Source organism: Drosophila miranda, chromosome XR (genome assembly GCF_003369915.1).
Source record: "Drosophila miranda strain MSH22 chromosome XR, D.miranda_PacBio2.1, whole genome shotgun sequence".
Lineage (NCBI taxonomy): Eukaryota > Metazoa > Arthropoda > Insecta > Diptera > Drosophilidae > Drosophila > Drosophila miranda.
The window spans coordinates 44177961-44249335 of record NC_046674.1 but is presented as its reverse complement, the minus strand read 5'-3'; the positions used below and the strand labels follow the sequence as shown (position 1 = coordinate 44249335).

The 71375-nt window shown below is 42.9% G+C and overlaps 3 protein-coding genes and 8 long non-coding RNA genes across 11 annotated transcripts; 8 read left to right on the top strand and 3 right to left on the bottom strand.

Annotated features, from left to right (window-relative positions):
* The first annotated feature begins 3293 nt into the window (after positions 1-3293).
* Positions 3294-10170, top strand: LOC117186240. Its single transcript, XR_004471365.1, has 2 exons — positions 3294-4338; positions 9887-10170. It is a non-coding gene; the product is annotated as an uncharacterized LOC117186240 (long non-coding RNA).
* Positions 5813-6545, top strand: LOC117186237. Its single transcript, XR_004471362.1, has 3 exons — positions 5813-5827; positions 5900-6045; positions 6106-6545. It is a non-coding gene; the product is annotated as an uncharacterized LOC117186237 (long non-coding RNA).
* A 2171-nt stretch (positions 10171-12341) lies between the features above and the next one.
* On the top strand, positions 12342-13014 carry LOC117186239. The gene is made up of 2 exons (XR_004471364.1): positions 12342-12514; positions 12575-13014. It is a non-coding gene; the product is annotated as an uncharacterized LOC117186239 (long non-coding RNA).
* A 5801-nt stretch (positions 13015-18815) lies between these two features.
* On the top strand, positions 18816-19537 carry LOC117186238. The gene is made up of 3 exons (XR_004471363.1): positions 18816-18835; positions 18892-19037; positions 19098-19537. It is a non-coding gene; the product is annotated as an uncharacterized LOC117186238 (long non-coding RNA).
* A 5729-nt stretch (positions 19538-25266) lies between these two features.
* LOC117186236 lies at positions 25267-31741 on the top strand. The gene is made up of 4 exons (XR_004471361.1): positions 25267-25373; positions 25434-27136; positions 31096-31241; positions 31302-31741. It is a non-coding gene; the product is annotated as an uncharacterized LOC117186236 (long non-coding RNA).
* A 4766-nt stretch (positions 31742-36507) lies between these two features.
* On the top strand, positions 36508-37243 carry LOC117186357. The gene is made up of 3 exons (XR_004471459.1): positions 36508-36525; positions 36598-36743; positions 36804-37243. It is a non-coding gene; the product is annotated as an uncharacterized LOC117186357 (long non-coding RNA).
* A 5582-nt stretch (positions 37244-42825) lies between these two features.
* Positions 42826-43811, top strand: LOC117186356. The gene is made up of 3 exons (XM_033387074.1): positions 42826-42934; positions 42993-43173; positions 43230-43811. Coding segments are annotated over exons 1-3 (408 nt in total). The 5' UTR covers positions 42826-42932; the 3' UTR covers positions 43455-43811.
* LOC117186359 lies at positions 43747-45123 on the bottom strand. Its single transcript, XR_004471461.1, has 2 exons — positions 44805-45123; positions 43747-44751 (listed from the first exon to the last, which is right to left on the bottom strand). It is a non-coding gene; the product is annotated as an uncharacterized LOC117186359 (long non-coding RNA).
* A 2375-nt stretch (positions 45124-47498) lies between these two features.
* On the top strand, positions 47499-48104 carry LOC117186358. The gene is made up of 2 exons (XR_004471460.1): positions 47499-47604; positions 47665-48104. It is a non-coding gene; the product is annotated as an uncharacterized LOC117186358 (long non-coding RNA).
* A 16629-nt stretch (positions 48105-64733) lies between these two features.
* Positions 64734-66358, bottom strand: LOC117186736. The gene is made up of 2 exons (XM_033387901.1): positions 66241-66358; positions 64734-65594 (listed from the first exon to the last, which is right to left on the bottom strand). The coding sequence occupies exon 2, from the start codon at positions 65588-65590 to the stop codon at positions 64907-64909; it is 684 nt and encodes a 227-aa protein (XP_033243792.1). The 5' UTR covers positions 65591-65594; positions 66241-66358; the 3' UTR covers positions 64734-64906.
* Positions 66359-69210: 2852 nt separating this feature from the next.
* LOC117186600 lies at positions 69211-70835 on the bottom strand. The gene is made up of 2 exons (XM_033387581.1): positions 70718-70835; positions 69211-70071 (listed from the first exon to the last, which is right to left on the bottom strand). The coding sequence occupies exon 2, from the start codon at positions 70065-70067 to the stop codon at positions 69384-69386; it is 684 nt and encodes a 227-aa protein (XP_033243472.1). The 5' UTR covers positions 70068-70071; positions 70718-70835; the 3' UTR covers positions 69211-69383.
* Between the last annotated feature and the right edge of the window lie 540 nt (positions 70836-71375).

Here is a 71375-nt window from a genome sequence, read left to right as displayed (position 1 = left end):
TTATTAAAATGTTTATATACTAACTGTTATTCCGCAGAACATCAATTTGCAAAGTACCCAGCTAGCACAATAGCAGCATCGAGTATAGCCGCTTCAATGAGTGGGCTAAAATGGCATCTTCGCACAGGCCATAATCTTCCCTTTTTATTAGGTCTACTTACGGACTTAACCAGCATCGAACAAGTTTGTATAAGAAAGATTGAAGTCCAAGGCATTGACTAAATTTTATTTTTATATGAATAGGTTCAACTGCAAGAGTGTATGTTGCATATGGAGAACATTTTTGAAGAGCACAGTCGCAACCTGCAGACGTTTTTTGTTGACATTCAACCTCCTAACTCTGCAAAAATGTACTGCCAGAGACGTAATCAGACTCATCCAAACCAGCAATATCATCAGCAGCGCCCGCAACGCATGAGGCAAATGCCAATACCCTCCCTAACATTTACTACTGCTGACACCAACGCTGATCAAAATTGCTTTAAGGCTACCCTACCCTATCGGACGCAAACATTTAAGATTCTAGGGTAGGCTAAAAATGAGTTACAAGACATAAAATTTTGAGAAAAGTATTTTTTGAGCTAGTATACTAAATATTAGTATTTAAATATATATTAGTTTCCTCCAAGTCTTTGTAAATTAAATTACACATAAAAAAGAAGAATACATAATAATTAACATTATTACATTTTTTTTTTAAGTCTCCTTATACAAAACGGAATTTTCTTTATATTGCCTCTATACTTCGATTTTTGTTGTTTAACTAGCCGGCCCTGCCTCGTTTTGCTGTGGCGCTCATTGTGGTTGCACGGATAAGAAATGAGGACAACTCAGTTGATTGTTTCTTGATGGAGAATATAAAGAGTTTTGACCTGATCTCCGACTATGGCAATTGATTCTCCGCTAATACGGCTACTACGGCTAGTATTAAAAAAAATAAAATAGAAAATCCATGGATAATTTAAACAGCTGAAAACCAAATTTGAGACAGATCGGCTCAGTCATTCTCAATTTATGAAATCCCGTAAATTTTTTACTCCATTTATATATATATAACGATTTATTAGTATGGGTAATTATGTAACGAATTACATTTAATACAACGTATTGGTACAATAAATTATAATAAAATGCGCTGAACCGGACCGACTGTAAAAAAATTGTTAAAAAATAGTTTTCTCTATACTACATATGCAGACACCAGAAGACCAGATCAAACTTTTCTCTGTACCAGATGAAAAAAACCAACATATTGGCAGTATTGGCTGTAAATGCGCAAAATTACAAGGACAATTGTCTTCCGACGCTTAAAAAATTTGTTGATAGGTATTATGCGAATGATAATACCTTCTGCTCATTATGCCAGAACAACTCTGAAGCCTCTTGGCCACTTTTTTTTTTGCTTGTTTTGGGTTCAGATCCTCCCATATATATGGGAATACCTTTGTTGTTTTTTCGGCAAATTCTTGGCGGAATTTCCAATTATCCGTATTCACAGCAAAAGCCGTATGTTTTATTGACGTGTAGACTAACCACATATAATCGCACAACTCGAAGCCGTTGGATAAACCTTTCTTTTCTAAGTGTTTTCCTTGACTGTTTTCACAACGTAGCATTTCTCATACCATGCGTCCGTTTTTTCAACGTTACACTGTTTATTTCTATCATTCTCGCAACATTGTGGGTTTTTTCAACATTTCTATGTTTATTTCAAACATTGTCGCAACTTTGTCACATCTGAAGAAGACTGAAGCCACTATCCTTGATCTGCTTCCAACTCATTTGTTAAGCACTTAACAAAGCATTGAGTTCGTGCCTAAGCTGCAAAACCTGCAAATGTGCCTCAGTTAAGGCCAGTTAAAAAGTTTTGGGCAAATTCGAAAACAAATATTTACAGAAAGGGATATAAGCCAAAAAACATCGACTGCTTAATATTAAAAATCAAGGTACCCGAAAATATAAGGAAGGCTTATCGCTATGGTCATGATTATTTTTTGTAAAAATAGCTTCTAGTCTAGTAAAAAACATGAAAAATTTAAGTTGGTCAGACTTACTTTTACCGGACAGACATTTTTTCTTTATGGACGTTGACATGCAATGACTGCATCTTAAAAGAGGCGATGCAATTACTGCACCGTCAGCCCTCCTCCGCCGCATTACGCGCGGTGCGTAGCCGAACCAAACGCGAACATGCAGGAAAGATAGTTGTAAGACTAATATTCGAGGAAAATTAGCACTACACTTATTAAGCAACTAAGCATGCATTTAAAATACAAATACAAATACCACTACAATTTCTAATTTCAAATTGTGTGAGTAACTTAGGTAGAGGGAATTATAATCCGAGCATAAGACCCTAAACGGTTCATGCAAGGAATAATTCGATCTACAAAGTGGAAGGAACAACGGTATAACATTTTTAGTTAGTCTAATAGGAATCGTGAAGTTTATGCGGCCCAACAGATCAGGGCTGTCTATGTAACCCCTGATCAAGTTGTGCACAAAAATCACACCAAGCATTTTCGTACGGCTAACTAAGGATGGGAGGTTTACTTATAGCAGTCTACTAGAGTAAGATGGAAGTCTCACACCCGTTTCCCAGTTAAGGCCCCGCAGAGCAAAGAGTAAAGAGTTTTTCTGTACTGATTCTATACGGTCCTGGTGTACTTTGTACGAACTAGCGAGGTATAGAGAGTCTTTGTTATATAGGGGTCGTCAAATTCTTTTGACCACCTCTTTATAAACCAAAGTACGGCCATGGCCATATTTACCATTGTCGACATGTGTTCAGAATACTTTAGCTTGGCGTCTAATATAACACCAAGATCATCCACCACGGTAATTTTCTCAAGAGAACCACCACATAGGGCCAATTCCGGAATAACGTAGGTTGCGGCATTTAGTTGTAAGCCCGGCTTAGTCAGAGAGCGGATGGAAAAACTGCAGATCTTCTTTGACTGAGCGGACACGGCATTGAGAATGGAGACCTCAGGTCTCAGAACGTGGGACACTGCTGGTAGTCCCCAGTGTCACATGGAGAATGGAGGCTACCGCCGGAAGTCTGCACTTGAACGGCCAGTTGCGGCGTGTGAGAGACACTCGGGGGCTCGAGCTGATCGTTCAGTTTGGCAAGGCATTACGTGTAGACCGTGTAGCAGTCATCGTACATCCCTTGGACATCAGCTACCACCCTTTGGATCCGCTTCCGCCATCGCCACCGAACAGGCCTAGAACTCCGCGTCCACCTTTGCCCACAGGCTTTGGAGTTGATCTCGATGGACTTGGGAGCAGGTTGGAGTGCTAGCATCTGGAGCGTCGAGCTTCTGGTCGAAGCGGGTCAGTCTGCTTGCAGCGAAGGCAAACTTAGACCGTGTGAAAATGGCTGCCGATTGGTCCATAGTGCTCGGAACCGTAAGAGGGACTGCCGAGGGGAGCAACAAGACATCGAAAGCATATTCTCAACCCATAAAATACGAACTGTATAAACGTAACAATATTATGGAAATTGTAAAATGTGGCCGGAATGTGCAGATATAAATACTACGATCAATAAATGTTTAACCAAGAGCGAAAATTGTGGACGAACAATAATATTGAGGCACGAGGTACCAATGTATAGAGTCGGTTGCAAACGGCAGTTCAAAAAAATATACCCTCGAAATGCGAGGTAGCGCGTTGCTTAACGTTCCATTAAGTTCAAGTGCGGCATCGAAAACTATCCCAACAAATACAAAGCAAGCAACCAGTGGAGAAGCGAAAAAACGAAAAGAATGCACTGCATGTATGTATGTATGGCTGTAAGTGCTATTTACCGAGGCTTCGGTTAACGAACCACCCTTTTGACGAGATTCAAACAACGGGTAAAACGGTATATAACCATTTTATAGTGATATATGTATGTGTATCAATAACTATGAAGGCATGAGTGAATATATATATGTATGCATATGTTCAAGTATATGCTAATTGAAAATGTATACGTAGCCATAAACATATGTACATAAATATGTGCGGGGGATTCAAGTTCAAGATTATTAAGAAATAGGTAATGGATCACTTGGGTGTAACGTGTAGGTAGCGCGCCGGTTAAAACGGCGGTGGGAGCGTAACTAACTTATCTTAAGCGTTACGCTGCGGTGAACGCCTTGTGGATTGTGGATCTTCCGACCGCACCGCCAAACTCGCGACATCGAGTTGGGACCGGACCGCACGGAGTTGGCACAGTGCGCGGCAATTATCTACTGATGCCCTGAACAAAAAATATTCCGAAAATATCGACGTTCTGCCATTTTTAGCTCAGTCACTGATCTTAAACTCATCGAAATCTTATGGCCGAAGGTCAAAGGAATTCTACCAACTGCAAATCCGTCAACATGAACTAAGTTTTGGCAAGTGGTTTAAGAATTATTCAAATTATTGGCTCAAATCCTATTGAAACGTTGGCAGGACCTTACTGACCCATGCCAGGCTGGGGTAAAGCAGCTCATACAGAACATATAACATAGGTTTTATTTTAAGTTTCTTTTTTTGATTTTGTTCGAAAGCAACACTATTTCAATGAACAGCAGATATCTTGGGAAATTGTGTAAAGCCATGAAAAATAGAAGATGAATGTAAATGTAACAAAATTTCATCAGGTTTATAATTTCTTCTTAAATTTTAACTTTGTAAAAAGGTATAACTTGTTTAATTTTGAATACCTGAAATGTCTCAAAAGGAGTATGTATTTTGAGACGAAATTTTTTTTCTTCTAATTTTTTTTCTGCCATATTGAGTCAGTCAATTTTTATATCCAGTACTCTTATATTATATTAGATAAGTGGTGAAAGTGGATATGTGAAACGTCCAGAAACCGTTTCCGACCCCATAACGTATATATATTCTTGATCAGCATCAAAAGCCAAGTCGATAGAGCCATATCTGTCTGTCCGTCCCTATGAGCGCCTAGTGCTCAGAGACTATAAGAGCTAGAGCAACGACATTTTGTATCCAGACTTCTGTGACATGTCACTGTTACAGGTATATTTCAAAACTTCGCCCCGCCCACTTCCGCCCCCAAAAAGGTCGAAAATCTGTGGCATCCACAATTTCAAAAATGATTATATCTTCTAGACTGCAGAATCTGATGAAAAAAATTTTATTCTCTTCGCTCTGTCTCTCTCTAACACACAGGTTTCATGGTCGGCTTTGCCTATTGCTAAAAGTGAGTTCCTAGATCTCAGGGACTATAAAAGCTAGAGCAACCAAATTTTTGATCCACACTCCTGTGATATCGGACCTTGACGAGCTAGTTTCAAAATTTCGCCACACCCCCTTCCGCCCCCGCAAAGGACGAAAATCTGGGGCATCCACAAATCTCAGAGACTATTAAGGCTAGAGCAACCAAATTTGGTATCCACACTCCTGTTAGATGTCACTAAACAACGTATATCTCAAAATTTCGGCGTCTGCCGGAGTTAGTATCGGGTATAAATGTAGAGTTGCGGTCGCCACAGCACCTCACAACGAGCCCTTCCGTTTTTTTTTTTAAATTTCCGAATCGAGGAATGTAGACAGAGAGTTACTTTTACAATTATGGGATCACAATATTTCAGACAAAATTTAAGCTCCATGGCGAACCAAGTTTGAGCTAAGAAAAACTATTCCTAGTCAATACGGCATGAGAACCCAATTCTTGGCCTGCTTGATCTGCCCATTCCTTACAATATACCAAAATATACCCATCATGTGTTTTAGAGCCCCCTTTGGAATTCTGAAGCCGAAATTACCAACCCTTCTCTGGACAGACATGTTTTGTTGTGGGGATGTGCATTTTACCGAATATTCGGTATTTTAATATTTTATTATTCTTCTTATTATATATAACACTTATATAAGTTATAGAACTGTTATTCCGCAGAACATCAATTTGCAAAGTACCCAGCTAGCACAGTAGCAGCATCGAGTATAGCCGCTTCAATGAGTGGGCTAAAATGGCATCTTCGCACAGGCCATAATCTTCCCTTTTTATTAGGTCTACTTACGGACTTAACCAGCATCGAACAAGTTTGTATAAGAAAGATTGAAGTCCAAGGCATTGACTAAATTTTATTTTTATATGAATAGGTTCAACTGCAAGAGTGTATGTTGCATATGGAGAACATTTTTGAAGAGCACAGTCGCAACCTGCAGCCGTTTTTTGTTGACATTCAACCTCCTAACTCTGCAAAAATGTACTGCCAGAGACGTAATCAGACTCATCCAAACCAGCAATATCATCAGCAGCGCCCGCAACGCATGAGGCAAATGCCAATACCCTCCCTAACATTTACTACTGCTGACACCAACGCTGATCAAAATTGCTTTAAGGCTACCCTACCCTATCGGACGCAAACATTTAAGATTCTAGGGCAGGCTAAAAATGAGTTACAAGACATACAATTTTGAGAAAAGTATTTTTTGAGCTAGTATACTAAATATTAGTATTTAAATATATATTAGTTTCCTCCAAGTCTTTGTAAATTAAATTACACATAAAAAAGAAGAATACATAATAATTAACATTATTACATTTTTTTTTTAAGTCTCCTTATACAAAACGGAATTTTCTTTATATTGCCTCTATACTTCGATTTTTGTTGTTTAACTAGCCGGCCCTGCCTCGTTTTGCTGTGGCGCTCATTGTGGTTGCACGGATAAGAAATGAGGACAACTCAGTTGATTGTTTCTTGATGGAGAATATAAAGAGTTTTGACCTGATCTCCGACTATGGCAATTGATTCTCCGCTAATACGGCTACTACGGCTAGTATTAAAAAAAATAAAATAGAAAATCCATTTTTTTCGGGAGCGTTTTCGTATAAACCTTCTCCTGGATAATTTAAACAGCTGAAAACCAAATTTGAGACAGATCGGCTCAGTCATGCTCAATTTATGAAATCCCGTAAATTTTTTACTCCATTTATATATATATAACGATTTATTAGTATGGGTAATTATGTAACGAATTACATTTAATACAACGTATTGGTACAATAAATTATAATAAAATGCGCTGAACCGGACCGACTGTAAAAAAATTGTTAAAAAATAGTTTTCTCTATACTACATATGCAGACACCAGAAGACCTGATCAAACTTTTCTCTGTACCAGATGAAAAAAACCAACATATTGGCAGTATTGGCTGTAAATGCGCAAAATTACAAGGACAATTGTCTTCCGACGCTTAAAAAATTTGTTGATAGGTATTATGCGAATGATAATAGCTTCTGCTCATTATGCCAGAACAACTCTGAAGCCTCTTGGCCCCTTTTTTTTTTTTCTTGTTTTGGGTTCAGATCCTCCCATATATATGGGAATACCTTTGTTGGTTTTTCGGCAAATTCTTGGCGGAATTTCCAAATATCCGTATTCACAGGAAAAGCCGTATGTTTTATTGACGTGTAGACTAACCACATATAATCGCACAACTCGAAGCCGTTGGATAAACCTTTCTTTTCTAAGTGTTTTCCTTGACCGTTTTCACAACGTAGCATTTCTCATACCATGCGTCCGTTTTTTCAACGTTACACTGTTTATTTCTAACATTCTCGCAACATTGTGGGTTTTTTCAACATTTCTATGTTTATTTCAAACATTGTCGCAACTTTGTCACATCTGAAGAAGACTGAAGACCACTATCCTTGATCTGCTTCCAACTCATTTGTTAAGCACTTAACAAAGCACTGAGTTCGTGCCTAAGCTGCAAAACCTGCAAATGTGCCTCAGTTAAGGCCAGTTAAAAAGTTTTGGGCAAATTCGAAAACAAATATTTACAGAAAGGGATATAAGCCAAAAAACATCGACTGCTTAATATTAAAAATCAAGGTATCCGAAAATATAAGGAAGGCTTATCGCTATGGTCATGATTATTTTTTGTAAAAATAGCTTCTAGTCTAGTAAAAAACATGAAAAATTTAAGTTGGTCAGACTTACTTTTACCGGACAGACATTTTTTCTTTATGGACGTTGACATGCAATGACTGCATCTTAAATGAGGCGATGCAATTACTGCACCGTCAGCCCTCCTCCCGTCTAACCGACCGAGGGGCGCTGCCGCATTACGCGCGGTGCGTAGCCGAACCAAACGCGAACATGCAGGAAAGATAGTTGTAAGACTAATATTCGAGGAAAATTAGCACTACACTTATTAAGAAACTAAGCATGCATTTAAAATACAAATACAAATACCACTACAATTTCTAATTTCAAATTGTGTGAGTAACTTAGGTAGAGGGAATTATAATCCGAGCATAAGACCCTAAACGGTTCATGCAAGGAATAATTCGATCTACAAAGTGGAAGGAACAACGGTATAACATTTTTAGTTAGTCTAATAGGAATCGTGAAGTTTATGCGGCCCAACAGATCAGGGCTGTCTATGTAACCCCTGATCAAGTTGTGCACAAAAATCACACCAAGCATTTTCGTACGGCTAACTAAGGATGGGAGGTTTACTTATAGCAGTCTACTAGAGTAAGATGGAAGTCTCACACCCGTATCCCAGTTAAGGCCCCGCAGAGCAAAGAGTAAAGAGTTTTTCTGTACTGATTCTATACGGTCCTGGTGTACTTTGTACGAACTAGCGAGGTATAGAGAGTCTTTGTTATATAGGGGTCGTAAAATTCTTTTGACCACCTCTTTATAAACCAAAGTACGCCCATGGCCATATTTACCATTGTCGACATGTGTTCAGAATACTTTAGCTTGGCGTCTAATATAACACCAAGATCATCCACCACGGTAATTTTCTCAAGAGAACCACCACATAGGGCCAATTCCGGAATAACGTAGGTTGCGGCATTTAGTTGTAAGCCCGGCTTAGTCAGAGAGCGGATGGAAAAACTGCAGATCTTCTTTGACTGAGCGGACACGGCATTGAGAATGGAGACCTCAGGTCTCAGAACGTGGGACACTGCTGGTAGTCCCCAGTGTCACATGGAGAATGGAGGCTACCGCCGGAAGTCTGCACTTGAACGGCCAGTTGCGGCGTGTGAGAGACACTCGGGGGCTCGAGCTGATCGTTCAGTTTGGCAAGGCATTACGTGTAGACCGTGTAGCAGTCATCGTACATCCCTTGGACATCAGCTACCACCCTTTGGATCCGCTTCCGCCATCGCCACCGAACAGGCCTAGAACTCCGCGTCCACCTTTGCCCACAGGCTTTGGAGTTGATCTCGATGGACTTGGGAGAGGGAGCAGGTTGGAGTGCTAGCATCTGGAGCGTCGAGCTTCTGGTCAAAGCGGGTCAGTCTGCTTGCAGCGAAGGAAAACTTAGACCGTGTGAAATTGGCTGCCGATTGGTCCATAGTGCTCGGAACCGTAAGAGGGACTGCCGAGGGGAGCAACAAGACATCGAAAGCATATTCTCAACCCATAAAATACGAACTGTATAAACGTAACAATATTATGGAAATTGTAAAATGTGGCCGGAATGTGCAGATATAAATACTACGATCAATAAATGTTTAACCAAGAGCGAAAATTGTGGACGAACAATAATATTGAGGCACGAGGTACCAATGTATAGAGTCGGTTGCAAACGGCAGTTCAAAAAAATATACCCTCGAAATGCGAGGTAGCGCGTTGCTTAACGTTCCATTAAGTTCATTCACATAAATATGTGCGGGGGATTCAAGTTCAAGATTATTAAGAAATAGCTACTGGATCACTTGGGTGTAACGTGTAGGTAGCGCGCCGGTTAAAACGGCGGTGGGAGCGTAACTAACTTATCTTAAGCGTTACGCTGCGGTGAACGCCGTGTGGATTGTGGATCTTCCGAGCGCACCGCCAAACTCGCGACATCGAGTTGGGACCGGACCGCACGGAGTTGGCACAGTGCGCGGCAATTATCTACTGATGGCCGAAGGTCAAAGGAATTCTACCAACTGCAAATCCGTCAACATGAACTAAGTTTTGGCAAGTGGCTTAAGAATTATTCAAATTATTGGCTCAAATCCTATTGAAACGTTGGCAGGATCTTACTGACCCATGCCAGGCTGGGGTTAAGCAGCTCATACAGAACATATAAAATAGGTTTTAATTTGAGTTTATTTTTTTGATTTTGTTCGAAAGCAACACTATTTCAATGAACAGCAGATATCTTGGGTAATTGTGTAAAGCCATGAAAAATAGAAGATGAATGTAAATGTAGTCGAAATTTTTTTTCTGCCATATTGAGTCAGTAAATTTTTATATCCAGTACTCTTAGAGTATAGGGGTATATTAGATAAGTGGTGAAAGTGGATATGTGAAACGTCCAGAAACCGTTTCCGACCCCATAATGTATATATATTCTTGATCAGCATCAAAAGCCAAGTCGATAGAGCCATATCTGTCTGTCCGTCCCTATGAGCGCCTAGTGCTCAGAGACTATAAGAGCTAGAGCAACGACATTTTGTATCCAGACTTCTGTGACATGTCACTGTTACAGGTATATTTCAAAACTTCGCCCCGCCCACTTCCGCCCCCAAAAAGGTCGAAAATCTGTGGCATCCACAATTTCAAAGATACGAGAAAACGCAGAATCGTAGAAAATGATTATATCTTCTAGACTGCAGAATCTGATGAAAAAAATTTCATTCTCTTCGCTCTGTCTCTCTCTAACACACAGGTTTCATGGTCGGCTTTGCCTATTGCTAAAAGTGAGTTCCTAGATCTCAGGGACTATAAAAGCTAGAGCACCAAATTTTTGATCCACACTCCTGTGATATCGTACCTTGACGAGCTAGTTTCAAAATTTCGCCACACCCCCTTCCGCCCCCGCAAAGGACGAAAATCTGGGGCATCCACAAATCTCAGAGACTATTAAGGCTAGAGCAACCAAATTTGGTATCCACACTCCTGTTAGATGTCACTAAACAACGTATATCTCAAAATTTCGGCGTCTGCCGGAGTTAGTATCGGGTATAAATGTAGAGTTGCGGTCGCCACAGCACCTCACAACGAGCCCTTCCGTTTTTATACCCGATACTCAAAATGAGTATATATTCTTGATCAGCATCAATAGCCGAGTCGATTGAGCCCTGTCTGTCTGTCCGTCTGTCCGTCCGTCCGTCCGTCCGTCCCCTTCAGCGCCTAGTGCTCAAAGACTATAAGAGCTAGAGCAACGATGTTGTGGATCCAGACTTCTGTGATATGTCACTGCTACAAAAATATTTCAAAACTTCGCCCCGCCCACTTCCGCCCCCACAAAGGACGAAAATCTGTGGCATCCACATTTTTAAAGATACGATAAAACCAAAAACGCAGAATCGGTGAGGATGGCCATATCTTCTACAGTGCAAAATCTGAACCAGATCGTATAATGATTTTAGCCAGAATCAAGAAAACAATTTCATTCTTTCTCGCTCTGTCTCTCTCTAACACACAGGTTTCATGGTCGGTTTTGTCAATTGCAAAATATGAGTTCAAGGATCTCAGAACCTATAAGAGCCAGAGCAACCAAATTTGTTATCCACACTCCTGTGATATCGGACCTTGACCGTTTCGTGTCCAAATTTCGCCACACCCCCTTCCGCCCCCGCAAAGGACGAAAATCTGGGGCATCCACAAATCTCAGAGACTATTAAGGCTAGAGTAACCAAATTTGGTATCCGCACTTCTGTTAGATCTCACTATAAAACGTATATCTCAGAATTTCGCCCCACCCCCTTCCGCCCCCACAAAAGACGAAAATCTGTTGCATCCACAATATTGCACATTTGAGAAAACTAAAAACGCAGAATCATAGATAATGACCATATCTATCAGATTGCTGAATCTGGATCAGATCGGATCATTTTTGTAGCCAAAAGCAAGAAATCAATTTTCAGTGGCTACGCAGCACCCGACGTCACGCTCAGACTGATTTTCTGTCTCTCTCGCACGCACTCTTTGTCGTGTGGTTCAATATTAGCGGCGTCTGCCGCAGGAGAGCCATACTGACTTAGTATCGGGTATAACTGTAGAGTTGCGGTGTCCGCAGCAACTCACAACGTTCCACCTCGTTTTTTTAAAATTTCCGAATCGAGGAATGTAGACAGAGAGTTACTTTTACAATTATGGGATCACAATATTTCAGACAAAATTTAAGCTCCATGGCGAACCAAGTTTGAGCTAAGAAAAACTATTCCTAGTCAATACGGCATGAGAACCCAATTCTTGGCCTGCTTGATCTGCCCATTCCTTACAATATACCAAAATATACCCATCATGTGTTTTAGAGCCCCCTTTGGAATTCTGAAGCCGAAATTACCAACCCTTCTCTGGACAGACATGTTTTGTTGTGGGGATGTGCATTTTACCGAATATTCGGTATTTTAATATTTTATTATTCTTCTTATATAAGTTATATAACTGTTATTCCGCAGAACATCAATTTGCAAAGTACCCAGCTAGCACAATAGCAGCATCGAGTATAGCCGCTTCAATGCGTGGGCTAAAATGGCATCTTCGCACAGGCCATAGTCTTCCCTTTTTATTAGGTCTACTTACGGACTTAACCAGCATCGAACAAGTTTGTATAAGAAAGATTGAAGTCCAAGGCATTGACTAAATTTTATTTTTATATGAATAGGTTCAACTGCAAGAGTGTATGTTGCATATGGAGAACATTTTTGAAGAGCACAGTCGCAACCTGCAGCCGTTTTTTGTTGACATTCAACCTCCTAACTCTGCAAAAATGTACTGCCAGAGACGTAATCAGACTCATCCAAACCAGCAATATCATCAGCAGCGCCCGCAACGCATGAGGCAAATGCCAATACCCTCCCTAACATTTACTACTGCTGACACCAACGCTGATCAAAATTGCTTTAAGGCTACCCTACCCTATCGGACGCAAACATTTAAGATTCTAGGGCAGGCTAAAATTGAGTTACAAGACATAAAATTTTGAGAAAAGTATTTTTTGAGCTAGTATACTAAATATTAGTATTTAAATATATATTAGTTTCCTCCAAGTCTTTGTAAATTAAATTACACATAAAAAAGAAGAATACATAATAATTAACATTATTACATTTTTTTTTAAGTCTCCTTATACAAAACGGAATTTTCTTTATATTGCCTCTATACTTCGATTTTTGTTGTTTAACTAGCCGGCCCTGCCTCGTTTTGCTGTGGCGCTCATTGTGGTTGCACGGATAAGAAATGAGGACAACTCAGTTGATTGTTTCTTGATGGAGAATATAAAGAGTTTTGACCTGATCTCCGACTATGGCAATTTATTCTCCGCTAATACGGCTACTACGGCTAGTATTAAAAAAAATAAAATAGAAAATCCATTTTTTTCGGGAGCGTTTTCGTATAAACCTTCTCCTGGATAATTTAAACAGCTGAAAACCAAATTTAAGACCGGCTCAGTCATTCTCAATTTATGAAATCCCGTAAATTTTTTACTCCATTTATATATATATAACGATTTATTAGTATGGGTAATTATGTAACGAATTACATTTAATACAACGTATTGGTACAATAAATTATAATAAAATGCGCTGAACCGGACCGACTGTAAAACAATTGTTAAAAAATAGTTTCCTCTATACTACATATGCAGACACCAGAAGACCTGATCAAACTTTTCTCTGTACCAGATGAAAAAAACCAACATATTGGCAGTATTGGCTGTAAATGCGCAAAATTACAAGGACAATTGTCTTCCGACGCTTAAAAAATTTGTTGATAGGTATTATGCGAATGATAATACCTTCTGCTCATTATGCCAGAACAACTCTGAAGCCTCTTGGCCACTTTTTTTTTTGCTTGTTTTGGGTTCAGATCCTCCCATATATATGGGAATACCTTTGTTGGTTTTTCGGCAAATTCTTGGCGGAATTTCCAAATATCCGTATTCACAGGAAAAGCCGTATGTTTTATTGACGTGTAGACTAACCACATATAATCGCACAACTCGAAGCCGTTGGATAAACCTTTCTTTTCTAAGTGTTTTCCTTGACTGTTTTCACAACGTAGCATTTCTCATACCATGCGTCCGTTTTTTCAACGTTACACTGTTTATTTCTATCATTCTCGCAACATTGTGGGTTTTTTCAACATTTCTATGTTTATTTCAAACATTGTCGCAACTTTGTCACATCTGAAGAAGACTGAAGCCACTATCCTTGATCTGCTTCCAACTCATTTGTTAAGCACTTAACAAAGCATTGAGTTCGTGCCTAAGCTGCAAAACCTGCAAATGTGCCTCAGTTAAGGCCAGTTAAAAAGTTTTGGGAAAATTCGAAAACAAATATTTACAGAAAGGGATATAAGCCAAAAAACATCGACTGCTTAATATTAAAAATCAAGGTACCCGAAAATATAAGGAAGGCTTATCGCTATGGTCATGATTATTTTTTGTAAAAATAGCTTCTAGTCTAGTAAAAAACATGAAAAATTTAAGTTGGTCAGACTTACTTTTACCGGACAGACATTTTTTCTTTATGGACGTTGACATGCAATGACTGCATCTTAAAAGAGGCGATGCAATTACTGCACCGTCAGCCCTCCTCCGCCGCATTACGCGCGGTGCGTAGCCGAACCAAACGCGAACATGCAGGAAAGATAGTTGTAAGACTAATATTCGAGGAAAATTAGCACTACACTTATTAAGCAACTAAGCATGCATTTAAAATACAAATACAAATACCACTACAATTTCTAATTTCAAATTGTGTGAGTAACTTAGGTAGAGGGAATTATAATCCGAGCATAAGACCCTAAACGGTTCATGCAAGGAATAATTCGATCTACAAAGTGGAAGGAACAACGGTATAACATTTTTAGTTAGTCTAATAGGAATCGTGAAGTTTATGCGGCCCAACAGATCAGGGCTGTCTATGTAACCCCTGATCAAGTTGTGCACAAAAATCACACCAAGCATTTTCGTACGGCTAACTAAGGATGGGAGGTTTACTTATAGCAGTCTACTAGAGTAAGATGGGAGTCTCACACCCGTATCCCAGTTAAGGCCCCGCAGAGCAAAGAGTAAAGAGTTTTTCTGTACTGATTCTATACGGTCCTGGTGTACTTTGTACGAACTAGCGAGGTATAGAGAGTCTTTGTTATATAGGGGTCGTCAAATTCTTTTGACCACCTCTTTATAAACCAAAGTACGCCCATGGCCATATTTACCATTGTCGACATGTGTTCAGAATACTTTAGCTTGGCGTCTAATATAACACCAAGATCATCCACCACGGTAATTTTCTCAAGAGAACCACCACATAGGGCCAATTCCGGAATAACGTAGGTTGCGGCATTTAGTTGTAAGCCCGGCTTAGTCAGAGAGCGGATGGAAAAACTGCAGATCTTCTTTGACTGAGCGGACACGGCATTGAGAATGGAGACCTCAGGTCTCAGAACGTGGGACACTGCTGGTAGTCCCCAGTGTCACATGGAGAATGGAGGCTACCGCCGGAAGTCTGCACTTGAACGGCCAGTTGCGGCGTGTGAGAGACACTCGGGGGCTCGAGCTGATCGTTCAGTTTGGCAAGGCATTACGTGTAGACCGTGTAGCAGTCATCGTACATCCCTTGGACATCAGCTACCACCCTTTGGATCCGCTTCCGCCATCGCCACCGAACAGGCCTAGAACTCCGCGTCCACCTTTGCCCACAGGCTTTGGAGTTGATCTCGATGGACTTGGGAGAGCGAGCAGGTTGGAGTGCTAGCATCTGGAGCGTCGAGCTTCTGGTCAAAGCGGGTCAGTCTGCTTGCAGCGAAGGCAAACTTAGACCGTGTGAAATTGGCTGCCGATTGGTCCATAGTGCTCGGAACCGTAAGAGGGACTGCCGAGGGGAGCAACAAGACATCGAAAGCATATTCTCAACCCATAAAATACGAACTGTATAAACGTAACAATATTATGGAAATTGTAAAATGTGGCCGGAATGTGCAGATATAAATACTACGATCAATAAAAGTTTAACCAAGAGCGAAAATTGTGGACGAACAATAATATTGAGGCACGAGGTACCAATGTATAGAGTCGGTTGCAAACGGCAGTTCAAAAAAATATACCCTCGAAATGCGAGGTAGCGCGTTGCTTAACGTTCCATTAAGTTCATTCACATAAATATGTGCGGGGGATTCAAGTTCAAGATTATTAAGAAATAGCTACTGGATCACTTGGGTGTAACGTGTAGGTAGCGCGCCGGTTAAAACGGCGGTGGGAGCGTAACTAACTTATCTTAAGCGTTACGCTGCGGTGAACGCCGTGTGGATTGTGGATCTTCCGAGCGCACCGCCAAACTCGCGACATCGAGTTGGGACCGGACCGCACGGAGTTGGCACAGTGCGCGGCAATTATCTACTGATGCCCTGAACAAAAAATATTCCGAAAATATCGACGTTCTGCCATGTTTAGCTCAGTCACTGGATCTTAAACTCATCGAAATCTTATGGCCGAAGGTCAAAGGAATTCTACCAACTGCAAATCCGTCAACATGAACTAAGTTTTGGCAAGTGGCTTAAGAATTATTCAAATTATTGGCTCAAATCCTATTGAAACGTTGGCAGGATCTTACTGACCCATGCCAGGCTGGGGTAAAGCAGCTCATACAGAACATATAAAATAGGTTTTAATTTGAGTTTATTTTTTTGATTTTGTTCGAAAGCAACACTATTTCAATGAACAGCAGATATCTTGGGTAATTGTGTAAAGCCATGAAAAATAGAAGATGAATGTAAATGTAGTCGAAATTTTTTTTCTGCCATATTGAGTCAGTAAATTTTTATATCCAGTACTCTTAGAGTATAGGGGTATATTAGATAAGTGGTGAAAGTGGATATGTGAAACGTCCAGAAACCGTTTCCGACCCCATAATGTATATATATTCTTGATCAGCATCAAAAGCCAAGTCGATAGAGCCATATCTGTCTGTCCGTCCCTATGAGCGCCTAGTGCTCAGAGACTATAAGAGCTAGAGCAACGACATTTTGTATCCAGACTTCTGTGACATGTCACTGTTACAGGTATATTTCAAAACTTCGCCCCGCCCACTTCCGCCCCCAAAAGGTCGAAAATCTGTGGCATCCACAATTTCAAAGATACGAGAAAACGCAGAATCGTAGAAAATGATTATATCTTCTAGACTGCAGAATCTGATGAAAAAAATTTCATTCTCTTCGCTCTGTCTCTCTCTAACACACAGGTTTCATGGTCGGCTTTGCCTATTGCTAAAAGTGAGTTCCTAGATCTCAGGGACTATAAAAGCTAGAGCACCAAATTTTTGATCCACACTCCTGTGATATCGTACCTTGACGAGCTAGTTTCAAAATTTCGCCACACCCCCTTCCGCCCCCGCAAAGGACGAAAATCTGGGGCATCCACAAATCTCAGAGACTATTAAGGCTAGAGCAACCAAATTTGGTATCCACACTCCTGTTAGATGTCACTAAACAACGTATATCTCAAAATTTCGGCGTCTGCCGGAGTTAGTATCGGGTATAAATGTAGAGTTGCGGTCGCCACAGCACCTCACAACGAGCCCTTCCGTTTTTATACCCGATACTCAAAATGAGTATATATTCTTGATCAGCATCAATAGCCGAGTCGATTGAGCCCTGTCTGTCTGTCCGTCTGTCCGTCCGTCCGTCCGTCCGTCCCCTTCAGCGCCTAGTGCTCAAAGACTATAAGAGCTAGAGCAACGATGTTGTGGATCCAGACTTCTGTGATATGTCACTGCTACAAAAATATTTCAAAACTTCGCCCCGCCCACTTCCGCCCCCACAAAGGACGAAAATCTGTGGCATCCACATTTTTAAAGATACGATAAAACCAAAAACGCAGAATCGGTGAGGATGGCCATATCTTCTACAGTGCAAAATCTGAACCAGATCGTATAATGATTTTAGCCAGAATCAAGAAAACAATTTCATTCTTTCTCGCTCTGTCTCTCTCTAACACACAGGTTTCATGGTCGGTTTTGTCAATTGCAATATATGAGTTCAAGGATCTCAGAACCTATAAGAGCCAGAGCAACCAAATTTGTTATCCACACTCCTGTGATATCGGACCTTGACCGTTTCGTGTCCAAATTTCGCCACACCCCCTTCCGCCCCCGCAAAGGACGAAAATCTCGGGCATCCACAAATCTCAGAGACTATTAAGGCTAGAGTAACCAAATTTGGTATCCGCACTTCTGTTAGATCTCACTATAAAACGTATATCTCAGAATTTCGCCCCACCCCCTTCCGCCCCCACAAAAGACGAAAATCTGTTGCATCCACAATATTGCACATTTGAGAAAACTAAAAACGCAGAATCATAGATAATGACCATATCTATCAGATTGCTGAATCTGGATCAGATCGGATCATTTTTGTAGCCAAAAGCAAGAAATCAATTTTCAGTGGCTACGCAGCACCCGACGTCACGCTCAGACTGATTTTCTGTCTCTCTCGCACGCACTCTTTGTCGTGTGGTTCAATATTAGCGGCGTCTGCCGCAGGAGAGCCATACTGACTTAGTATCGGGTATAACTGTAGAGTTGCGGTGTCCGCAGCAACTCACAACGTTCCACCTCGTTTTTTTTAAATTTCCGAATCGAGGAATGTAGACAGAGAGTTACTTTTACAATTATGGGATCACAATATTTCAGACAAAATTTAAGCTCCATGGCGAACCAAGTTTGAGCTAAGAAAAACTATTCCTAGTCAATACGGCATGAGAACCCAATTCTTGGCCTGCTTGATCTGCCCATTCCTTACAATATACCAAAATATACCCATCATGTGTTTTTTAGCCCCCTTTGGAATTCTGAAGCCGAAATTACCAACCCTTCTCTGGACAGACATGTTTTGTTGTGGGGATGTGCATTTTACCGAATATTCGGTATTTTAATATTTTATTATTCTTCTTATATAAGTTATATAACAGTTATTCCGCAGAACATCAATTTGCAAAGTACCCAGCTAGCACAATAGCAGCATCGAGTATAGCCGCTTCAATGCGTGGGCTAAAATGGCATCTTCGCACAGGCCATAGTCTTCCCTTTTTATTAGGTCTACTTACGGACTTAACCAGCATCGAACAAGTTTGTATAAGAAAGATTGAAGTCCAAGGCATTGACTAAATTTTATTTTTATATGAATAGGTTCAACTGCAAGAGTGTATGTTGCATATGGAGAACATTTTTGAAGAGCACAGTCGCAACCTGCAGCCGTTTTTTGTTGACATTCAACCTCCTAACTCTGCAAAAATGTACTGCCAGAGACGTAATCAGACTCATCCAAACCAGCAATATCATCAGCAGCGCCCGCAACGCATGAGGCAAATGCCAATACCCTCCCTAACATTTACTACTGCTGACACCAACGCTGATCAAAATTGCTTTAAGGCTACCCTACCCTATCGGACGCAAACATTTAAGATTCTAGGGCAGGCTAAAAATGAGTTACAAGACATAAAATTTTGAGAAAAGTATTTTTTGAGCTAGTATACTAAATATTAGTATTTAAATATATATTAGTTTCCTCCAAGTCTTTGTAAATTAAATTACACATAAAAAAGAAGAATACATAATAATTAACATTATTACATTTTTTTTTAAGTCTCCTTATACAAAACGGAATTTTCTTTATATTGCCTCTATACTTCGATTTTTGTTGTTTAACTAGCCGGCCCTGCCTCGTTTTGCTGTGGCGCTCATTGTGGTTGCACGGATAAGAAATGAGGACAACTCAGTTGATTGTTTCTTGATGGAGAATATAAAGAGTTTTGACCTGATCTCCGACTATGGCAATTGATTCTCCGCTAATACGGCTACTACGGCTAGTATTAAAAAAAATAAAATAGAAAATCCATTTTTTTCGGGAGCGTTTTCGTATAAACCTTCTCCTGGATAATTTAAACAGCTGAAAACCAAATTTAAGACCGGCTCAGTCATTCTCAATTTATGAAATCCCGTAAATTTTTTACTCCATTTATATATATATAACGATTTATTAGTATGGGTAATTATGTAACGAATTACATTTAATACAACGTATTGGTACAATAAATTATAATAAAATGCGCTGAACCGGACCGACTGTAAAACAATTGTTAAAAAATAGTTTCCTCTATACTACATATGCAGACACCAGAAGACCTGATCAAACTTTTCTCTGTACCAGATGAAAAAAACCAACATATTGGCAGTATTGGCTGTAAATGCGCAAAATTACAAGGACAATTGTCTTCCGACGCTTAAAAAATTTGTTGATAGGTATTATGCGAATGATAATACCTTCTGCTCATTATGCCAGAACAACTCTGAAGCCTCTTGGCCACTTTTTTTTTTGCTTGTTTTGGGTTCAGATCCTCCCATATATATGGGAATACCTTTGTTGGTTTTTCGGCAAATTCTTGGCGGAATTTCCAAATATCCGTATTCACAGGAAAAGCCGTATGTTTTATTGACGTGTAGACTAACCACATATAATCGCACAACTCGAAGCCGTTGGATAAACCTTTCTTTTCTAAGTGTTTTCCTTGACTGTTTTCACAACGTAGCATTTCTCATACCATGCGTCCGTTTTTTCAACGTTACACTGTTTATTTCTATCATTCTCGCAACATTGTGGGTTTTTTCAACATTTCTATGTTTATTTCAAACATTGTCGCAACTTTGTCACATCTGAAGAAGACTGAAGCCACTATCCTTGATCTGCTTCCAACTCATTTGTTAAGCACTTAACAAAGCATTGAGTTCGTGCCTAAGCTGCAAAACCTGCAAATGTGCCTCAGTTAAGGCCAGTTAAAAAGTTTTGGGAAAATTCGAAAACAAATATTTACAGAAAGGGATATAAGCCAAAAAACATCGACTGCTTAATATTAAAAATCAAGGTACCCGAAAATATAAGGAAGGCTTATCGCTATGGTCATGATTATTTTTTGTAAAAATAGCTTCTAGTCTAGTAAAAAACATGAAAAATTTAAGTTGGTCAGACTTACTTTTACCGGACAGACATTTTTTCTTTATGGACGTTGACATGCAATGACTGCATCTTAAAAGAGGCGATGCAATTACTGCACCGTCAGCCCTCCTCCGCCGCATTACGCGCGGTGCGTAGCCGAACCAAACGCGAACATGCAGGAAAGATAGTTGTAAGACTAATATTCGAGGAAAATTAGCACTACACTTATTAAGCAACTAAGCATGCATTTAAAATACAAATACAAATACCACTACAATTTCTAATTTCAAATTGTGTGAGTAACTTAGGTAGAGGGAATTATAATCCGAGCATAAGACCCTAAACGGTTCATGCAAGGAATAATTCGATCTACAAAGTGGAAGGAACAACGGTATAACATTTTTAGTTAGTCTAATAGGAATCGTGAAGTTTATGCGGCCCAACAGATCAGGGCTGTCTATGTAACCCCTGATCAAGTTGTGCACAAAAATCACACCAAGCATTTTCGTACGGCTAACTAAGGATGGGAGGTTTACTTATAGCAGTCTACTAGAGTAAGATGGGAGTCTCACACCCGTATCCCAGTTAAGGCCCCGCAGAGCAAAGAGTAAAGAGTTTTTCTGTACTGATTCTATACGGTCCTGGTGTACTTTGTACGAACTAGCGAGGTATAGAGAGTCTTTGTTATATAGGGGTCGTCAAATTCTTTTGACCACCTCTTTATAAACCAAAGTACGCCCATGGCCATATTTACCATTGTCGACATGTGTTCAGAATACTTTAGCTTGGCGTCTAATATAACACCAAGATCATCCACCACGGTAATTTTCTCAAGAGAACCACCACATAGGGCCAATTCCGGAATAACGTAGGTTGCGGCATTTAGTTGTAAGCCCGGCTTAGTCAGAGAGCGGATGGAAAAACTGCAGATCTTCTTTGACTGAGCGGACACGGCATTGAGAATGGAGACCTCAGGTCTCAGAACGTGGGACACTGCTGGTAGTCCCCAGTGTCACATGGAGAATGGAGGCTACCGCCGGAAGTCTGCACTTGAACGGCCAGTTGCGGCGTGTGAGAGACACTCGGGGGCTCGAGCTGATCGTTCAGTTTGGCAAGGCATTACGTGTAGACCGTGTAGCAGTCATCGTACATCCCTTGGACATCAGCTACCACCCTTTGGATCCGCTTCCGCCATCGCCACCGAACAGGCCTAGAACTCCGCGTCCACCTTTGCCCACAGGCTTTGGAGTTGATCTCGATGGACTTGGGAGAGCGAGCAGGTTGGAGTGCTAGCATCTGGAGCGTCGAGCTTCTGGTCAAAGCGGGTCAGTCTGCTTGCAGCGAAGGCAAACTTAGACCGTGTGAAATTGGCTGCCGATTGGTCCATAGTGCTCGGAACCGTAAGAGGGACTGCCGAGGGGAGCAACAAGACATCGAAAGCATATTCTCAACCCATAAAATACGAACTGTATAAACGTAACAATATTATGGAAATTGTAAAATGTGGCCGGAATGTGCAGATATAAATACTACGATCAATAAAAGTTTAACCAAGAGCGAAAATTGTGGACGAACAATAATATTGAGGCACGAGGTACCAATGTATAGAGTCGGTTGCAAACGGCAGTTCAAAAAAATATACCCTCGAAATGCGAGGTAGCGCGTTGCTTAACGTTCCATTAAGTTCATTCACATAAATATGTGCGGGGGATTCAAGTTCAAGATTATTAAGAGTTGGCACAGTGCGCGGCAATTATCTACTGATGCCCTGAACAAAAAATATTCCGAAAATATCGACGTTCTGCCATGTTTAGCTCAGTCACTGGATCTTAAACTCATCGAAATCTTATGGCCGAAGGTCAAAGGAATTCTACCAACTGCAAATCCGTCAACATGAACTAAGTTTTGGCAAGTGGCTTAAGAATTATTCAAATTATTGGCTCAAATCCTATTGAAACGTTGGCAGGATCTTACTGACCCATGCCAGGCTGGGGTAAAGCAGCTCATACAGAACATATAAAATAGGTTTTAATTTGAGTTTATTTTTTTGATTTTGTTCGAAAGCAACACTATTTCAATGAACAGCAGATATCTTGGGTAATTGTGTAAAGCCATGAAAAATAGAAGATGAATGTAAATGTAGTCGAAATTTTTTTTCTGCCATATTGAGTCAGTAAATTTTTATATCCAGTACTCTTAGAGTATAGGGGTATATTAGATAAGTGGTGAAAGTGGATATGTGAAACGTCCAGAAACCGTTTCCGACCCCATAATGTATATATATTCTTGATCAGCATCAAAAGCCAAGTCGATAGAGCCATATCTGTCTGTCCGTCCCTATGAGCGCCTAGTGCTCAGAGACTATAAGAGCTAGAGCAACGACATTTTGTATCCAGACTTCTGTGACATGTCACTGTTACAGGTATATTTCAAAACTTCGCCCCACCCACTTCCGCCCCCAAAAAGGTCGAAAATCTGTGGCATCCACAATTTCAAAGATACGAGAAAACGCAGAATCGTAGAAAATAATTATATCTTCTAGACTGCAGAATCTGATGAAAAAAATTTCATTCTCTTCGCTCTGTCTCTCTCTAACACACAGGTTTCATGGTCGGCTTTGCCTATTGCTAAAAGTGAGTTCCTAGATCTCAGGGACTATAAAAGCTAGAGCACCAAATTTTTGATCCACACTCCTGTGATATCGTACCTTGACGAGCTAGTTTCAACATTTCGCCACACCCTCTTCCGCCCCCGCAAAGGACGAAAATCTGGGGCATCCACAAATCTCAGAGACTATTAAGGCTAGAGCAACCAAATTTGGTATCCACACTCCTGTTAGATGTCACTAAACAACGTATATCTCAAAATTTCGGCGTCTGCCGGAGTTAGTATCGGGTATAAATGTAGAGTTGCGGTCGCCACAGCACCTCACAACGAGCCCTTCCGTTTTTATACCCGATACTCAAAATGAGTATATATTCTTGATCAGCATCAATAGCCGAGTCGATTGAGCCCTGTCTGTCTGTCCGTCTGTCCGTCCGTCCGTCCGTCCCCTTCAGCGCCTAGTGCTCAAAGACTATAAGAGCTAGAGCAACGATGTTGTGGATCCAGACTTCTGTGATATGTCACTGCTACAAAAATATTTCAAAACTTCGCCCCGCCCACTTCCGCCCCCACAAAGGACGAAAATCTGTGGCATCCACATTTTTAAAGATACGATAAAACCAAAAACGCAGAATCGGTGAGGATGGCCATATCTTCTACAGTGCAAAATCTGAACCAGATCGTATAATGATTTTAGCCAGAATCAAGAAAACAATTTCATTCTTTCTCGCTCTGTCTCTCTCTAACACACAGGTTTCATGGTCGGTTTTGTCAATTGCAATATATGAGTTCAAGGATCTCAGAACCTATAAGAGCCAGAGCAACCAAATTTGTTATCCACACTCCTGTGATATCGGACCTTGACCGTTTCGTGTCCAAATTTCGCCACACCCCCTTCCGCCCCCGCAAAGGACGAAAATCTCGGGCATCCACAAATCTCAGAGACTATTAAGGCTAGAGTAACCAAATTTGGTATCCGCACTTCTGTTAGATCTCACTATAAAACGTATATCTCAGAATTTCGCCCCACCCCCTTCCGCCCCCACAAAAGACGAAAATCTGTTGCATCCACAATATTGCACATTTGAGAAAACTAAAAACGCAGAATCATAGATAATGACCATATCTATCAGATTGCTGAATCTGGATCAGATCGGATCATTTTTGTAGCCAAAAGCAAGAAATCAATTTTCAGTGGCTACGCAGCACCCGACGTCACGCTCAGACTGATTTTCTGTCTCTCTCGCACGCACTCTTTGTCGTGTGGTTCAATATTAGCGGCGTCTGCCGCAGGAGAGCCATACTGACTTAGTATCGGGTATAACTGTAGAGTTGCGGTGTCCGCAGCAACTCACAACGTTCCACCTCGTTTTTTTAAAATTTCCGAATCGAGGAATGTAGACAGACAATATTTCAGACAAAATTTAAGCTCCATGGCGAACCAAGTTTGAGCTAAGAAAAACTATTCCTAGTCAATACGGCATGAGAACCCAATTCTTGGCCTGCTTGATCTGCCCATTCCTTACAATATACCAAAATATACCCATCATGTGTTTTAGAGCCCCCTTTGGAATTCTGAAGCCGAAATTACCAACCCTTCTCTGGACAGACATGTTTTGTTGTGGGGATGTGCATTTTACCGAATATTCGGTATTTTAATATTTTATTATTCTTCTTATTATATATAACACTTATATAAGTTATATAACTGTTATTCCGCAGAACATCAATTTGCAAAGTACCAAGCTAGCACAATAGCAGCATCGAGTATAGCCGCTTCAATGCGTGGGCTAAAATGGCATCTTCGCACAGGCCATAGTCTTCCCTTTTTATTAGGTCTACTTACGGACTTAACCAGCATCGAACAAGTTTGTATAAGAAAGATTGAAGTCCAAGGCATTGACTAAATTTTATTTTTATATGAATAGGTTCAACTGCAAGAGTGTATGTTGCATATGGAGAACATTTTTGAAGAGCACAGTCGCAACCTGCAGCCGTTTTTTGTTGACATTCAACCTCCTAACTCTGCAAAAATGTACTGCCAGAGACGTAATCAGACTCATCCAAACCAGCAATATCATCAGCAGCGCCCGCAACGCATGAGGCAAATGCCAATACCCTCCCTAACATTTACTACTGCTGACACCAACGCTGATCAAAATTGCTTTAAGGCTACCCTACCCTATCGGACGCAAACATTTAAGATTCTAGGGCAGGCTAAAAATGAGTTACAAGACATACAATTTTGAGAAAAGTATTTTTTGAGCTAGTATACTAAATATTAGTATTTAAATATATATTAGTTTCCTCCAAGTCTTTGTAAATTAAATTACACATAAAAAAGAAGAACACATAATAATTAACATTATTACATTTTTTTTTTAAGTCTCCTTATACAAAACGGAATTTTCTTTATATTGCCTCTATACTTCGATTTTTGTTGTTTAACTAGCCGGCCCTGCCTCGTTTTGCTGTGGCGCTCATTGTGGTTGCACGGATAAGAAATGAGGACAACTCAGTTGATTGTTTCTTGATGGAGAATATAAAGAGTTTTGACCTGATCTCCGACTATGGCAATTGATTCTCCGCTAATACGGCTACTACGGCTAGTATTAAAAAAAATAAAATAGAAAATCCATGGATAATTTAAACAGCTGAAAACCAAATTTGAGACAGATCGGCTCAGTCATTCTCAATTTATGAAATCCCGTAAATTTTTTACTCCATTTATATATATATAACGATTTATTAGTATGGGTAATTATGTAACGAATTACATTTAATACAACGTATTGGTACAATAAATTATAATAAAATGCGCTGAACCGGACCGACTGTAAAAAAATTGTTAAAAAATAGTTTTCTCTATACTACATATGCAGACACCAGAAGACCTGATCAAACTTTTCTCTGTACCAGATGAAAAAAACCAACATATTGGCAGTATTGGCTGTAAATGCGCAAAATTACAAGGACAATTGTCTTCCGACGCTTAAAAAATTTGTTGATAGGTATTATGCGAATGATAATACCTTCTGCTCATTATGCCAGAACAAATCTGAAGCCTCTTGGCCACTTTTTTTTTTGCTTGTTTTGGGTTCAGATCCTCCCATATATATGGGAATACCTTTGTTGTTTTTTCGGCAAATTCTTGGCGGAATTTCCAAATATCCGTATTCACAGGAAAAGCCGTATGTTTTATTGACGTGTAGACTAACCACATATAATCGCACAACTCGAAGCCGTTGGATAAACCTTTCTTTTCTAAGTGTTTTCCTTGACTGTTTTCACAACGTAGCATTTCTCATACCATGCGTCCGTTTTTTCAACGTTACACTGTTTATTTCTATCATTCTCGCAACATTGTGGGTTTTTTCAACATTTCTATGTTTATTTCAAACATTGTCGCAACTTTGTCACATCTGAAGAAGACTGAAGCCACTATCCTTGATCTGCTTCCAACTCATTTGTTAAGCACTTAACAAAGCATTGAGTTCGTGCCTAAGCTGCAAAACCTGCAAATGTGCCTCAGTTAAGGCCAGTTAAAAAGTTTTGGGCAAATTCGAAAACAAATATTTACAGAAAGGGATATAAGCCAAAAAACATCGACTGCTTAATATTAAAAATCAAGGTACCCGAAAATATAAGGAAGGCTTATCGCTATGGTCATGATTATTTTTTGTAAAAATAGCTTCTAGTCTAGTAAAAAACATGAAAAATTTAAGTTGGTCAGACTTACTTTTACCGGACAGACATTTTTTCTTTATGGACGTTGACATGCAATGACTGCATCTTAAAAGAGGCGATGCAATTACTGCACCGTCAGCCCCCCTCCGCCGCATTACGCGCGGTGCGTAGCCGAACCAAACGCGAACATGCAGGAAAGATAGTTGTAAGACTAATATTCGAGGAAAATTAGCACTACACTTATTAAGCAACTAAGCATGCATTTAAAATACAAATACAAATACCACTACAATTTCTAATTTCAAATTGTGTGAGTAACTTAGGTAGAGGGAATTATAATCCGAGCATAAGACCCTAAACGGTTCATGCAAGGAATAATTCGATCTACAAAGTGGAAGGAACAACGGTATAACATTTTTAGTTAGTCTAATAGGAATCGTGAAGTTTATGCGGCCCAACAGATCAGGGCTGTCTATGTAACCCCTGATCAAGTTGTGCACAAAAATCACACCAAGCATTTTCGTACGGCTAACTAAGGATGGGAGGTTTACTTATAGCAGTCTACTAGAGTAAGATGGAAGTCTCACACCCGTATCCTAGTTAAGGCCCCAAAGAGCAAAGAGTAAAGAGTTTTTCTGTACTGATTCTATACGGTCCTGGTGTACTTTGTACGAACTAGCGAGGTATTGAGAGTCTTTGTTATATAGGGGTCGTCAAATTCTTTTGACCACCTCTTTATAAACCAAAGTACGCCCATGGCCATATTTACCATTGTCGACATGTGTTCAGAAAACTTTAGCTTGGCGTCTAATATAACACCAAGATCATCCACCACGGTAATTCTCTCAAGAGAACCACCACATAGGGCCAATTCCGGAATAACGTAGGTTGCGGCATTTAGTTGTAAGCCCGGCTTAGTCAGAGAGCGGATGGAAAAACTGCAGATCTTCTTTGACTGAGCGGACACGGCATTGAGAATGGAGACCTCAGGTCTCAGAACGTGGGACACTGCTGGTAGTCCCCAGTGTCACATGGAGAATGGAGGCTACCGCCGGAAGTCTGCACTTGAACGGCCAGTTGCGGCGTGTGAGAGACACTCGGGGGCTCGAGCTGATCGTTCAGTTTGGCAAGGCATTACGTGTAGACCGTGTAGCAGTCATCGTACATCCCTTGGACATCAGCTACCACCCTTTGGATCCGCTTCCGCCATCGCCACCGAACAGGCCTAGAACTCCGCGTCCACCTTTGCCCACAGGCTTTGGAGTTGATCTCGATGGACTTGGGAGCAGGTTGGAGTGCTAGCATCTGGAGCGTCGAGCTTCTGGTCGAAGCGGGTCAGTCTGCTTGCAGCGAAGGCAATCTTAGACCGTGTGAAAATGGCTGCCGATTGGTCCATAGTGCTCGGAACCGTAAGAGGGACTGCCGAGGGGAGCAACAAGACATCGAAAGCATATTCTCAACCCATAAAATACGAACTGTATAAACGTAACAATATTATGGAAATTGTAAAATGTGGCCGGAATGTGCAGATATAAATACTACGATCAATAAATGTTTAACCAAGAGCGAAAATTGTGGACGAACAATAATATTGAGGCACGAGGTACCAATGTATAGAGTCGGTTGCAAACGGCAGTTCAAAAAAATATACCCTCGAAATGCGAGGTAGCGCGTTGCTTAACGTTCCATTAAGTTCAAGTGCGGCATCGAAAACTATCCCAACAAATACAAAGCAAGCAACCAGTGGAGAAGCGAAAAAACGAAAAGAATGCACTGCATGTATGTATGTATGGCTGTAAGTGCTATTTACCGAGGCTTCGGTTAACGAACCACCCTTTTGACGAGATTCAAACAACGGGTAAAACGGTATATAACCATTTTATAGTGATATATGTATGTGTATCAATAACTATGAAGGCATGAGTGAATATATATATGTATGCATATGTTCAAGTATATGCTAATTGAAAATGTATACGTAGCCATAAACATATGTACATAAATATGTGCGGGGGATTCAAGTTCAAGATTATTAAGAAATAGCTACTGGATCACTTGGGTGTAACGTGTAGGTAGCGCGCCGGTTAAAACGGCGGTGGGAGCGTAACTAACTTATCTTAAGCGTTACGCTGCGGTGAACGCCTTGTGGATTGTGGATCTTCCGACCGCACCGCCAAACTCGCGACATCGAGTTGGGACCGGACCGCACGGAGTTGGCACAGTGCGCGGCAATTAGATAATCTACTGATGCCCTGAACAAAAAATATTCCAAAAATATCGACGTTCTGCCATTTTTAGCTCAGTCACTGGATCTTAAACTCATCGAAATCTTATGGCCGAAGGTCAAAGGAATTCTACCAACTGCAAATCCGTCAACATGAACTAAGTTTTGGCAAGTGGTTTAAGAATTATTCAAATTATTGGCTCAAATCCTATTGAAACGTTGGCAGGATCTTACTGACCCATGCCAGGATGGGGTAAAGCAGCTCATACAGAACATATAACATAGGTTTTAATTTGAGTTTCTTTTTTTGATTTTGTTCGAAAGCAACACTATTTCAATGAACAGCAGATATCTTGGGAAATTGTGTAAAGCCATGAAAAATAGAAGATGAATGTAAATGTAACAAAATTTCATCAGGTTTATAATTTCTTCTTAAATTTTAACTTTGTAAAAAGGTATAACTTGTTCAATTTTGAATACCTGAAATGTCTCAAAAGGAGTATGTATTTTGAGGCGAAATTTTTTTTCTTCTAATTTTTTTTCTGCCATATTGAGTCAGTCAATTTTTATATCCAGTACTCTTATATTATATTAGATAAGTGGTGAAAGTGGATATGTGCAACGTCCAGAAACCGTTTCCGACCCCATAACGTATATATATTCTTGATCAGCATCAAAAGCCAAGTCGATAGAGCCATATCTGTCTGTCCGTCCCTATGAGCGCCTAGTGCTCAGAGACTATAAGAGCTAGAGCAACGACATTTTGTATCCAGACTTCTGTGACATGTCACTGTTACAGGTATATTTCAAAACTTCGCCCCGCCCACTTCCGCCCCCAAAAAGGTCGAAAATCTGTGGCATCCACAATTTCAAAAATGATTATATCTTCTAGACTGCAGAATCTGATGAAAAAAATTTCATTCTCTTCGCTCTGTCTCTCTCTAACACACAGGTTTCATGGTCGGCTTTGCCTATTGCTAAAAGTGAGTTCCTAGATCTCAGGGACTATAAAAGCTAGAGCAACCAAATTTTTGATCCACACTCCTGTGATATCGGACCTTGACGAGCTAGTTTCAAAATTTCGCCACACCCCCTTCCGCCCCCGCAAAGGACGAAAATCTGGGGCATCCACAAATCTCAGAGACTATTAAGGCTAGAGCAACCAAATTTGGTATCCACACTCCTGTTAGATGTCACTAAACAACGTATATCTCAAAATTTCGGCGTCTGCCGGAGTTAGTATCGGGTATAAATGTAGAGTTGCGGTCGCCACAGCACCTCACAACGAGCCCTTCCGTTTTTTTTTTTAAATTTCCGAATCGAGGAATGTAGACAGAGAGTTACTTTTACAATTATGGGATCACAATATTTCAGACAAAATTTAAGCTCCATGGCGAACCAAGTTTGAGCTAAGAAAAACTATTCCTAGTCAATACGGCATGAGAACCCAATTCTTGGCCTGCTTGATCTGCCCATTCCTTACAATATACCAAAATATACCCATCATGTGTTTTAGAGCCCCCTTTGGAATTCTGAAGCCGAAATTACCAACCCTTCTCTGGACAGACATGTTTTGTTGTGGGGATGTGTATTTTACCGAATATTCGGTATTTTAATATTTTATTATTCTTCTTATTATATATAACACTTATATAAGTTATATAACTGTTATTCCGCAGAACATCAATTTGCAAAGTACCCAGCTAGCACAGTAGCAGCATCGAGTATAGCCGCTTCAATGAGTGGGCTAAAATGGCATCTTCGCACAGGCCATAATCTTCCCTTTTTATTAGGTCTACTTACGGACTTAACCAGCATCGAACAAGTTTGTATAAGAAAGATTGAAGTCCAAGGCATTGACTAAATTTTATTTTTATATGAATAGGTTCAACTGCAAGAGTGTATGTTGCATATGGAGAACATTTTTGAAGAGCACAGTCGCAACCTGCAGCCGTTTTTTGTTGACATTCAACCTCCTAACTCTGCAAAAATGTACTGCCAGAGACGTAATCAGACTCATCCAAACCAGCAATATCATCAGCAGCGCCCGCAACGCATGAGGCAAATGCCAATACCCTCCCTAACATTTACTACTGCTGACACCAACGCTGATCAAAATTGCTTTAAGGCTACCCTACCCTATCGGACGCAAACATTTAAGATTCTAGGGCAGGCTAAAAATGAGTTACAAGACATACAATTTTGAGAAAAGTATTTTTTGAGCTAGTATACTAAATATTAGTATTTAAATATATATTAGTTTCCTCCAAGTCTTTGTAAATTAAATTACACATAAAAAAGAAGAATACATAATAATTAACATTATTACATTTTTTTTTTAAGTCTCCTTATACAAAACGGAATTTTCTTTATATTGCCTCTATACTTCGATTTTTGTTGTTTAACTAGCCGGCCCTGCCTCGTTTTGCTGTGACGCTCATTGTGGTTGCACGGATAAGAAATGAGGACAACTCAGTTGATTGTTTCTTGATGGAGAATATAAAGAGTCTTGACCTGATCTCCGACTATGGCAATTGATTCTCCGCTAATACGGCTACTTCGGCTAGTATTAAAAAAAATAAAATAGAAAATCCATTTTTTTCGGGAGCGTTTTCGTATAAACCTTCTCCTGGATAATTTAAACAGCTGAAAACCAAATTTGAGACAGATCGGCTCAGTCATTCTCAATTTATGAAATCCCGTAAATTTTTTACTCCATTTATATATATATAACGATTTATTAGTATGGGTAATTATGTAACGAATTACATTTAATACAACGTATTGGTACAATAAATTATAATAAAATGCGCTGAACCGGACCGACTGTAAAAAAATTGTTAAAAAATAGTTTTCTCTATACTACATATGCAGACACCAGAAGACCTGATCAAACTTTTCTCTGTACCAGATGAAAAAAACCAACATATTGGCAGTATTGGCTGTAAATGCGCAAAATTACAAGGACAATTGTCTTCCGACGCTTAAAAAATTTGTTGATAGGTATTATGCGAATGATAATAGCTTCTGCTCATTATGCCAGAACAACTCTGAAGCCTCTTGGCCCCTTTTTTTTTTTTTTCTTGTTTTGGGTTCAGATCCTCCCATATATATGGGAATACCTTTGTTCGTTTTTCGGCAAATTCTTGGCGGAATTTCCAAATATCCGTATTCACAGGAAAAGCCGTATGTTTTATTGACGTGTAGACTAACCACATATAATCGCACAACTCGAAGCCGTTGGATAAACCTTTCTTTTCTAAGTGTTTTCCTTGACCGTTTTCACAACGTAGCATTTCTCATACCATGCGTCCGTTTTTTCAACGTTACACTGTTTATTTCTAACATTCTCGCAACATTGTGGGTTTTTTCAACATTTCTATGTTTATTTCAAACATTGTCGCAACTTTGTCACATCTGAAGAAGACTGAAGACCACTATCCTTGATCTGCTTCCAACTCATTTGTTAAGCACTTAACAAAGCACTGAGTTCGTGCCTAAGCTGCAAAACCTGCAAATGTGCCTCAGTTAAGGCCAGTTAAAAAGTTTTGGGCAAATTCGAAAACAAATATTTACAGAAAGGGATATAAGCCAAAAAACATCGACTGCTTAATATTAAAAATCAAGGTATCCGAAAATATAAGGAAGGCTTATCGCTATGGTCATGATTATTTTTTGTAAAAATAGCTTCTAGTCTAGTAAAAAACATGAAAAATTTAAGTTGGTCAGACTTACTTTTACCGGACAGACATTTTTTCTTTATGGACGTTGACATGCAATGACTGCATCTTAAATGAGGCGATGCAATTACTGCACCGTCAGCCCTCCTCCCGTCTAACCGACCGAGGGGCGCTGCCGCATTACGCGCGGTGCGTAGCCGAACCAAACGCGAACATGCAGGAAAGATAGTTGTAAGACTAATATTCGAGGAAAATTAGCACTACACTTATTAAGAAACTAAGCATGCATTTAAAATACAAATACAAATACCACTACAATTTCTAATTTCTAATTGTGTGAGTAACTTAGGTAGAGGGAATTATAATCCGAGCATAAGACCCTAAACGGTTCATGCAAGGAATAATTCGATCTACAAAGTGGAAGGAACAACGGTATAACATTTTTAGTTAGTCTAATAGGAATCGTGAAGTTTATGCGGCCCAACAGATCAGGGCTGTCTATGTAACCCCTGATCAAGTTGTGCACAAAAATCACACCAAGCATTTTCGTACGGCTAACTAAGGATATAGCAGTCTACTAGAGTAAGATGGAAGTCTCACACCCGTATCCCAGTTAAGGCCCCGCAGAGCAAAGAGTAAAGAGTTTTTCTGTACTGATTCTATACGGTCCTGGTGTACTTTGTACGAACTAGCGAGGTATAGAGAGTCTTTGTTATATAGGGGTCGTCAAATTCTTTTGACCACCTCTTTATAAACCAAAGTACGCCCATGGCCATATTTACCATTGTCGACATGTGTTCAGAATACTTTAGCTTGGCGTCTAATATAACACCAAGATCATCCACCACGGTAATTCTCTCAAGAGAACCACCACATAGGGCCAATTCCGGAATAACGTAGGTTGCGGCATTTAGTTGTAAGCCCGGCTTAGTCAGAGAGCGGATGGAAAAACTGCAGATCTTCTTTGACTGAGCGGACACGGCATTGAGAATGGAGACCTCAGGTCTCAGAACGTGGGACACTGCTGGTAGTCCCCAGTGTCACATGGAGAATGGAGGCTACCGCCGGAAGTCTGCACCTGAACGGCCAGTTGCGGCGTGTGAGAGGCACTCGGGGGCTCGAGCTGATCGTTCAGTTCGGCAAGGCATTACGTGTAGACCGTGTAGCAGTCATCGTACATCCCTTGGACATCAGCTACCACCCTTTGGATCCGCTTCCGCCATCGCCACCGAACAGGCCTAGAACTCCGCGTCCACCTTTGCCCACAGGCTTTGGAGTTGATCTCGATGGACTTGGGAGAGGGAGCAGGTTGGAGTGCTAGCATCTGGAGCGTCGAGCTTCTGGTCAAAGCGGGTCAGTCTGCTTGCAGCGAAGGCAAACTTAAACCGTGTGAAATTGGCTGCCGATTGGTCCATAGTGCTCGGAACCATAAGAGGGACTGCCGAGGGGAGCAACAAGACATCGAAAGCATATTCTCAACCCATAAAATACGAACTGTATAAACGTAACAATATTATGGAAATTGTAAAATGTGGCCGGAATGTGCAGATATAAATACTACGATCAATAAATGTTTAACCAAGAGCGAAAATTGTGGACGAACAATAATATTGAGGCACGAGGTACCAATGTATAGAGTCGGTTGCAAACGGCAGTTCAAAAAAATATACCCTCGAAATGCGAGGTAGCGCGTTGCTTAACGTTCCATTAAGTTCATTCACATAAATATGTGCGGGGGATTCAAGTTCAAGATTATTAAGAAATAGCTACTGGATCACTTGGGTGTAACGTGTAGGTAGCGCGCCGGTTAAAACGGCGGTGGGAGCGTAACTAACTTATCTTAAGCGTTACGCTGCGGTGAACGCCGTGTGGATTGTGGATCTTCCGAGCGCACCGCCAAACTCGCGACATCGAGTTGGGACCGGACCGCACGGAGTTGGCACAGTGCGCGGAAATTATCTACTGATGCCCTGCCATTTTTAGCTGAGTCACTGGATCTTAAACTCATCGAAATCTTATGGCCGAAGGTCAAAGGAATTCTACCAACTGCAAATCCGTCAACATGAACTAAGTTTTGGCAAGTGGTTTAAGAATTATTCAAATTATTGGCTCAAATCCTATTGAAACGTTGGCAGGACCTTACTGACCCATGCCAGGCTGGGGTAAAGCAGCTCATACAGAACATATAACATAGGTTTTAATTTGAGTTTCTTTTTTTGATTTTGTTCGAAAGCAACACTATTTCAATGAACAGCAGATATCTTGGGAAATTGTGTAAAGCCATGAAAAATAGAAGATGAATGTAAATGTAGTTGAAATTTTTTTTCTGCCATATTGAGTCAGTAAATTTTTATATCCAGTACTCTTAGAGTATTGGGGTATATTAGATAAGTGGTGAAAGTGGATATGTGAAACGTCCAGAAACCGTTTCCGACCCCATAATGTATATATATTCTTGATCAGCATCAAAAGCCAAGTCGATAGAGCCATATCTGTCTGTCCGTCCCTATGAGCGACTAGTGCTCAGAGACTATAAGAGCTAGAGCAACGACATTTTGTATCCAGACTTCTGTGACATGTCACTGTTACAGGTATATTTCAAAACTTCGCCCCGCCCACTTCCGCCCCCAAAAAGGTCGAAAATCTGTGGCATCCACAATTTCAAAGATACGAGAAAACGCAGAATCGTAGAGAATGATTATATCTTCTAGACTGCAGAATCTGATGAAAAAAATTTCATTCTCTTCGCTCTGTCTCTCTCTAACACACAGGTTTCATGGTCGGCTTTGCCTATTGCTAAAAGTGAGTTCCTAGATCTCAGGGACTATAAAAGCTAGAGCAACCAAATTTTTGATCCACACTCCTGTGATATCGGACCTTGACGAGCTAGTTTCAAAATTTCGCCACACCCCCTTCCGCCCCCGCAAAGGACAAAAAAATCTGGGGCATCCAAAAATCTCAGAGACTATTAAGGCTAGAGCAACCAAATTTGGTATCCACACTCCTGCTAGATGTCACTAAACAACGTATATCTCAAAATTTCGGCGTCTGCCGGAGTTAGTATCGGGTATAAATGTAGAGTTGCGGTCGCCACAGCACCTCACAACGAGCCCTTCCGTTTTTTTTTTTTAAATTTCCGAATCGAGGAATGTAGACAGAGAGTTACTTTTACAATTATGGGATCACAATATTTCAGACAAAATTTAAGCTCCATGGCGAACCAAGTTTGAGCTAAGAAAAACTATTCCTAGTCAATACGGCATGAGAACCCAATTCTTGGCCTGCTTGATCTGCCCATTCCTTACAATATACCAAAATATACCCATCATGTGTTTTAGAGCCCCCTTTGGAATTCTGAAGCCGAAATTACCAACCCTTCTCTGGACAGACATGTTTTGTTGTGGGGATGTGCATTTTACCGAATATTCGGTATTTTAATATTTTATTATTCTTCTTATTATATATAACACTTATATAAGTTATATAACTGTTATTCCGCAGAACATCAATTTGCAAAGTACCCAGCTAGCACAATAGCAGCATCGAGTATAGCCGCTTCAATCAGTGGGCTAAAATGGCATCTTCGCACAGGCCATAATCTTCCCTTTTTATTAGGTCTACTTACGGACTTAACCAGCATCGAACAAGTTTGTATAAGAAAGATTGAAGTCCAAGGCATTGACTAAATTTTATTTGTATATAAATAGGTTCAACTGCAAGAGTGTATGTTGCATATGGAGACCATTTTTGAAGAGCACAGTCGCAACCTGCAGCCGTTTTTTGTTGACATTCAACCTCCTAACTCTGCAAAAATGTACTGCCAGAGACGTAATCAGACTCATCCAAACCAGCAATATCATCAGCAGCGCCCGCAACGCATGAGGCAAATGCCAATACCCTCCCTAACATTTACTACTGCTGACACCAACGCTGATCAAAATTGCTTTAAGGCTACCCTACCCTATCGGACGCAAACATTTAAGATTCTAGGGCAGGCTAAAAGTGAGTTACAAGACATAAAATTTTGAGAAAAGTATTTTTTGAGCTAGTATACTAAATATTAGTATTTAAATATATATTAGTTTCCTCCAAGTCTTTGTAAATTAAATTACACATAAAAAAGAAGAATACATAATAATTAACATTATTACATTTTTTTTTTAAGTCTCCTTATACAAAACGGAATTTTCTTTATATTGCCTCTATACTTCGATTTTTGTTGTTTAACTAGCCGGCCCTGCCTCGTTTTGCTGTGGCGCTCATTGTGGTTGCACGGATAAGAAATGAGGACAACTCAGTTGATTGTTTCTTGATGGAGAATATAAAGAGTTTTGACCTGATCTCCGACTATGGCAATTGATTCTCCGCTAATACGGCTACTTCGGCTAGTATTAAAAAAAATAAAATAGAAAATCCATTTTTTTCGGGAGCGTTTTCGTATAAACCTTCTCCTGGATAATTTAAACAGCTGAAAACCAAATTTGAGACAGATCGGCTCAGTCATTCTCCATTTATATATATATAACGATTTATTAGTATGGGTAATTATGTAACGAATTACATTTAATACAACGTATTGGTACAATAAATTATAATAAAATGCGCTGAACCGGACCGACTGTAAAAAAATTGTTAAAAAATATGCAGACACCAGAAGACCTGATCAAACTTTTCTCTGTACCAGATGAAAAAAACCAACATATTGGCAGTATTGGCTGTAAATGCGCAAAATTACAAGGACAATTGTCTTCCGACGCTTAAAAAATTTGTTGATAGGTATTATGCGAATGATAATAGCTTCTGCTCATTATGCCAGAACAACTCTGAAGCCTCTTGGCCACTTTTTTTTTTTGCTTGTTTTGGGTTCAGATCCTCCCATATATATGGGAATACCTTTGTTGGTTTTTCGGCAAATTCTTGGCGGAATTTCCAAATATCCGTATTCACAGGAAAAGCCGTATGTTTTATTGAAGTGTAGACTAACCACATATAATCGCACAACTCGAAGCCGTTGGATAAACCTTTCTTTTCTAAGTGTTTTCCTTGACCGTTTTCACAACGTAGCATTTCTCATACCATGCGTCCGTTTTTTCAACGTTACACTGTTTATTTCTAACATTCTCGCAACATTGTGGGTTTTTTCAACATTTCGATGTTTATTTCAAACATTGTCGCAACTTTGTCACATCTGAAGAAGACTGAAGCCACTATCCTTGATCTGCTTCCAACTCATTTGTTAAGCACTTAACAAAGCATTGAGTTCGTGCCTAAGCTGCAAAACCTGCAAATGTGCCTCAGTTAAGGCCAGTTAAAAAGTTTTGGGCAAATTCGAAAACAAATATTTACAGAAAGGGATATAAGCCAAAAAACATCGACTGCTTAATATTAAAAATCAAGGTACCCGAAAATATAAGGAAGGCTTATCGCTATGGTTATGATTATTTTTTGTAAAAATAGCTTCTAGTCTAGTAAAAAACATGAAAAATTTAAGTTGGTCAGACTTACTTTTACCGGACAGACATTTTTTCTTTATGGACGTTGACATGCAATGACTGCATCTTAAAAGAGGCGATGCAATTACTGCACCGTCAGCCCTCCTCCGCCGCATTACGCGCGGTGCGTAGCCGAACCAAACGCGAACATGCAGGAAAGATAGTTGTAAGACTAATATTCGAGGAAAATTAGCACTACACTTATTAAGCAACTAAGCATGCATTTAAAATACAAATACAAATACCACTACAATTTCTAATTTCAAATTGTGTGAGTAACTTAGGTAGAGGGAATTATAATCCGAGCATAAGACCCTAAACGGTTCATGCAAGGAATAATTCGATCTACAAAGTGGAAGGAACAACGGTATAACATTTTTAGTTAGTCTAATAGGAATCGTGAAGTTTATGCGGCCCAACAGATCAGGGCTGTCTATGTAACCCCTGATCAAGTTGTGCACAAAAATCACACCAAGCATTTTCGTATGGCTAACTAAGGATGGGAGGTTTACTTATAGCAGTCTACTAGAGTAAGATGGAGCGGAGGACCCCGCAAATCAGCCAGGCCAAGCCCAGCAAGCCAAGCGGGTGAAGACCCACCTCACGATCCGATCGTTCGCTGAGGTGGCGAGGGGCAAGACCCTGATCGGTGTCCTGGACAGGGGCGCCGAGGACGGCCATGTCCCTCGCGATAAGTGGCACCTGGTGGAGAACGAGCTCCAGGACCGGTTCCTACTGGAACTGGAGGAGAACGGCGGACCACCGCCAAAGAGTGAGGACGCAGGGTGGCATCAAGGCAAGGTGAAAGCCATCGCCTGCCAAGACGCTCGCTCTGCGGCCCTCTACATGAAGGCGGTGGCGGCCCTAAAAGAGGTCTAAGGTCACCATATCCACTTACAAGTCCGATCGCAAGGGCAGGCAAGCGGAGGTCGAGCCAGACCCGGAGCTGCCGGAGATCCCAAAAGAGGGGGCCTCGTGCGAGGAAGACAACCCGGCGTCGGATGCGGCAGATGTCGGACGACATCTTGGACGACTACGCGTTCGACGAGAGCGACCTAGCCAGAGGTCTCAGCCACATCGTTGTCGGGGAGGAGCCGGAGTCCCCTGACAGCGATCTAGAAGCAACAATGGTGGAGGCGAGCCTCAGGAATGTCGTTGACGCTCCTGCAGATAAACCTCCACCATTGTAAGGCAGCATGCGCTGCTCTACTGCTCCACCTGGCCAAGGGTGGAGCCGACATAGTCCTCATTCAGGAGCCCTGGATCCTCGGAAACAGGGTCTCCGGTCTGAGGACTTCTGACTACAAGCTATATGTAGCTGAAACCGCAGGTAAAATTCGTACCTGCATTCTTGCAAAAAGAGAGTTGCACTTATTTTTGCTCCCAAATTTCAGCAATGAAGACCACACCGCAGTGAGCCTCGAAGGCCAGGAGCGCTCACTGAGGATCTGCTCCGCATACATGGGGCATGAACAACCAGACCCCCCTCCACACGCGCCTCTCCGGGCTCTAATCGCAGACTGCTCGGCCAAGGACATCGGCCTAATTGTGGGGTGCGATGCCAATGCACATCACTGTCAGTGGGGAAGCACTGACACAAGCGAAAGGGGTGAGTAGCTTTTCAGTTACTTACTGACCACTCAGATGGTCTTATTAAACCGGGGTAGTGATCCCACCTTTATCATTAAAAACCGCAAGGAGGTCCTGGACCTCACGCTTGCCTCTCATGAGATACAGCGTAACATTGTATCCTGGAGGGTCCTGGAAGAGCACTCCTTCTCGGACCACAGGTACGTGGAAACTGTCTTCTCCTTCTCAGTACCGAAGCCAGTCCGATTCCGGAACATCAGGCGGACAAACTGGACTCGGTACTCTGATTACCTCTGTCGCGTTCTCCCTGAGCCCCCATCTGAGGAGGAGTTCTCCACGGAGCCCACGCCTCGTCTTCTTAAGATCTTTACCGACGCCTGCAATAAGGCGCTCGACAAAGCATGCCCCTCTGGCAAGAACAGAGGCCGGAAGAAACCCGAATGGTGGAATCTGAAACTGGGTGAACTCCGGAAAGCCTCCCGGAGACTCTTCAATAAAGCTAAGGCTGAAAACGTTGAGCAAAACTAGGCCGAATACAAGGCCAGTCTGTCAACCTACACCCGTATCCCAGTTAAGGCCCCGCAGAGCAAAGAGTAAAGAGTTTTTCTGTACTGATTCTATACGGTCCTGGTGTACTTTGTACGAACTAGCGAGGTATAGAGAGTCTTTGTTATATAGGGGTCGTCAAATTCTTTTGACCACCTCTTTATAAACCAAAGTACGCCCATGGCCATATTCACCATTGTCGACATGTGTTAGAAAACTTTAGCTTGGCGTCTAATATAACACCAAGATCATCCACCACGGTAATTCTCTCAAGAGAACCACCACATAGGGCCAATTCCGGAATAACGTAGGTTGCGGCATTTAGTTGTAAGCCCGGCTTAGTCAGAGAGCGGATGGAAAAACTGCAGATCTTCTTTGACTGAGCGGACACGGCATTGAGAATGGAGACCTCAGGTCTCAGAACGTGGGACACTGCTGGTAGTCCCAGTGTCACATGGAGAATGGAGGCTACCGCCGGAAGTCTGCACTTGAACGGCCAGTTGCGGCGTGTGAGAGACACTCGGGGGCTCGAGCTGATCGTTCAGTTCGGCAAGGCATTACGTGTAGACCGTTTAGCAGTCATCGTACATCCCTTGGACATCAGCTACCACCCTTTGGATCCGCTTCCGCCATCGCCACCGAATAGGCCTAGAACTCCGCGTCCACCTTTGCCCACAGGCTTTGGAGTTGATCTCGATGGACTTGGGAGAGCGAGCAGGTTGGAGTGCTAGCATCTGGAGCGTCGAGCTTCTGGTCGAAGCGGGTCAGTCTGCTTGCAGCGAAGGCAAACTTAGACCGTGTGAAAATGGCTGCCGATTGGTCCAAATATACCCTCGAAATGCGAGGTAGCGCGTTGCTTAACGTTCCATTAAGTTCAAGCGCGGCATCGAAAACTATCCCAACAAATACAAAGCAAGCAACCGGTGGAGAAGCGAAAAAACGAAAAGAATGCACTGCATGTATGTATGTATGGCTGTAAGTGCTATTTACCGAGGCTTCGGTTAACGAACCACCCTTTTGACGAGATTCAAACAACGGGTAAAACAGAATATAACCATTTTATAGTGATATATGTATGTGTATCAATAACTATGAAGGCATGAGTGAATATATATATGTATGCATATGTTCAAGTATATGCTAATTGAAAATGTATACGTAGCCATAAACATATGTACATAAATATGTGCGGGGGATTCAAGTTCAAGATTATTAAGAAATAGCTACTGGATCACTTGGGTGTAACGTGTAGGTAGCGCGCCGGTTAAAACGGCGGTGGGAGCGTAACTAACTTATCTTAAGCGTTACGCTGCGGTGAACGCCGTGTGGATTGTGGATCTTCCGAGCGCACCGCCAAACTCGCGACATCGAGTTGGGACCGGACCGCACGGAGTTGGCACAGTGCGCGGCAATTATCAACTGATGCCCTGAACAAAAAATATTCCGAAAATATCGACGTTCTGCCATGTTTAGCTCAGTCACTGGATCTTAAACTCATCGAAATCTTATGGCCGAAGGTCAAAGGAATTCTACCAACTGCAAATCCGTCAACATGAACTAAGTTTTGGCAAGTGGCTTAAGAATTATTCAAATTATTGGCTCAAATCCTATTGAAACGTTGGCAGGATCTTACTGACCCATGCCAGGCTGGGGTAAAGCAGCTCATACAGAACATATACAGCCAGGCTCCGTTTTTCACTTTCACAAAAGTTTTCCGATTTACTTTTGAAATCACATAAATTGGGGCTCTCTTTTTCCCATTCCGCAAGATTTCTTCGTTTTCAAAACGAAAACATTTTCGTTGACGAAATGAAAAGTAAACGGCTTTTTATACAACAAAACGAACCCTAATTGCAAAAGGAAAAAAATAGATGACTTATTGATGCATTAACATAAACTTGATACCTATATCAGGGTAATTTAACTTGTGCTTTTTTTTATAAATAATTTTATTTTAACCCAACCTCAAATTTGGTTCGGACAAAATTGGCCACAGCAACAACAAATTTCGTTTTGGTGTAAGCAGCTGACCCATTCCGATTTGGTTATCGGAACGTTGGCAAGTAATCAATTTTTGCGTATAACAAATGTGCACAAATTTTTGCACAAATGTGCATGTAACAGCTCAGACTGTGCTTGTAACATGCGCTTAACAGAACATCTGGGTGAGCACAGCTGTTTCCCGCCCAATTTAATTCGGACTTCAAAATGTAAGTGCAGCAAATTAATTTTTTATTTCAAAATTACCGCTTTGTTCTTTATATCCAGGGGAAAGCATAAATCATCTCTTCAAGATGAAATCCTGGTGGGTTTTATGAAAGACAACCCGGACTTGGCAAAAGGATTTGTGAAGGGCGACCGAGTTGTTGTCGATGCCAAGTGGGCAGAGCTTTGCGGCGCTCTCAATGCTGTTGGGCCGCCAATCAAGGACGCATTGGGTTGGAAAAAGGTATGTGTTGCACAACAAAAGGTAGCACACTACTATATTCAATTCTACAATTTCAGGTTTGGGCAGATTGGAAAACAAACATCCGCAAGAAGATGGCGAAAAACAAATCAGAAACTCGAGCTACAGGTGGAGAGCCCTTCGCTCAGCAATCGCTTGGGGAATTGGAGGAGGAAGTGGCCAAGCTATGTGGCCTCTACGAAATGGTGGAAGGAGTAGGTGGGCAGCGTATGGACTTCCCCCCCGTACCACCAAGGAGTCCGACACTGGGGTTAAGTGCGTGATGGAAGACCCCATTGAGGAGGAACCCTCAGAGAAGGACGAACCCTCACAGAAGGACGAACCCTCAGAGAAGGAGGAGCCCATGCCGAAGCGCCGTCGAACTAGACCAGCGCAGACCATGGACCTCAACGATCTCTGCGCTGCTCAGCTGGATGAAATGTCGGCAATTTCCAAGAAAATTTCGGAACATTTCGAACGAATGGAATCGTTAGAGGAGAAGCTCGAGGTCCAAAAGGCGCTTGTAGACAAATTTAGCCAAATTTTGGACAAATTTGCGAAATAATTAGTTTCCTATTAGTTTTTTTGTGAAACTTAGCTTTATTAGTTATAAAGAATATCGAATGACATAAAGAAGAAAACATGAAAAATTTTGCATTTTAATAAGGAATGGCCTGAGCTATTTCATCGCGTATAGATGATCCATTATTTTCAGTGTCGTCGAATTCATTTTCAGTGTCTAAAGGGTCGTCAAATCGAACATCCTCCTCGATTAAGACATTACGTCTTCTACAAATATTGTGCAGGGCACAGCATACATTTATAATTTGGCAACAAAATATTGGTGGGTAATTTAAAGTGCGTTGCAAGCAACGGAAACGGCTTTTAAGGACTCCAATGGTGCGTTCTATAATATTTCGTGCTCCAGTATGCTTTATGTTGAATCTGTGCTGATAGGTGGCTATCTCCGCGCTCCTATAAGGAGTCAGAACAAAACTCTCTAGAGCGTAGCCCGAATCAGCCAAAACAAACCCATTAATGGTCGTGGATAAATATTCCCTAGCAGGGGAGTGATTCCAAATGATGGAGTCATGGCAGGAACCAGGGTGCGTGGCATCAATAGCAATTATCTCCATGTTGTAGTTACACACCACCATGGCATTCATGCTATAAAATCATTTCCTATTATAGAACACGGAGTGGTTTTGTACAGGCTTTAGTATTCTGATGTGAGTTCCATCCACACAGGCACCAATTCGAGGCAATTTAAAGTTCCGATAGAAATATTCATATGATTGTTGCAATTGATGATTATTCATCTACAACGAAATGAACTCAATACATAACAGCCTGTCCATCAACGGAATAAGTTTGTGAAGAATCTTTCCAAATGTACTGCGTCCAATGTTTATATGGTGGTCTTTGGCAACTGCCCACTGGTAGCAGCCAGTGGCGAGATATCACATTACTGAAGCCAATTGCGTAGAGGGAGATAACTTCCTGGTAACACCTTAATGGGGTTGAACTTTCTCCAAAATCATTTTGAAAGTTTTTTTGTCGATCCGAAATGACTTCACAAATCTGAAAGCTTTACCATAAGCAATTTAATTTTCAATACGCATGCTGTTACTCACAGTTCGTCAGACATGTTAAATACACAAGTGTTGCATCTAAGATGTCTAGATCTTCTTAGATCACGTAATTTCTGCAATCGTTTTGCTTCAAAACAAGCAATTGAAAAAATAAAAGGCATTTTAATCACGCTGTATTTTTACAAAGCAGCCAGGTCAGCTGTTTTTGTTTGCCAGAAACGATGAAAAAAGAAACATATCAATAAAAAAAATATGTGAAAACTGGAGCACCTTAAAACGAAATCGAAACGTTTTGGCTGAAAACGTAATCCGCAAAAGTAAATGAAAAACGGAGCCTGCCTGATAAAATAGGTTTTAATTTGAGTTTATTTTTTTGATTTTGTTCGAAAGCAACACTATTTCAATGAACAGCAGATATCTTGGGTAATTGTGTAAAGCCATGAAAAATAGAAGATGAATGTAAATGTAGTCGAAATTTTTTTTCTTCTAATTATACCCGATACTCAAAATGAGTATTGGGGTATATTAGATTTGTGGTAAAAGTGGATGTGTGTAACGTCCAAAAGGAATCGTTTCCGACCCCATAAAGTATATATATTCTTAATCAGCATCAATAGCCGAGTCGATTGAGCCATGTCTGTCTGTCCGTCTGTCCGTCCGTCCGTCTGTCCGTCTGTCCGTCCCCTTCAGCGCCTAGTGCTCAAAGACTATAAGAGCTAGAGCAACGATGTTTTGGATCCAGACTTCTGTGATATGTCACTGCTACAAAAATATTTCAAAACTTCGCCCCGCCCACTTCCGCCCCCACAAAGGACGAAAATCTGTGGCATCCACAATTTTAAAGATATGAGAAAACGCAGAATCGTAGAGAATGATTATATCTTCTAGACTGCAGAATCTGATGAAAAAAATTTCATTCTCTTCGCTCTGTCTCTCTCTAACACACAGGTTTCATGGTCGGCTTTGCCTATTGCTAAAAGTGAGTTCCTAGATCTCAGAGACTACAAAAGCTAGAGCAACCAAATTTTTGATCCACACTCCTGTGATATCGGACCTTGACGAGCTAGTTTCAAAATTTCGCCACACCCCCTTCCGCCCCCGCAAAGGACGAAAATCTGGGGCATCCACAAATCTCAGAGACTATTAAGGCTAGAGCAACCAAATTATGTATCCACACTCCTGTTAGATGTCATTAAACAACGTATATCTCAAAATTTCGGCGTCTGCCGGAGTTAGTATCGGGTATAAATGTAGAGTTTCGGTCGCCACAGCACCTCACAACGAGCCCTTCCGTTTTTATACCCGATACTCAAAATGAGTATATATTCTTGATCAGCATCAATAGCCGAGTCGATTGAGCCCTGTCTGTCTGTCCGTCTGTCCGTCCGTCCGTCCGTCCGTCCCCTTCAGCGCCTAGTGCTCAAAGACTATAAGAGCTAGAGCAACGATGTTGTGGATCCAGACTTCTGTGATATGTCACTGCTACAAAAATATTTCAAAACTTCGCCCCGCCCACTTCCGCCCCCACAAAGGACGAAAATCTGTGGCATCCACATTTTTAAAGATACGATAAAACCAAAAACGCAGAATCGGTGAGGATGACCATATCTTCTACAGTGCAAAATCTGAACCAGATCGTATAATGATTTTAGCCAGAATCAAGAAAACAATTTCATTCTTTCTCGCTCTGTCTCTCTCTAACACACAGGTTTCATGGTCGGTTTTGTCAATTGCAAAATATGAGTTCAAGGATCTCAGAACCTATAAGAGCCAGAGCAACCAAATTTGTTATCCACACTCCTGTGATATCGGACCTTGACCGTTTCGTGTCCAAATTTCGCCACACCCCCTTCCGCCCCCGCAAAGGACGAAAATCTGGGGCATCCACAAATCTCAGAGACTATTAAGGCTAGAGTAACCAAATTTGGTATCCGCACTTCTGTTAGATCTCACTATAAAACGTATATCTCAGAATTTCGCCCCACCCCCTTCCGCCCACACAAAAGACGAAAATCTGTTGCATCCACAATATTGCACATTTGAAAAAACTAAAAACGCAGAATCATAGATAATGACCATATCTATCAGATTGCTGAATCTGGATCAGATCGGATCATTTTTGTAGCCAAAAGCAAGAAATCAATTTTCAGTGGCTACGCAGCACCCGACGTCACGCTCAGACTGATTTTCTGTCTCTCTCGCACGCACTCTTTGTCGTGTGGTTCAATATTAGCGGCGTCTGCCGCAGGAGAGCCATACTGACTTAGTATCGGGTATAACTGTAGAGTTGCGGTGTCCGCAGCAACTCACAACGTTCCACCTCGTTTTTTTTAAATTTCCGAATCGAGGAATGTAGACAGAGAGTTACTTTTACAATTATGGGATCACAATATTTCAGACAAAATTTAAGCTCCATGGCGAACCAAGTTTGAGCTAAGAAAAACTATTCCTAGTCAATACGGCATGAGAACCCAATTCTTGGCCTGCTTGATCTGCCCATTCCTTACAATATACCAAAATATACCCATCATGTGTTTTAGAGCCCCCTTTGGAATTCTGAAGCCGAAATTACCAATCCTTCTCTGGACAGACATGTTTTGTTGTGGGGATGTGCATTTTACCGAATATTCGGTATTTTAATATTTTATTATTCTTCTTATTATATATAACACTTATATAAGTTATATAACTGTTATTCCGCAGAACATCAATTTGCAAAGCTAGCACAATAGCAGCATCGAGTATAGCCGCTTCAATGCGTGGGCTAAAATGGCATCTTCGCACAGGCCATAGTCTTCCCTTTTTATTAGGTCTACTTACGGACTTAACCAGCATCGAACAAGTTTGTATAAGAAAGATTGAAGTCCAAGGCATTGACTAAATTTTATTTTTATATGAATAGGTTCAACTGCAAGAGTGTATGTTGCATATGGAGAACATTTTTGAAGAGCACAGTCGCAACCTGCAGCCGTTTTTTGTTGACATTCAACCTCCTAACTCTGCAAAAATGTACTGCCAGAGACGTAATCAGACTCATCCAAACCAGCAATATCATCAGCAGCGCCCGCAACGCATGAGGCAAATGCCAATACCCTCCCTAACATTTACTACTGCTGACACCAACGCTGATCAAAATTGCTTTAAGGCTACCCTACCCTATCGGACGCAAACATTTAAGATTCTAGGGCAGGCTAAAAATGAGTTACAAGACATAAAATTTTGAGAAAAGTATTTTTTGAGCTAGTATACTAAATATTAGTATTTAAATATATATTAGTTTCCTCCAAGTCTTTGTAAATTAAATTACACATAAAAAAGAAGAATACATAATAATTAACATTATTACATTTTTTTTTTAAGTCTCCTTATACAAAACGGAATTTTCTTTATATTGCCTCTATACTTCGATTTTTGTTGTTTAACTAGCCGGCCCTGCCTCGTTTTGCTGTGGCGCTCATTGTGGTTGCACGGATAAGAAATGAGGACAACTCAGTTGATTGTTTCTTGATGGAGAATATAAAGAGTCTTGACCTGATCTCCGACTATGGCAATTGATTCTCCGCTAATACGGCTACTTCGGCTAGTATTAAAAAAAATAAAATTGAAAATCCATTTTTTTCGGGAGCGTTTTCGTATAAACCTTCTCCTGGATAATTTAAACAGCTGAAAACCAAATTTGAGACAGATCGGCTCAGTCATTCTCAATTTATGAAATCCCGTAAATTTTTTACTCCATTTATATATATATAACGATTTATTAGTATGGGTAATTATGTAACGAATTACATTTAATACAACGTATTGGTACAATAAATTATAAAACTGTAAAAAAATTGTTAAAAAATAGTTTTCTCTATACTACATATGCAGACACCAGAAGACCTGATCAAACTTTTCTCTGTACCAGATGAAAAAAACCAACATATTGGCTGTATTGGCTGTAAATGCGCAAAATTACAAGGACAATTGTCTTCCGACGCTTAAAAAATTTGTTGATAGGTATTATGCGAATGATAATAGCTTCTGCTCATTATGCCAGAACAACTCTGAAGCCTCTTGGCCACTTTTTTTTTTGCTTGTTTTGGGTTCAGATCCTCCCATATATATGGGAATACCTTTGTTGGTTTTTCGGCAAGTTCTTGGCGGAATTTCCAAATATCCGTATTCACAGGAAAAGCCGTATGTTTTATTGAACTCGAAGCCGTTGGATAAACCTTTCTTTTCTAAGTGTTTTCCTTGACTGTTTTCACAACGTAGCATTTCTCATACCATGCGTCCGTTTTTTCAACGTTACACTGTTTATTTCTAACATTCTCGCAACATTGTGGGTTTTTTCAACATTTCTATGTTTATTTCAAACATTGTCGCAACTTTGTCACATCTGAAGAAGACTGAAGACCACTATCCTTGATCTGCTTCCAACTCATTTGTTAAGCACTTAACAAAGCATTGAGTTCGTGCCTAAGCTGCAAAACCTGCAAATGTGGCTCAGTTAAGGCCAGTTAAAAAGTTTTGGGCAAATTCGAAAACAAATATTTACAGAAAGGGATATAAGCCAAAAAACATAGACTGCTTAATATTAAAAATCACGGTACCCGAAAATATAAGGAAGGCTTATCGCTATGGTCATGATTATTTTTTGTAAAAATAGCTTCTAGTCTAGTAAAAAACATGAAAAATTTAAGTTGGTCAGACTTACTTTTACCGGACAGACATTTTTTCTTTATGGACGTTGACATGCAATGACTGCATCTTAAAAGAGGCGATGCAATTACTGCACCGTCAGCCCTCCTCCCGTCTAACAGACCGAGGGGCGCTGCCGCATTACGCGCGGTGCGTAGCCGAACCAAACGCGAACATGCAGGAAAGATAGTTGTAAGACTAATATTCGAGGAAAATTAGCACTACACTTATTAAGCAACTAAGCATGCATTTAAAATACAAATACAAATACCACTACAATTTCTAATTTCTAATTGTGTGAGTAACTTAGGTAGAGGGAATTATAATCCGAGCATAAGACCCTAAACGGTTCATGCAAGGAATAATTCGATCTACAAAGTGGAAGGAACAACGGTATAACATTTTTAGTTAGTCTAATAGGAATCGTGAAGTTTATGCGGCCCAACAGATCAGGGCTGTCTATGTAACCCCTGATCAAGTTGTGCACAAAAATCACACCAAGCATTTTCGTATGGCTAACTAAGGATGGGAGGTTTACTTATAGCAGTCTACTAGAGTAAGATGGAGCGGAGGACCCCGCAAATCAGCCAGGCCAAGCCCAGCAAGCCAAGCGGGTGAAGACCCACCTCACGATCCGGTCGTTCGCTGAGGTGGCGAGGGGAAAGACCCTGATCGGTGTCCTGGACAGGGGCGCCGAGGACGGCCATGTCCCTCGCGATAAGTGGCACCTGGTGGAGAACGAGCTCCAGGACCGGTTCCTACTGGAACTGGAGGAGAACGGCGGACCACCGCCAAAGTGTGAGGACGCAGGGTGGCATCAAGGCAAGGTGAAAGCCATCGCCTGCCAAGACGCTCGCTCTGCGGCCCTCTACATGAAGGCGGTGGCGGCCCTAAAAGAGGTCTATCCAGGGGCGAAACTGGAGGCCGTGAAGTGGGAAGATGTCCCTAGTCGCCCGAGAGCCAGAGCGTGGGTCTCGGCTAAGCCTGCAGAGCCCGAGAAGATCCTCAGGTTACTGCAGGTCTGCAACCCCCACCTTCCTACAGCCGATTGGAAGGTGGCAAAGGTGGAGGATATCCATGATGTCGGACGACATCTTGGACGACTACGCGTTCGACGAGAGCGACCTAGCCAGAGGTCTCAGCCACATCGTTGTCGGGGAGGAGCCGGAGTCCCCTGACAGCGATCTAGAAGCAACAATGGTGGAGGCGAGCCTCAGGAATGTCGTTGACGCTCCTGCAGATAAACCTCCACCATTGTAAGGCAGCATGCGCTGCTCTACTGCTCCACCTGGCCAAGGGTGGAGCCGACGGAAACAGGGTCTCCGGTCTGAGGACTTCTGACTACAAGCTATATGTAGCTGAAACCGCAGGTAAAATTGCATTCTTGCAAAAAGAGAGTTGCACTTATTTTTGCTCCCAAATTTCAGCAATGAAGACCACACCGCAGTGAGCCTCGAAGGCCAGGAGCGCTCACTGAGGATCTGCTCCGCATACATGGGGCATGAACAACCAGACCCCCCTCCACACGCGCCTCTCCGGGCTCTAATCGCAGACTGCTCGGCCAAGGACATCGGCCTAATTGTGGGGTGCGATGCCAATGCACATCACTGTCAGTGGGGAAGCACTGACACAAACGAAAGGGGTGAGTAGCTTTTCAGTTACTTACTGACCACTCAGATGGTCTTATTAAACCGGGGTAGTGATCCCACCTTTATCATTAAAAACCGCAAGGAGGTCCTGGACCTCACGCTTGCCTCTCATGAGATACAGCGTAACATTGTATCCTGGAGGGTCCTGGAAGAGCACTCCTTCTCGGACCACAGGTACGTGGAAACTGTCTTCTCCTTCTCAGTACCGAAGCCAGTCCGATTCCGGAACATCAGGCGGACAAACTGGACTCGGTACTCTGATTACCTCTGTCGCGTTCTCCCTGAGCCCCCATCTGAGGAGGAGTTCTCCACGGAGCCCACGCCTCGTCTTCTTAAGATCTTTACCGACGCCTGCAATAAGGCGCTCGACAAAGCATGCCCCTCTGGCAAGAACAGAGGCCGGAAGAAACCTGAATGGTGGAATCCGAAACTGGGTGAACTCCGGAAAGCCTCCCGGAGACTCTTCAATAAAGCTAAGGCTGAAAACGTTGAGCAAAACTAGGTCGAATACAAGGCCAGTCTGTCAACCTACACCCGTATCCCAGTTAAGGCCCCGCACAGCAAAGAGTAAAGAGTTTTTCTGTACTGATTCTATACGGTCCTGGTGTACTTTGTACGAGCTAGCGAGGTATAGAGAGTCTTTGTTATATAGGGGTCGTCAAATTCTTTTGACCACCTCTTTATAAACCAAAGTACGCCCATGGCCATATTTACCATTGTCGACATGTGTTCAGAATACTTTAGCTTGGCGTCTAATATAACACCAAGATCATCCACCACGGTAATTCTCTCAAGAGAACCACCACATAGGGCCAATTCCGGAATAACGTAGGTTGCGGCATTTAGTTGTAAGCCCGGCTTAGTCAGAGAGCGGATGGAAAAACTGCAGATCTTCTTTGACTGAGCGGACACGGCATTGAGAATGGAGACCTCAGGTCTCAGAACGTGGGACACTGCTGGTAGTCCCCAGTGTCACATGGAGAATGGAGGCTACCGCCGGAAGTCTGCACTTGAACGGCCAGTTGCGGCGTGTGAGAGACACTCGGGGCTCGAGCTGATCGTTCAGTTCGGCAAGGCATTACGTGTAGACCGTGTAGCAGTCATCGTACATCCCTTGGACATCAGCTACCACCCTTTGGATCCGCTTCCGCCATCGCCACCGAACAGGCCTAGAACTCCGCGTCCACCTTTGCCCACAGGCTTTGGAGTTGATCTCGATGGACTTGGGAGAGGGAGCAGGTTGGAGTGCTAGCATCTGGAGCGTCGAGCTTCTGGTCGAAGCGGGTCAGTCTGCTTGCAGCGAAGGCAAACTTAGACCGTGTGAAAATGGCTGCCGATTGGTCCAAATATACCCTCGAAATGCGAGGTAGCGCGTTGCTTAACGTTCCATTAAGTTCAAGCGCGGCATCGAAAACTATCCCAACAAATACAAAGCAAGCAACCGGTGGAGAAGCGAAAAAACGAAAAGAATGCACTGCATGTATGTATGTATGGCTGTAAGTGCTATTTACCGAGGCTTCGGTTAACGAACCACCCTTTTGACGAGATTCAAACAACGGGTAAAACGGAATATAACCATTTTATAGTGATATATGTATGTGTATCAATAACTATGAAGGCATGAGTGAATATATATATGTATGCATATGTTCAAGTATATGCTAATTGAAAATGTATACGTAGCCATAAACATATGTACATAAATATGTGCGGGGGATTCAAGTTCAAGATTATTAAGAAATAGCTACTGGATCACTTGGGTGTAACGTGTAGGTAGCGCGCCGGTTAAAACGGCGGTGGGAGCGTAACTAACTTATCTTAAGCGTTACGCTGCGGTGAACGCCGTGTGGATTGTGGATCTTCCGAGCGCACCGCCAAACTCGCGACATCGAGTTGGGACCGGACCGCACGGAGTTGGCACAGTGCGCGGCAATTATCTACTGATGCCCTGAACAAAAAATATTCCGAAAATATAGACGTTCTGCCATGTTTAGCTTAGCCACTGGATCTTAAACTCATCGAAATCTTATGGCCGAAGGTCAAAGGAATTCTACCAACTGCAAATCCGTCAACATGAACTAAGTTTTGGCAAGTGGCTTAAGAATTATTCAAATTATTGGCTCAAATCCTATTGAAACGTTGGCAGGATCTTACTGACCCATGCCAGGCTGGGGTAAAGCAGCTCATACAGAACATATAAAATAGGTTTTAATTTGAGTTTATTTTTTTGATTTTGTTCGAAAGCAACACTATTTCAATGAACAGCAGATATCTTGGGTAATTGTGTAAAGCCATGAAAAATAGAAGATGAATGTAAATGTAGTCGAAATTTTTTTTCTTCTAATTATACCCGATACTCAAAATGAGTATTGGGGTATATTAGATTTGTGGTAAAAGTGGATGTGTGTAACGTCCAAAAGGAATCGTTTCGACCCCATAAAGTATATATATTCTTGATCAGCATCAATAGCCGAGTCGATTGAGCCATGTCTGTCTGTCCGTCTGTCCGTCCGTCCGTCTGTCCGTCTGTCCGTCCCCTTCAGCGCCTAGTGCTCAAAGACTATAAGAGCTAGAGCAACGATGTTTTGGATCCAGACTTCTGTGATATGTCACTGCTACAAAAATATTTCAAAACTTCGCCCCGCCCACTTCCGCCCCCACAAAGGACGAAAATCTGTGGCATCCACAATTTTAAAGATATGAGAAAACCAAAAACGTAGAATTGTAGAGAATGACCATATCTTTAAGACTTTAAGAATCTGAATTGGATCGTGGACGGTTTTCTAAGGGTTAAACTACAAAGAGAGTGAGAGCGCTCTAACTGCGATTGCCCACTCGGAGAACGGCGTCGTTTCATGCTAGGGCGGCGTAACCTCGTTTCCGATCACCATGAAGAGTCTTCGTATGCGTGTCAACGAAATCACAACGACAATTAGCAGTTGCAGCCGGCCGCGTAAACCCGTATTACCCATTACATACATACATACTCTATACGCGATTAAGATTAAAGTTTAAGTTGATTGAAGTCCAAATGAATAAATCTCGAATTGTCTATATCGTGTAGTACATTATTAAACGCAAAGATTCCCCAGAGCATTTCTGCTCAACATTGAAATCTCGTATCGAGGATTTCACAACATTTTTGGTGGCCCATGAGGGGAACCGCGTTTAATTCGTACTATACGCATATGATTCTACCTCGTTCCGCGTTCAGTTAAATGTACAAATAAAATCATATTTTACCGGCTGCAACTGTAAACGGCAAACACAACGCAAACCAACGGTTTATCCAACAGCCGCTATCTCTCGCACGAAGCAGGGACAAAGAAGACCAGACGATAGCTCTGTGCCTGGACAGTAGCACACAACAACAACACAAGCCGACGGTTAGACAGCAGCCTCTCTCTCGTGCAAAGCAGAGACCAAGAGACCAACGAGCGTTCTGTTGCTGCACATCATCTCTAGACACAAGGCCTCAACTCAACGCTCACAGTAGCACAGTTTCTGCTCTCCGCTCGGACAACACCAACAACAACGACTCGCAAGTTCTCTTAAGCTACGCTTTAAGCAAAGAGAAGCACTCCCGAGTACCAGAGTAAGTTTTTCGTTGTGGGTATTTTGTACAAGGTCAAAGAGAGTGCAACTAAGGGTGAGAAAGGTACATACACATATAACAGCAACATGTCAACAGCCGAGTCCCACGACCTCGAAGCCGATCCTCAGGTGGAGATCGACAATCTCAGTGTTATTCAGACAAATCTCATTGCGAGGGTTAATCAAACGGTGCGTAATTTCAGAAAGGATGACGCAGATCGGAAAACAAAAGCTTATTTTCAAACGCGCTTACAAACTTTGCAACGGTTCTTAGGTGAATTTGAGCAAAATCATCAACGTTTGCTAATACTTCGATGTCCAAGTACGCATAGTTATGTGTCCAGCGAAGTGGCCTTTCGCTTTGATGAAGACTATACAACGGCATTCAGCATCATATCAGAGGCCTACGAAAATGTATGTCCAAGAGCACCACCGGTACAGCAGAATCCGGAGCCAGCAAATCCATCTGTATCATCAGTGCAATTGCCCAAGCTACCTGTACCGACATTTACAGGCAAGTTTGTGGATTGGCCGGCATTTCACGATGCATTTGTTCAACTCATCCATAACAACCAGAAACTGTCCGACGTCCAAAGGTTTCATTTCCTGAAGCAAGCTCTTCCCTCGGATCGCGACGAGGATATTCAGCAGATGGCGCTTGCGGGAAATAACTATGCAACAGCTTGGAGTCTCGTCCTCAAGCGATACGACAACAACCGGCTGCAGTTTATGTACCATATGAACGGTTTGTATGACTTGCCACAGTTGACAAAGGAGCAGTCTGCTGATATAAAACATATGCTTAATGTTGCGACGGTTTGTCTCAATGCTTTCAAGAATCTAGATGTTCAGCATTGGATGGCTCATCATCTCACTTCCAGACTGCCAAGCACGACACTGCAAGCTTGGGAGCTCCATCTCGGTAGCTCGGCCGAACTTGCCACATTTTCTCAGCTACAATCATTTCTCAACGACCGTCTCGTCAGCATCGATGTGTTCGAAAATCGAGGCCACTCCACGACGCGGACACCTGTGCCGCAGCCTGCCAATCAAAGGCACCCGAAGAAGTCAGTTGGCAACGTAACATACAAGGGCAACAGTTTCCACGCCAAGACTGCGGTTGCCGAACACACTCGCTGCCCTTACTGTAGCGACAGTCACAATCTTCGGCATTGCCCGGACCTTTTGTCCAAGGACTGCTTTGCAAGGAAAGCCATCGTCGATCATGCAAAGGCATGCCTCAACTGTCTGAGCCGTTCCCATGCACTTTCAAAATGTACCAGTAAAAGGAACTGCACGCAGTGTGGTCAAAGACACCATACACTGCTGCACTTCCCAACTCCTGCTCAGGTGGCAACACAGCCTCACGTAGCCTCCCATAGCGCTCGTTCCGGTAACTCCTGGCAGTATACAACGAGCGACTCATCTGGCAGGGCTACACCTACGCAACTCTACGCTAGGACCCCACTTCCTACTCAGAGCACTGCACAGCCTCTCCCAGTTGTTCCCAACACTAGTTCCGGTGGTCATCCACAGTCTGCAGCGACCGACTCGTCTGTGAGAACACACTCTGCGCAACTAGTCGCCGCTACGGCAACGCATCACGGACCCAGCACTGTCCTTCTGGCCACTGCCCTGGTCACAATCCACAACCCCCACACTGGCCAATCAGCTGTGGTACGTGCGTTAGTGGATTCAGGCTCGGAAGGAACCCTCATTACAGAGCACACAGTGCAGGCTCTCAACCTCAAGCGGCATCCAATTTCGGCAGAAATTGCTGGAGTTGGGACCACCTCCAAGAACAGGTGTACCTACACTACAGAATTGTCATTAAGTTCTTGTACTTCGCAGTATTGTACTACCATTGATACTGCGTTTATACTTAAAACGCTTACATCGCAATTACCTTCAAAATCCATCAAATTGCAGCAATGTCCTCATTTGAACGGAATAGAACTCGCCGATCCCAGGTTCTACAAATCACAACGGATTGACATAAACTGGATGTCCCCATGTCCCCCCATGTCAAACGGAAAATCGCTCAATGACGTCCTATGCACCGGACCAGCGCTCCAAAACGATCTAGCCGGCGTGGTCCTGAATTGGCGTTTCCATCGTTTTGTTTTTGCTGCCGACATTCAGAAGATGTATAGATGCATTGACATGAATGCAGAGGATTCGCAATATCAACGCATCTTTTGGCATGACGAACACAACCAAGTAGCTGAGTATTATCTCAACACAGTTACGTTTGGAACCGCTTCAGCTCCTTACACAGCCATTCGCGTCATACATCAACTGGCGCAGGATGAACGAGACCGATACCCACTCGCGGAAAGGGTCCTTCGACACGAAATATACGTAGACGACGTACAAAGCGGAGCTTCCACTCGCGAAGGAGCATTAGAAATTCAAAATCAATTGATCGGAGCCTTACGATCAGCAGGAATGGAGCTTCGAAAGTGGTCTGCGAATGACGCTTCTCTGCTACAAGACATACCTCCAGACCATTTATCTCATAAGACATTATTAGAGTTTGAGTACCAAGATCCCGTTAAAACCTTAGGCCTCTATTGGCATCCACATCAAGACTATTTTGGGTTCAAGATAAATTTTGAAATCAGTCACGCACATACTAAACGTTCTTTACTTTCCACAGTCGCCCGACTGTACGACCCATTAGGTTTCATCACGCCCTGTGTCATGACCGCGAAGGCGATACTCAAGGACTCATGGATGGCCCGCATCAAACGCAACAATGGCAGCCTAGCACAACTGGACTGGGATGAACCGCTGCCAACCGAACTGCTTGATAGATGGCAGGGATTCATACAGAACTTGCCATATGTCGAGCAAATTCAAGTACCACGATGGCTGCGCTTTAACATCCACGAGCTTGCGTCATTACAGCTACATGTTTTCTGCGATGGATCATCACTGGCGTATGCAGCATGTGCATATATTCGTGCAGAGCTACCAAACGGAATGATTCAAACTCATTTGCTAGCTGCACGCAGTCGAGTCACACCCACGAAACCGATCACAATTCCACGAGTCGAACTTTCGGGTGCGCTGCTGGCAGTTAAACTGGCAAAATGGATCCGGGACCAACTTCGCACTGCAGGACCACCTATGGCAACCTTCTATTGGTCAGATGCTACTATCGTTTTGTTTTGGATAAATGGAGATCCCCACCGATGGCAAACCTTTGTGATTTTGGAGCATAGTACATCAACTCAGTGGAGACATGTACCTACTGCGGTAAACCCAGCGGTTTCACCACAAGAGTTAGCAGTACATCCATTATGGTGGTCTGGACCATCATGGCTACAGCAGCCGGAAAGCCAATGGCCGGCAAACGGAGTTCCCAGTCAGGACATCGACAGGACTATAATCGAGGAGAAACCATCAGTTTTGTTCCAAAATGCTGTGCAAGTCTCGGAGGCTCCAGAAGCCTTCATCCAAAACTCGTCCTCATACGACAGATTAATATCAGTCATGGCATATGTTCTACGGTTTATACATAACATTCAAGCCAAAGGGGACAAACTATCTGGACCACTGAGTGTGCAGGAGCTCGACAACGCTTTAATTAATCTCGTTCGCAGCATTCAACAGGAGGTCTACGCGACAGAAATATTGAGGTTGAAGGGAAACAAGGCACTATCGGGCACACACAAGCTGTGTCAATTATCCCCATTTCTAGATGACCAACAAATTCTACGAGTCAGAGGTCGACTGCGAAATGCAATGCACCTTCCGATAAGCCAGCGACAACCAATGATCATTCCCAATCATCATCATTTTACCGATCTCGTCGTGCGTAATGCCCACCGTCTCGCACTCCACGGCGGCACCGAATTAACGCTGGCCACTATTCGACACAAATTCTGGATAGTCAACGGAAAACAAACTGTCAAACGCATTCTTCGACAATGCGTCCGATGTTTTCGTCACCGACCGAAACCAGCAGCACAATTGATGGCCGATCTTCCCCTACATAGAGTCAATCCGCCAACTCGTGCATTCATCGCCACCGGAGTGGACTATACAGGCGCGTTCGAAATTCAAGCATCCAGATTCCGTGGACACACAAACTACAAGGCGTATATCGCAGTTTTCATCTGTTTGGCTACAAAGGCAATTCATCTTGAAGCGGTCACGGGCTTAACCACCGAACACTTTCTCATGGCCCTACAACGTTTCATCGCGCGTCGGGGCTACTGTGAACACATGTATAGCGACTGCGGCACGAACTTCATTGGTGCCGACCGGGCTCTTCAAACCTTGCAAATACATTTGAAATGAGAGCTACCCACAACTGTAATACCTGCTTTAGCGGCCCGAAACGTCCAATGGCATTTTAATCCACCGCATAGTCCTAATTTTGGAGGCCTTTGGGAGGCAAATGTAAAGTCTGTCAAACCACATCTCTATCGAGCCTTTTCAGGATATAAAATGACCTACGAACAACTTGCTACTGTGCTAACACAAATTGAAGCCTGTTTAAATTCCAGGCCATTATGTCCACTAAGCGCGGAGCCGGAGGACCTAGCTGTCCTCACCCCGGCACATTTTCTTATTGGAGACTCATTATTAGCTCCGCCGGATGTAACGACAAGGGATGTTCCACTCACAGTCCAATTTCTGGAAGGACAGAAAATGATCCGGCAATTTTGGAAGCGTTGGAGTTCGGATTGGCTCGGATTGGATCACATCTTCAAGCCCGTCCAAAGTGGCGACATGAAACCGACAATCTACAAGTCAGCGATCTAGTAATTGTCAAGGATGACCGACTGCCACCCAACGAGTGGAAACTGGGAAGGATAATAGAAGTTCACCCTGGAGCTGACAGTTTAGTCAGAGTCGCAACTGTTAAAACAGCATCAGGCGTATACAAACGATCGGTCTCTAAACTATGTCGGCTACCGTTGCCACAGACCTCAGAATAATCCTACCACCGTTGCTAGCTCCATTCGACCATACATGTACCATAACGAACACTTTATTTATTCACAGAGCATTCACATGTGACATCCTTTGGTTTCTAATACTGGTCCCAGTATTGTGGGCGGCATGGACGGTTTTCTAAGGGTTAAACTACAAAGAGAGTGAGAGCGCTCTAACTGCGATTGCCCACTCGGAGAACGGCGTCGTTTCATGCTAGGGCGGCGTAACCTCGTCTCCGATCACCATGAAGAGTCTTCGTTTGCGTGTCGACGAAATCACAACGACAATTAGCAGTTGCAGCCGGCCGCGCTTAAGCCCGTATTACCCATTACATACATACATACTCTATACGCGATTAAGATTAAAGTTTAAGTTGATTGAAGTCCAAATGAATAAATCTCGAATTGTCTATATCGTGTAGTACATTATTACACGCAAAGATTCCCCAGAGCATTTCTGCTCAACATTGAAATCTCGTATCGAGGATTTCACAACAGTTAGTTACGCTCCCACCGCCGTTTTAACCGGCGCGCTACCTACACGTTACACCCAAGTGATCCAGTAGCTATTTCTTAATAATCTTGAACTTGAATCCCCCGCACATATTTATGTACATATGTTTATGGCTACGTATACATTTTCAATTAGCATATACTTGAACATATGCATACATATATATATTCACTCATGCCTTCATAGTTATTGATACACATACATATATCACTATAAAATGGTTATATTCCGTTTTACCCGTTGTTTGAATCTCGTCAAAAGGGTGGTTCGTTAACCGAAGCCTCGGTAAATAGCACTTACAGCCATACATACATACATGCAGTGCATTCTTTTCGTTTATTCGCTTCTCCACCGGTTGCTTGCTTTGTATTTGTTGGGATAGTTTTCGATGCCGCGCTTGAACTTAATGGAACGTTAAGCAACGCGCTACCTCGCATTTCGAGGGTATATTTTTTTGAACTGCCGTCTGCAACCGACTCTATACATTGGTACCTCGTGCCTCAATATTATTGTTCGTCCACAATTTTCGCTCTTGGTTAAACATTTATTGATCGTAGTATTTATATCTGCACATTCCGGCCACATTTTACAATTTCCATAATATTGTTACGTTTATACAGTTCGTATTTTATGGGTTTAGAATATGCTTTCGATGTCTTGTTGCTCCCCTCGGCAGTCCCTCTTACGGTTCCGAGCACTATGGACCAATCGGCAGCCATTTTCACACGGTCTAAGTTTGCCTTCGCTGCAAGCAGACTGACCCGCTTCGACCAGAAGCTCGACGCTCCAGATGCTAGCACTCCAACCTGCTCGCTCTCCCAAGTCCATCGAGATCAACTCCAAAGCCTGTGGGCAAAGGTGGACGCGGAGTTCTAGGCCTGTTCGGTGGCGATGGCGGAAGCGGATCCAAAGGGTGGTAGCTGATGTCCAAGGGATGTACGATGACTGCTACACGGTCTACACGTAATGCCTTGCCAAACTGAACGATCAGCTCGAGCCCCCGAGTGTCTCTCACACGCCGCAACTGGCCGTTCAAGTGCAGACTTCCGGCGATAGCCTCCATTCTCCATGTGACACTGGGGACTACCAGCAGTGTCCCACGTTCTGAGACCTGAGGTCTCCATTCTCAATGCCGTGTCCGCTCAGTCAAAGAAGATCTGCAGTTTTTCCATCCGCTCTCTGACTAAGCCGGGCTTACAACTAAATGCCGCAACCTACGTTATTCTGGAATTGGCCCTATGTGGTGGTTCTCTTGAGAGAATTACCGTGGTGGATGATCTTGAAGTTATATTAGACGCCAAGCTAAAGTTTTCTTGCTCAAATTTTTTCCCCTTTTTTAATAGGTCTTGTAGAGCTTTTGCTCGTTCGGTGTACGCTGGTACGAATCTGCGGTACCAAGATGCCAGGCCCAAAAAACTGTGCAGCTGTTTCATTGTAGTTGGTGCGGTGAGTTCTTTAATGGCCGCCACTTTATCTGGGTCTGTGTGTATTCCTTCCTCGCTCACCATGTGTCCTAGGTATTTAAGTTTCTTTTGGAAAAAGTGACATTTTGCTGCGTTGATGCGTAGGTTTGCTGTCCGTAGTCGTTCAAATACCGTTTGTAGTTTCTGCATGTGTTCAACTTTCGTCCGCCCAATTACGATTATGTCGTCTAGGTATGCGAAAGCGAATGGTTCCATGTCCGGTCCGATTACCGAGTCTAGGGCTCTTTGGAACGTAGCAGGTGCTGTTGTGAGTCCGAATGGCATGACCTTCCATTGGTACAATCCTCGCCCGGGAGCTGTAAAGGCTGTGTAGTGTCGGCTCTGTTTTTCCATAGGGATTTGCCAATACCCTGACTTTAAGTCGAGCGTGCTAATGTATTTAGCCTCTTTAAGCTGATTTAGAATAAAGTCCATCCGTGGTAATGGGTATGCATCCTTCTCTGTTTTTTCGTTTAACAGTCGGTAGTCCACGCAGACCCTCCAATCTCCGGTTTTCTTTTTTATGAGAACAATCGGCGAGCTGTATGGGCTGTGTGATGGTTCTATTAGATCTTGCTTTATGAGTTCGCTGATCTCTTTGTTGATGATTTCCATTTGCGCTGGGTTTCTTGGGTAATACCTCTGTTTGACTGGTCTGTCATCCTTCAGAAATATCCGATGTTTCGTAACATTGCTCACCCCTTCAAGAGTGTTGGATTTTTGTACCTCCGTTTTAATCCATTTTTCGATTTCTTCGTCCGTCGGCTCTGTTACTGAATTTCTTGCGCTTTCCTCCTTTCTCTTTGGGTTTGGTTCCCCGTTGAAGTTTACTGTGGCTTCTCCGCACGTTATTGATGTGCCTGCATCCTTTAAAAATTCCCTCCCTAGTATGGGGGTGTCTGGTACCCCTGTCATGATTAGGAATGATTGGGTGGTCTCTTTTCCCCTAGTTCTACTGTTAGTTGGATTCTCCGTGTTGTTCTCCGAGTGCTCCCATCCGCGAGACGGATTAATCTGTTTTCCACTCCTTCGATGCCTTCTTCTTTTAGTTTTTCGGCCGCCCTTTCGTTTATCATGCATCTTGTTGCCCCTGTATCGATGATTACATCCATCAGTTGTGATCCAATCCTGGCCCGTCGTAAAAGTTGGTTCTTGTTAAATATTAATTGTGTGTTGTCCCGCTCAGCTGGTTTTGGGCCACAGGAGATTCGCGGGCTGGTCCTGCGCCCTGTGTGTTTTCCTGTTGTTTTCTGCAGCAGTCTATTGTGCGTACTCCTTGTTTGTTGCAGGTCCAGCAGTACAGTACGGGTTCCCTGTTGCATGTTCGGGCCTCGTGCCCATAGTTTCCACATCTTTGACATTTCCTTTGTCGGTATTGCGTCCTTTGCCAAGCTGGTTGGTCGTTTTGTGGGTAATTCCATTGGCGACCTGTAACCTTGGAGAGTCTTGCATCTGTCTCAATTTTTTCGAATTCCTCTGTGGTGATCATGAATTCCGACAGCGTTTGGAATTCTCTCCTCTTCACGTATAGTTTCAGCGGCAGCCGGCAGTTCTGGTATATTATTTCCAGTTTTTCCTGCTCTGTGTAGGTTCCGAACCTCATTAACTTCCTTATTTCTTGGATAAAGTCTCGAACTGGTTCTGTTTCCGCTTGTTTTCGCTCTGCCACTTGTTTTGCAAGCTCCTCTTGGTATCTGGGGGATATGAAGTTCTCTTTTAGTCCGACCTTTGCATCCTCCCATGATGTGACTGGCGCTGGCTTTGTGTGCCACCAGTCTAGTGCGCTTTCTTCCAGAATTATCGGCATTGCGAATACGAGGTGGTCCGGTTCTACCCCGTAGGTTTCTGCTAATTCCTCCATCCTGCTCAGGAATTCTAGCAGCCCTCCTTTTCCTGTAAAGATCAGTTCCCACTTGCGTATTTTTTCTATTATCGCTACTGCTTCTGGTGATCCTTTCTTTATCTGTTTTGGAAATAGCGATTTCTTCCTGCCTGTCCTGGTCTCCCCTTGGCTCTCTTCCATTGTTGGTTTTTGTGGTACTCCTTTTGGTGATTGTTGCCTTGGGCTCTTCGTTCTCGGGCTTCTCCCTCGTGTTTGGGTATTTGCTAGTTGTTCTAGCCTCTCTCGAATATGTATTGGGAGGTCTGTTCTCTCCGAAAATTGTAGTAGTTGTTTCTTTTGGGTTTCTAGTCCATCCAGTTTCTCCAATCCGAATTCCTCGCAATAGTTTTGTAACTCCAGTTTCGTTGCTTGGTTTATCCATTGTTTTGCCATCTTGACCTTTGAGATTATGCTTCTTATGCTACCACAATCTGCTCGGGCGCCACTGTGACGGCGCTTCGGCCGGGGTATGCTCGTCGCGCCGGGTTCCACAGAAATTTGTTTGATCTCTGGGTGTGGTAGCTGAAAGAGAGTCTCGTGGTTCAAGAATAAGGCGGGCTTTGAGCGGTAATAAAAGAGATAGAGTTATTTTTATTGTTCTTAAAGGTACAAAGTTTGGTAGTTGCGCGGGTGTTTTTCTGCTGGCTCTTCCTTCGGGGTCGTCCTTCGGGTTGGCCGCACGTGGCGGATGGTTGCGGGCGGGTCCTGGTAGTCTTCTGGTCGGTGTCGGTTGAGGTCGCGGAGGTCTAATGAGCTCCGAGGGGAAGAATGTCGCGGAGGGTGAATGCGCTCCGAGGAGAAATAATGTTGCGGAGGGTTAATGCGCTCCGAGGAGGAATAATGTTGCGGAGGGTTAATGCGCTCCGAGGAGAAATAAGGTTGCGGAGGGCTAATGCGTTCCGAGGAGAAATAATGTTGCGGAGGGTTAATGCGCTCCGAGGAGAAATAATGTTGCGGAGGGTTAATGCGCTCCGAGGAGAAATAAGGTTGCGGAGGGTTAATGCGCTCCGAGGAGAAATAATGTTGCGGAGGGTGAATGCGCTCCGAGGAGAAATAATGTTGCGGAGGGTTAATGCGCTCCGAGGAGAAATAATGTTGCGGAGGGTGAATGCGCTCCGTGGAGAAATAATGTTGCGGAGGGTGAATGCGCTCCGAGGAGAAATAATGTTGCGGAGGGTGAATGCGCTACGGGCCCATTGGTGGTGATCAGCTGTGGTTGGTTTTATGTATGTTTTATTGTTTGTTTATTTATATTTATTTCTTATGTGGCAGGTCTTCATGTATTTGTAGCTTATGTTCTACTTATCCTACTAATACTTATTTTATAGTCTTCATGGCTTGTCTTGGTGTTTCTAGTGATATTGTTGTGGTGTTTGTGGCGCCGGCGCTTGGTCTTCCTGGCGCTGGGCGTCACACTCCCCCCTCCTTTCCCAGTGGAGCGTCGCCAATTGACTTTGTTTGGAACCATGCGCTGATGCGGACATCTCCAGCTCGGCCGATCTTCACCCAACACGCCTCCTGTTTCTCGTTCCGTAGTTTGAACCGTCGTTGAGTGTGTTTTGGGCGGTCGTGGAGTTTTGCTTTGACTAGTTCGATCGCCGTGGTCGCTAGTTCGAATTTTTCCGGGACCTCCCATTCGCCCGGGATGGTGCCTCTCTGGATGGGTTTCTGGGTTTCCGGTTCTGGTGTTGGCCGCTCGGGGTTTAGGTCTAGCACGTCCCGGTCGGACTCTTCGTCTTCCACTTGTTTTGCCCAGGAAAGTTCCGGGCCTTGTTGTTCGCTGATTCTTCGTGCCGTTTGTTCCTGTAGGTTGGCCTGGTTTGCCCAGCTGATCCTCTTTTTTGTTGGGATTACTTCATTGTGCGTTGCTACTTGTTCTCCTCGAGTCTCGCGCTGTCCTGCCGTGGTTTCCATCGTTTTGTTTGTTGCTGTTTTCCTTGGTGCTGACACCTTTGTTCCTGATACTTTCATCCGTGAGCTGAGTGGGGGGGCGGCCGATAGTAGTTTTGCGGCTCGGTTTTTGTGGCTGGCCTGTGCCATCCTTTCTTTGAATTTCCGGGCCGAAATGTTGAATTTATCTTCTTTATTTTCCATCTGTCTGAAAAGGTAGAGAGAGGGCATCGTTATTGTGTTTGCTTCTTCTAGTTTTGCTGGTTTTAGTTGTGAGACGTGTGCCCGTAGTTTTTTGTTCGTTGTCGTATCTTGTACTGTTATGATCACTGGAGAGGTTAGTTCGAGTACCTTACACGGACCGGTGTATTTCGGTTCTAGTTTCGCTGTTGTCTTGTCGATTTTTTTCGATAGTGGGTGCGTTCGTACCCATACTAAGTCCCCTCTTTTTGGCTTCCATGCTCGCTTTCGCAAATTGTAATGTCTTGCTTGTTTTGCTGCTGCTTCTTCCATGTTTTGCCTGGCTATTATTTCTGTTTGTTTTCGTTTGTCGGTGTTTTCCTAGTTTGTTTGATTGTTGAACCCTGACCCTAGTGTTACCTCGTCGAATAGGTTGCCCGGAATCTAAGTTCTCTCCCGAATATCAGGTATGCTGGACTAAACCCTGTTGCTTCTGACTTGCTGCTATTTATCGCTAGGGTTAGTTCTGGTAGTTGTTCGTCCCATTTGTTGTGTTTCCCTCCCGCGAATTGTGCGATCATCGTCTTTAGTGTTCGGTTCGCTCGTTCGGTTGGGTTTTCTTGTGGTGTGTATGGTGCCGTGAATTGTTGGGTGATGCCCCACGTTTTCATTACCTGTTTCGTCTTTCTGCTTGTAAATTGTACGCCGTTGTCTGAGATCACTCGCTTTGGTGCACCTCCCCTCGCCAGTATTTTTTCTCTGAACGCCTTTAGGAATGCGTCAGCCGTTGCGCTTCTTGTCGGTGTGACCTCCACCCATTTCGAAAATTTATCGATAAACACGATTAGTGCGGTGTTGCCGTGCGGCGATCTTGGGAGTGGTCCCACGAAATCGACGCCTATTGTTTCCCATGGTGCGTTTGCGATTTTGGTCAGCATTTTGCCTGCCGCTGCTTGCTGCGATACCTTAAATTTTTGGCAGCTTTCGCATGTTCGTACGAATCGTGTTACGTCTCTGCTTGGCCCTGGCCAAAAGTATCGTTGCCTTATTCTGATTTTCGTGCGTCTGATCCCGAGATGTCCGGCTGTTGGGTTTGTGTGATTTTCGGTTAGTACCCTCTGTCTCTCTTGTTTTGGAACGCACAGTTTCCAGGGTTGATTGTCTTCGTCGGTTTGGCTTGGTATGTGTCGATATAATCTTCCGTGTTTTATGGTATAATCCGTAGCTTCTTTTGGTGTCATCTCTACTTGGTTCCATTTGTTTCCATTTGTTTTCCATTTGTCCGTCGGCTCTGTTACTGAATTTCTTGCGCTTTCCTCCTTTCTCTTTGGGTTTGGTTCCCCGTTGAAGTTTACTGTGGCTTCTCCGCACGTTATTGATGTGCCTGCATCCTTTAAAAATTCCCTCCCTAGTATGGGGGTGTCTGGTACCCCTGTCATGATTAGGAATGATTGGGTGGTCTCTTTTCCCCCTAGTTCTACTGTTAGTTGGATTCTCCGTGTTGTTCTCCGAGTGCTCCCATCCGCGAGACGGATTAATCTGTTTTCCACTCCTTCGATGCCTTCTTCTTTTAGTTTTTCGGCCGCCCTTTCGTTTATCATGCATCTTGTTGCCCCTGTATCGATGATTACATCCATCAGTTGTGATCCAATCCTGGCCCGTCGTAAAAGTTGGTTCTTGTTAAATATTAATTGTGTGTTGTCCCGCTCAGCTGGTTTTGGGCCACAGGAGATTCGCGGGCTGGTCCTGCGCCCTGTGTGTTTTCCTGTTGTTTTCTGCAGCAGTCTATTGTGCGTACTCCTTGTTTGTTGCAGGTCCAGCAGTACAGTACGGGTTCCCTGTTGCATGTTCGGGCCTCGTGCCCATAGTTTCCACATCTTTGACATTTCCTTTGTCGGTATTGCGTCCTTTGCCAAGCTGGTTGGTCGTTTTGTGGGTAATTCCATTGGCGACCTGTAACCTTGGAGAGTCTTGCATCTGTCTCAATTTTTTCGAATTCCTCTGTGGTGATCATGAATTCCGACAGCGTTTGGAATTCTCTCCTCTTCACGTATAGTTTCAGCGGCAGCCGGCAGTTCTGGTATATTATTTCCAGTTTTTCCTGCTCTGTGTAGGTTCCGAACCTCATTAACTTCCTTATTTCTTGGATAAAGTCTCGAACTGGTTCTGTTTCCGCTTGTTTTCGCTCTGCCACTTGTTTTGCAAGCTCCTCTTGGTATCTGGGGGATATGAAGTTCTCTTTTAGTCCGACCTTTGCATCCTCCCATGATGTGACTGGCGCTGGCTTTGTGTGCCACCAGTCTAGTGCGCTTTCTTCCAGAATTATCGGCATTGCGAATACGAGGTGGTCCGGTTCTACCCCGTAGGTTTCTGCTAATTCCTCCATCCTGCTCAGGAATTCTAGCAGCCCTCCTTTTCCTGTAAAGATCAGTTCCCACTTGCGTATTTTTTCTATTATCGCTACTGCTTCTGGTGATCCTTTCTTTATCTGTTTTGGAAATAGCGATTTCTTCCTGCCTGTCCTGGTCTCCCCTTGGCTCTCTTCCATTGTTGGTTTTTGTGGTACTCCTTTTGGTGATTGTTGCCTTGGGCTCTTCGTTCTCGGGCTTCTCCCTCGTGTTTGGGTATTTGCTAGTTGTTCTAGCCTCTCTCGAATATGTATTGGGAGGTCTGTTCTCTCCGAAAATTGTAGTAGTTGTTTCTTTTGGGTTTCTAGTCCATCCAGTTTCTCCAATCCGAATTCCTCGCAATAGTTTTGTAACTCCAGTTTCGTTGCTTGGTTTATCCATTGTTTTGCCATCTTGACCTTTGAGATTATGCTTCTTATGCTACCACAATCTGCTCGGGCGCCACTGTGACGGCGCTTCGGCCGGGGTATGCTCGTCGCGCCGGGTTCCACAGAAATTTGTTTGATCTCTGGGTGTGGTAGCTGAAAGAGAGTCTCGTGGTTCAAGAATAAGGCGGGCTTTGAGCGGTAATAAAAGAGATAGAGTTATTTTTATTGTTCTTAAAGGTACAAAGTTTGGTAGTTGCGCGGGTGTTTTTCTGCTGGCTCTTCCTTCGGGGTCGTCCTTCGGGTTGGCCGCACGTGGCGGATGGTTGCGGGCGGGTCCTGGTAGTCTTCTGGTCGGTGTCGGTTGAGGTCGCGGAGGTCTAATGAGCTCCGAGGGGAAGAATGTCGCGGAGGGTGAATGCGCTCCGAGGAGAAATAATGTTGCGGAGGGTTAATGCGCTCCGAGGAGGAATAATGTTGCGGAGGGTTAATGCGCTCCGAGGAGAAATAAGGTTGCGGAGGGCTAATGCGTTCCGAGGAGAAATAATGTTGCGGAGGGTTAATGCGCTCCGAGGAGAAATAATGTTGCGGAGGGTTAATGCGCTCCGAGGAGAAATAAGGTTGCGGAGGGTTAATGCGCTCCGAGGAGAAATAATGTTGCGGAGGGTGAATGCGCTCCGAGGAGAAATAATGTTGCGGAGGGTTAATGCGCTCCGAGGAGAAATAATGTTGCGGAGGGTGAATGCGCTCCGTGGAGAAATAATGTTGCGGAGGGTGAATGCGCTCCGAGGAGAAATAATGTTGCGGAGGGTGAATGCGCTACGGGCCCATTGGTGGTGATCAGCTGTGGTTGGTTTTATGTATGTTTTATTGTTTGTTTATTTATATTTATTTCTTATGTGGCAGGTCTTCATGTATTTGTAGCTTATGTTCTACTTATCCTACTAATACTTATTTTATAGTCTTCATGGCTTGTCTTGGTGTTTCTAGTGATATTGTTGTGGTGTTTGTGGCGCCGGCGCTTGGTCTTCCTGGCGCTGGGCGTCACACTCCCCCCTCCTTTCCCAGTGGAGCGTCGCCAATTGACTTTGTTTGGAACCATGCGCTGATGCGGACATCTCCAGCTCGGCCGATCTTCACCCAACACGCCTCCTGTTTCTCGTTCCGTAGTTTGAACCGTCGTTGAGTGTGTTTTGGGCGGTCGTGGAGTTTTGCTTTGACTAGTTCGATCGCCGTGGTCGCTAGTTCGAATTTTTCCGGGACCTCCCATTCGCCCGGGATGGTGCCTCTCTGGATGGGTTTCTGGGTTTCCGGTTCTGGTGTTGGCCGCTCGGGGTTTAGGTCTAGCACGTCCCGGTCGGACTCTTCGTCTTCCACTTGTTTTGCCCAGGAAAGTTCCGGGCCTTGTTGTTCGCTGATTCTTCGTGCCGTTTGTTCCTGTAGGTTGGCCTGGTTTGCCCAGCTGATCCTCTTTTTTGTTGGGATTACTTCATTGTGCGTTGCTACTTGTTCTCCTCGAGTCTCGCGCTGTCCTGCCGTGGTTTCCATCGTTTTGTTTGTTGCTGTTTTCCTTGGTGCTGACACCTTTGTTCCTGATACTTTCATCCGTGAGCTGAGTGGGGGGGCGGCCGATAGTAGTTTTGCGGCTCGGTTTTTGTGGCTGGCCTGTGCCATCCTTTCTTTGAATTTCCGGGCCGAAATGTTGAATTTATCTTCTTTATTTTCCATCTGTCTGAAAAGGTAGAGAGAGGGCATCGTTATTGTGTTTGCTTCTTCTAGTTTTGCTGGTTTTAGTTGTGAGACGTGTGCCCGTAGTTTTTTGTTCGTTGTCGTATCTTGTACTGTTATGATCACTGGAGAGGTTAGTTCGAGTACCTTACACGGACCGGTGTATTTCGGTTCTAGTTTCGCTGTTGTCTTGTCGATTTTTTTCGATAGTGGGTGCGTTCGTACCCATACTAAGTCCCCTCTTTTTGGCTTCCATGCTCGCTTTCGCAAATTGTAATGTCTTGCTTGTTTTGCTGCTGCTTCTTCCATGTTTTGCCTGGCTATTATTTCTGTTTGTTTTCGTTTGTCGGTGTTTTCCTAGTTTGTTTGATTGTTGAACCCTGACCCTAGTGTTACCTCGTCGAATAGGTTGCCCGGAATCTAAGTTCTCTCCCGAATATCAGGTATGCTGGACTAAACCCTGTTGCTTCTGACTTGCTGCTATTTATCGCTAGGGTTAGTTCTGGTAGTTGTTCGTCCCATTTGTTGTGTTTCCCTCCCGCGAATTGTGCGATCATCGTCTTTAGTGTTCGGTTCGCTCGTTCGGTTGGGTTTTCTTGTGGTGTGTATGGTGCCGTGAATTGTTGGGTGATGCCCCACGTTTTCATTACCTGTTTCGTCTTTCTGCTTGTAAATTGTACGCCGTTGTCTGAGATCACTCGCTTTGGTGCACCTCCCCTCGCCAGTATTTTTTCTCTGAACGCCTTTAGGAATGCGTCAGCCGTTGCGCTTCTTGTCGGTGTGACCTCCACCCATTTCGAAAATTTATCGATAAACACGATTAGTGCGGTGTTGCCGTGCGGCGATCTTGGGAGTGGTCCCACGAAATCGACGCCTATTGTTTCCCATGGTGCGTTTGCGATTTTGGTCAGCATTTTGCCTGCCGCTGCTTGCTGCGATACCTTAAATTTTTGGCAGCTTTCGCATGTTCGTACGAATCGTGTTACGTCTCTGCTTGGCCCTGGCCAAAAGTATCGTTGCCTTATTCTGATTTTCGTGCGTCTGATCCCGAGATGTCCGGCTGTTGGGTTTGTGTGATTTTCGGTTAGTACCCTCTGTCTCTCTTGTTTTGGAACGCACAGTTTCCAGGGTTGATTGTCTTCGTCGGTTTGGCTTGGTATGTGTCGATATAATCTTCCGTGTTTTATGGTATAATCCGTAGCTTCTTTTGGTGTCATCTCTACTTGGTTCCATTTGTTTTGATACCAAGCGCATTCTACGATTTCTGCTATTCGGGTTTCTTCGCGTGGTAAGCGGGAGAGTCCGTCC

Coding starts and splice junctions, on each gene's coding strand:
- LOC117186356 (XM_033387074.1), top strand. Junction 43,174..43,229: donor ACGCATTGGGTTGGAAAAAG/GTATGTGTTGCA, acceptor CTACAATTTCAG/GTTTGGGCAGATTGGAAAAC.
- LOC117186736 (XM_033387901.1), bottom strand. CDS start 65,590: ATGGAAAATAAAGAAGATAAATTCAACATTTCGGCCCGGAAATTCAAA.
- LOC117186600 (XM_033387581.1), bottom strand. CDS start 70,067: ATGGAAAATAAAGAAGATAAATTCAACATTTCGGCCCGGAAATTCAAA.